The sequence below is a fragment of the Microcaecilia unicolor genome, chromosome 3, assembly GCF_901765095.1.
Source record: "Microcaecilia unicolor chromosome 3, aMicUni1.1, whole genome shotgun sequence".
Classification (NCBI taxonomy): Eukaryota; Metazoa; Chordata; class Amphibia; order Gymnophiona; family Siphonopidae; genus Microcaecilia; species Microcaecilia unicolor.
Genome location: NC_044033.1, coordinates 524,044,917 through 524,105,864, shown reverse-complemented (window position 1 = coordinate 524,105,864; position 60,948 = coordinate 524,044,917). Strand labels below are relative to the sequence as shown.

The window sequence follows — 60,948 nt, the reverse complement described above, 5'->3', positions numbered from 1 at the left end:
CTGCCGCAAGAACACAAGCTCCAAAATGGAGCTTCTGTTCTACCTGCCACATCTAAAAGATAATGCTTATAAAATGTGGACTATGTGGTGGTCCTACAAATTTCATCTACAGAACCAGTATGGGCTTCCACAAAGGAAGCAGATAGCGCCCTAGTAGAATGAGAATGAGATTTAAGATGGAAGGGAATTCTTTTCCCTGCTAACAAACAGGCTGAAGAGATAGTATCCTTTAACCAACGAGCCTTAGTAGCTTTAGAAGCGCACAAACCTTTTTTGGGTCCCAAGAGAAGAATGAAAAGATGAACTGTGTGCCCAAAATGATTAGTGACCTCTAAACAGCATAAAAGAACTCTTCAACCATCAAGGAGAAGTAAGGAGGAAAATTCTTATCCATGATCCTCTTCAGAAAAGCAGAAATCACCTTAGGTAACAAAATAAAATAAACGAACAGACTGTATTGCTAGACACCCCAGCTTCAGTAAAACACAGAAGGGGGCTCTACAAGATAAGGCTTGAAGCTCTCAGACCCTTCTGGCTGAAGACATGGCTACTTAATAAAACTGTTTTCAAAGTAAGGTAAGGATCTTACTTTTGAACCCTATGCAAAGCTACGCTTAAAGGTTTTTGCATAGGGGTTCAAAAAGGATTTTTTTAAAGGGCCTTAAGAACGAGATTAATGTTCCATTCAGGACAGACCTTTCTACACAGAGGCCTAAGGTGATCGACACCCTTCAAACAACACACATCTGAATGCGTTGCCAAAGAAAAATGTGGGATACAACCACAAAAACAAGCCAGAACCACTACCTGAACTTTGAGGGAACTGAGGGAAAGACCTTAAGAATAGAATGTGTGGCAGTGACACTTTAGATGAGATAAGGTTTCTTTCTGAACATCAAGATTCAAAGGTTCTCCATATTCAAGAATGTGGTAGAATTAGATTCTTTTTTCAGGCATGCAGAAGAGTAGAAGTGACTTCTTCCAAGTAACCTTTCTTCCTTAGGCATGACCTTTCAAAAGCCATGCCATAAGACCAAACGGGTAAGGATCATCCATTGGAATTGGACCCTGAATCAGAAGGCCTCTGTAATTGGACAGAGACAGTGGGGTATCTATCTTCAACCGCATCAGATCTGTGTACCAAAGACATCTTGGCTAATCCAGAGCTACAAGGATCATTTCCCCTGTATGACAAGCAATGCAAAGAAGTTTTCTGCTTAACATTGGCCATGGAGGAAAAATATATATGTGGTCTGTTGTTTGCAGCATCCAGACCCTCCATATTGGGGTACTTCCAACGGCTGAAGAATCTGCGGACTTAAGCATTCCCACATTAGATCTATCCTCAAGATGCCCCAATATGACATAATCAGATGGAATGCTTTTGTCAACAACTGACACTCCCCATGACCAGAGAAAGTTTACTGAGAAAATCCACTTGAGTATTCAGAGTTTCTTCAATAGGAGCTGACAAAATTAGAGGAATGTGAACCTCGGCCCACCAGAAAAGAATCTCTTGCTTCTGTGGCTAAATGAACACTCTTGGCTCCCCATTGCCTGATGACACAAACCACTGTCATGTTGTTTGAGATAATATTTACTGGCCTCTCTTAAAGATGATGAGCAAAAAAACAAGGCTATTTGAACGGCTCTGAGCTCTAGAAGGTTGACAGACCAAGAGGCTTCGATTGGAGACCACTGGCCTAGGACTGACCAAAGCAGACAAACAGCTCCACAGCCCAATAAGCTGGCATCTGTTGTGACTAAAAACCAATTCTGAATTGTCAGAGGAAGACTACATTGAATTCACAAGATGAGGCTCAGTTTGGCTTGGATGCTCCAAATGGAGATGGAGATGAACAGTTGAGAAGGGACCACTGAAGTGGAATCTGGCCCATGCAAGAATGTCCAAGGTAGAGGCCATTGTGCCCAGAATTTGAACACAGTCTCAGACCCTGGGGCATGAAAGGGAAAGTACATCCTGACTTGGGTATGAATCTTTTGCTGATGAGCAACAGGAAGAAATGTCTTCCCTAAGCCTGGGTCAAATATCACTCCCAGATACTCCAAGATTTGTGCTGGAAACAACTGACTTATGGTGAAATTGATTACCAATCTTAAGGACTGAAGAGCAGCTCCCTTGGATGAAACTTGCCTTGGTGCCTATGGTGTAAAGCGGTATATCAAATGATTAAATCAAAAATAGGCACAAATCAGCCAATCGTTGAGGTATGAAAGAAAGGCTGCCATTACTACCAAGACCTTGGAAAAATATCCTTGGGGACGTGGAAAGGCTGAATGGCATGGTCATAACTCGGAACATTCTCCAAGGATTGCAAATCATAGAAATCTTCTGTGGGGAAGTCAAACGGGAATATAAAAGTACGCTTCCTTGAGATTTTGGGAGGTTAATTGTGAAATGTTGAACTTTTAACACTCTGTTGACTCTTTTGAAATCCAAACCCAGGTGGAAGGAATCCCCCTTCTTTGCAACTACAAAGTAAATGGAATAACTTCCCGCATCCCAATTGCATCTGGGAACAGTCTCTACTGTGCCTAAATGAAGAAGCATTTGCAAGTTGGCTTTAAGAGCTTGACATTTGGCTGGAGCTTTGCATGGATATTCCAAGAAAAAAAAATCTGCAATAGAATGGGAGAACTCCAGTTTGTAACTCTGCTTTACTCTTTCCAAGACACATTGGTCTGAGGTAATTTTGGTCCACTCCTCATGGAACCTGGAAAGGCGTCCTGCTATGATGAAACCTGAGGAGTGGACAGAGACCCCATCTTTGAGAGGCAAGAGAGGCACTGGTAGACCTGGAGTTTGAAGCAGAGTTCTTTCTGTCAGCACAAAAGACCTGTCTTTGTTGGAAGTGGGAATAATGAAAGTTAGATTTGACTGGTCTGTGGCACTTGGCCTCATGAAACCTAAGATGATACTGAGAGGATTTTTAAAAACATCTTTAGACTTGTCCTCTGGCAATCTCCGAGGGAGTCCTGTAGGTCTTTAACCAACTTCTCTGGATCTTCTCCAAACACAAGTTTACCTCTAAAAGGTAGCTTGCTAAATGTGACTTAGAAGCCACATCAGCTGCTCAATGCCTAAGCCAGAGCCATCTTCTAGCTGACCGTGTCAAGAACTAGCTGGTGTGCTTGTGCAGTGGAGCTAACTAGTGTGGCTGAGAGCCAGAGCATACAGCAGAACATGGCTGGTTTGTACCACTGTGCACTATTGGTGGTACGCTACAGTAGGACTTGAACCAGCAACTTCTGGATCTCGGTGCTTGCTCTCAGCTGGCTGCTTTAAACATTATTTCTTTATAGCATTTGTATCCCACATTTTCGCACCTATTTGCAGGCTCAATGTGGCTTATATTGTTCCGTAAAAGGTGATCACCAATTCCGGAAAAATAGAAATACATAGTTAAGGTGGAGGAGACAGAGAGGCATATTTTCAAAGCACTTAGCCTTCCAAAGTTCAATAGAAACCTATTGAACTTTGGAAGGCTAAGTGCTTTGAAAATATGCCTCAGAGTGGGTTAGGTATTCAGGTAAAGAAAGTTCATTTTCATAATAAGAAATAAAAGCTATTGGATTAAACTTCATTCGTGATAAATTAGCTTGAACAATCAGGAATATTAAAACTTCAAAATCGTGATTAATTAGTATGGACAATCAGGAAATAAAGAGTTATGTTTTGTGTAGATCCGGTGTAAATTTTATTAACTGGCATTTAGGATGGATTATTTTGGTATACTTTTTTGAATAGGTTGGTTTTCAATAATTTACGGAAATTAATTACGTCATGGGTTGTTTTTATGGATTTTTGGTAATTCATTCCATATTTGCGTGCTTATATAGGAGAAACTGGATGCATAAGTTAATTTATATTTTAGTCCTTTGCAGCTGGGATAGTGGAGATTCAGGAACGTACGTGATAATCTAGTAGAGTTCCTGGTTGGTAGGTCTATGAGGTCTGACATATACCCTGGAGCTTCACCGTGTATGATCTTAAGAACCAGAGTGCAGACCTTGAACGCAATGCGTTCTCTTAGTGGAAGCCAATGTAGTTTTTCTCTTAAGGGTCTGGCGTTTTCATATTTCGTTTTGCCAAATATGAGTCTAGCGGCTGTGTTTTGTGCAGTTAGGTTATTCATCTACATTGAAGTACTTCTGTAATATCGCTAGCTGTCCAATACAATTAAAAGGTGCAAAAGTGCAATGGAAGCATTTAGAGACACTACAGCATATAGCTAGTGGCACCGCTTAGATAGGTGGCTGGAGCTGGTATGCAATAGTTTTGGCCAGTGTCAGTTTGCAATACCAGAGAGCACAGCTGCTGTGGAAAACCAACACAGCTAACCTTTAGCATTGTAGCGTAGTGCTAGCTGCCCCAGCCATGTAATGAACTGCTTGTGAAGCATGAAGCAGGAGCCAGTGGGCACTGTTCTTACCTCTTAACTTAAATGAACTCTGGAAGTCATGGGCCAGCTGGAGTCTCCTTTTGCCACTGTCTGCAGATTAGTTTGACCCCCGAGACAGGTCTTTTGTGCCGAAACATGGCCGTGTCGGGTTGGTTTTATGCCTTTTACAATAAAGACTTTGATGTCCTTTTTGAGTCCGCCTCACTCTTATCTGCACCCTTCTCCTCCACTGCTAACTCCAGACTCCGTTCCTTTTATCTTACAGCACCATATGCCTGGAATAGACTTCCTGAGCCGGTACGTCAAGCTCCATCTCTGACCGTCTTCAAATCTAAGCTAAAAGCCCACCTTTTTGATGCTGCTTTTAACTCTTAACCCTTATTCACTTGTTCAGAACCCTTATTTTATCATCCTCACTTTAATATTCCCTTATCTCTTGTTTGTCCTGTTTGTCTGTCCTAATTAGATTGTAAGCTCTGTCGAGCAGGGACTGTCTCTTCATGTTCAAGTGTACAGCGCTGCGTACGTCCAGTAGCGCTATAGAAATGATAAGTAGTAGTAGTAGTAATGTTTTGCTGTTCACGTGAGACACCTTTCCTCCTTTTTTCCCCACACTTAGAACAGCATTTAACCAACTCTGCAGCCATAAGTAAAATCTGAATAACTCACCACAGTGAAGAAACAGGTGATTTCTGGTTCCGAGGCACAAAGCACTGCAGTAAAATTCCTTGGCAGAGAATATTCCCCAAATAAAGTTTCCAACAAGAGAAACCGCAGGCTCAGACGTTTAAAAAAGCAAGAGAAGCCAAAGAGGGTAGAATTGGTGGGGGGAAGGGATCTCTCACCACCAGGTTTACACCCAAAGAGAAAGCTTTTGCTTCAGAATCTCAACTGAAACCTCAGAAAGGAAACAGGAGCTCACCACACGAACTTGAGACACTGAATGGAACCCAGTATATAGTAGCCTTATGTGGAAAAGTTCTAATGAGCTCTCTATCTCCACCTGCTGGCAGATGGGCACAACCCACAAGTATAGACTTATCCTTTGGAGACGCTAAGGAATGTATCTTTTGCTGATAAGTAATGGGTATCTTGAATACCAGACTGGCTTGGTATGTGCCAAGGACCAGGTTGAGAACCCCGGTCTAATGGAAGGTATCCAGATATTACGACATATGCAAACTTTCAAGATCACATCGGTCCCTTCTAGAAATGTGGCACTGCTTAGAAGGGACTTGTGCAGTCCCAAAAGCTCTGGATATTCCATTTGGGCGACTGACTGATTCTTAGCAAAATCACTGCTTCTGAATTTGGATCTGTTTTAGGTAAATAAATTCACGCTGTGAATAGCTCTTTCCAACAGCATGGCAGGGAAATAATGAGTTAATGAAAAACCTGTTGTAGGTTTGGGATCTTTATAGATCAGTATCCCCTGCCCCACTCAGCTTACATTCGATACACGGATGTCAAATTCACATGGTAAGCGGTGAAAGGAGAACAGCTCTGCGCTCTCCGACCTCTCGCTGTCAGCCCCATTCAGGGAATAGAAGCAGAGGACAGTCTCACTTGAGTCTCAACCTCTCACCGAAGTCCCCCAAACCAGACATACCTGGCTCCTCTTTGGAAATTCCCACACTTTTATTTTTAAAAAAATGATTATTATTATACCATCATTGTTTCCGTATCAGGCTTGTGTCACCCACTTTCAGTTTAAAGAAGCCAGAGAGACAGCGACACTCTCACTGAACTGCACCCCCCCCTCTTCCACACAGGAGCAGCACCGACTCCACACAATACTGTGTAGTAACGAGCTAGGCCCCATCCCGGTGTATTCGAAAGTCGCATGCAGCACGGGGGGGGGGGGGGAGGGGGGTCTCACAACTGGCAGCGAGGGCAACAGCGTCCACCTGTCGCTGCCCACACTTAAAACAATTTAACAGCTACAAAAGAAAAAAGTAACAAGTGTCAGGGGTCCTTCCATCGCAAACGACTTTTCTTTCACCGGGAGGATGTTCACAGTCTTTCGTACATTTCCCTGTTATTTCAGCACCTTCACCTCAGGGACTTTTAAGTTCTTCCAACGCCTCAGCACTACTTTGTACTTGTCTGTCTCGGTCTTCTCCTCCGAAACTTTTTTCAACAGGACTCTCATAACTGTGGCCGTCTCCATTTCCTTATCCTGCCCGACTATAAGATCCAGAGTGTCCCCAACTTTCACCTGCAAAAAAAACACACACAAAAGAACTTAGCAAAAACACTTAACATTTGTGATGGGAGTAATCTCAGCAGCTGAGGGCTGTTTAACTCATCTAAACTACCCCTTTGTTCCTGCCTACGACACTCAAACCAAAGCCCTCTTATTTTTTTTATTTATTACATTTGTATCCCACATTCTCCCACCAGTGGCGTAGGAAGGGGGGGCGGTCCTCCCCGGGTGCACGCCGCTGGGAGGTGTCGGCTCCGTGCTGGTGCACTGCCCTCTCTGCCCCGGAACAGGTTACTTCCTGTTTCGAGACAGAGAGAGCAGTGAACCAGAACGGAGCCGACACACCCCAGCAACGTGCAGTCAGGGCAGATCGGCCCTCCCGCCCGTCCCTCGCCGCAGGTATGCGCTCCGGGGGGGGGGGGGGCGCAGCGGCGACCCGCCTCGGGTGTCAGCTCCCCTCGCTACGGCTCTGTCTCCCACCTATTTGCAGGCTCAATGTGGCTTACATAGTACCGTAAAGGCGTTCGCCAATTCCTGTATGAACAAATACAGTAATGTTGTGGTAGAATAAGGTTCGTGTGTACAGACACACTAGGGAATCATAGAGAGGAAGAGAATCGTAGAAAGGAAGAGTTATTATATGTCCATTACGAGCTTTGGTTTCGTTGTATTGCAGGGTACAGGCATTTAAGTTGGGTCAGTAGGGTATGCCTTTTTGAACAGGTTAGTTTGGGGTTTTTTTTTTTGTTTTTCTAAGTTTCATTTCTTTTATTGATTTTCAAGACAAATACAATCAAGAGCTCACAACATAACAAGAAGTAACATTTTACAAAGTAAGGCAATACCGGAGCTCACATGTAAGAAGTAACCAGGATGCTGGGCTCGATGGACCTTTGGTCTTTCCCAGTATGGCAATACTTATAACTATCCATATCTAGGGTTAAAATTAAGTTAAGAAAAGAGAGAGGCAGAAAAGAGAAAAAGGAGGGAAGGGGGGGCTGGAGGGTACAGATCAAAGTATAAAACATGCATAGGCCGTAAAATACATCTAATTGAGTGCTCATCGCTGTAGAATGCCGAAATATGATACAAGTGGTAGCCATTTCTCCCGATATGCAGCAAAGCGAGAAGATGTCTTTGCAAGGTGTGATTCATATTTGTAGATTTGGAGCGCTAAGTTCCACCATTCCTGGTAGGTGACTTGGTGCAAGGATTTCCAATGCGAGAAAATGACCTTCAATGCTAAAGATACCATGGTGCAAACAAGAGACCCTTCACTAGGAGTCAGCAAACTTCTATAGCACTGATCCCTAAGAATCACAAATTTATAAGTGATTGAGCCACGAAAGTGAAAGATATCTACAGGCTGTGACCATATTTCTAGCCAGTATTTACGAAGGCACAAACAGTCAAAAATAAGGTGCTTTATATTACCCACTGGAGAGTGGCAAGACCAGCATACACTAGGATTAGAGGGAGAAATAACATGTAACTTATGTGGTGTCGAAAGAGATCTATGCATAAAGAAATACACAGACTGCGTAATAGTGGAAGAGTTAGAGCATCGGAAGAGGGACTTCCAAAGCTGTTCCCACAGCTGGTGCAAGAATGAATCGATGCAGGCGCCGAGGATGGAAGGGGTTCAGAGACAGGAGCGCAGATGCCAGGACACCGCAGAGAAGATGGGGGAATAGAGCAGTGTGGCACTTGGCTCTGGGTGGGCTAAGCCAAGAATGGGTGGGCCTGTGCCCACCCATTGCTACACCACTGGTTTAATGTTCGTGCAAAACTTCACTGGCTCCCTATCAAGGAACGCATAAACTTCAAAGCCCACACAATGATCCACAAGATCCTCCATGGCGAATCTCCAAGCTACATGAACAACTTGATCGATCTTCCAGCCAGGAACGGGTCCAAATCTTCTTGTACTTACCTTAATCTCCATCTCCCCACTTACAAAAACCTCAAATACAAAACCTACTATGCATCCAACTTCTCCGTTATAGGCAGCCAACTCTGGAACGCAATACCTCGACACATTAGAACAATCAATGAACACCTACCCTTCCGAAAGCTGCTGAAAACGTACCTCTTCAGACAAGCTTACCCAAATAACCCAACTAATTCTCAAACTTAACCACACTACCCATACTCCAATCTTCTCCCCCACTTCTCTCCCAATTGTACTACTCCTTACAACTGGATCATCTCTGCTACACTTCGTACCATACTCTGTTTACCTGTACCTTACTTTATGATGTCTCTATGATACTTTGTACCATATCCTGTAAGCCGCATTGAGCCTGCTACCGAGCAGGAAAGAGCGGGGTATAAATGACATAAATAAATTTGCCTTTTAAAAGGACAGCCAGGTCTTTCTTAGTATAAGTAGGAAGACACCACAAATTATGTACAGTTCAGAATATAGGGAGTATTGATATTGGGATTTTGCCAGGTACTTGTGACCTGGATTGGCCACTGTTGAAAACAGGATGCTGGGCTTGATGGACCTTCGGTCTGTCCCAGTATGGCAACACTTATGTACTTAGGATTCTGAATAGAATGTTGCTACTCTTTGGAGCTCTACATGGAATCTTGTTACTCTTTAGGATTCTACATGGAATGTTGATACTCTTTAGGATTCTAGAATCTTGCTATTCTTTGGAGTTCTACATGGAATCTTGTTACTCTTTAGGATTCTAGAATCTTTCTATTCTTTGGGGTCCTACATGGAATGTTGCTACTCTTTGGGTTTCTGCCAGGTACTTGTGACCTGGATTGGCCACTGTTGAAAACAAGATGCTGGGCTTGAAGGACCTTCGGTCTGTCCCAGTTTGGCAATACTTATGTAGTCAAGGGAAAGGGGGATGGAATTTGATATACCACCTTTCTGTGGTTACAATCAAAGCGATTTACATATTATATACAGGTACTTATTTTGTAGCTGGGTCAATGGAGGGTTAAAGTGACTTGCCCACAGTCAAACTTGTCTCCAGCTAAGCCATATAGGGCAGGCTACGCATATACCCCTTATGGTTCAATATGTGCTCAGTCCCATGGGGATTTGGGGTGTGTGCTGTCGGGGTGTCCCCAGATCCGTTTTTATTGATGGATGTATTGTTAGATTTTTTTTTTTTTATACTATTTTAGGACAACCTCTTGGTTATCAGCCCTGGGGTTTGGTGTTGGGCTAGGAGCGGAACCTGACAGTCATAGGAAAGGGACAAGAAGAGCTGGTGCAAAACGCTAGAGTGGGGGCACTGAAATACATTTTCCAGCAGTGGACACAGGAGACCCCGCTCTCCTTTTGGGAGTAAAGAAATAGGTTCCAAACCCTCTGGTTAATGGAGCTCCAAGGAGTAAGAGTCCTGCACAAACATCAAAGGGAATTCCAGTGTTTGGGAGGGATATAGTCAGTCTTCGTCACCGAGGGTTAGAAGCTAAATATTGAATGTTCTAGGAGAATTGCCGAAGAAATAGTGGGATATGTTGAGTGGATTCTTGGAGGGAAAGGTAGATGTTCTGGGAGGGAAAGGTTCTTTTATTTTCACTATCCTGGTAGTGCTTGGAGACACCCACCCACAGAAGGTGATCTCTCCACAGGAGAATACAAGACAAACGAACAACCAGTGGATCCAATAAAAATCCTCTCACACTGAGTGTCTTCCTGAACAGGGTCTTTATTCAAATCTACAGAAACGACCCGACACATGACGTGTTTCGGCCGTGAAGGCCTGCGTCAGGGGTCTAGTAGTATTTAGATAGCCAAGACCTGTCGCTTCTTCCTCTTTAACATCAGCAAAATTCGCCCTTTCCTCTCTGAACACACCACCCGAACTCTCGTCCACGCTCTCATTACCTCTCGCCTGGACTACTGCAACTTACTCCTCACCGGCCTCCCACTTAGCCATCTATCCCCCCTTCAGTCTGTTCAGAACTCTGCTGCACGTCTCATATTCCGCCAGAACCGATATACTCATATCACCCCTCTCCTCAGGTCACTTCACTGGCTTCCGATCGGATACCGCATTCAATTCAAGCTTCTCCTTCTTACCTACAAATGCACTCAGTCTGCTGCCCCTCACTACCTCTCTACCCTCATTTCCCCTTACGTTCCCGCCCGTAACCTCCGTTCACAGGATAAATCCCTCCTCTCAGTACCCTTCTCCACCACCGCCAACTCCAGGCTCCGCTCATTCTGCCTCGCCTCACCCTATGCTTGGAACAACCTTCCTGAACCCTTACGCCAAGCCCCCTCCCTGCCCGTCTTCAAGTCTTTGCTTAAAGCCCACCTCTTCAATGCTGCGTTCGGCACCTAACCCTTACCGTTCAGTGAATCCAGACTGCCCCAATTTGACTGCCCCTATCGGACCGACTGTTCACTTGTCTATTAGATTGTAAGCTCTTTGAGCAGGGACTGTCTCTCTTTGTTAAATTGTACAGCGCTGCGTAACCCTAGTAGCGCTCTAGAAATGTTAAGTAGTAGTAGTAGTAGTAGTATTTGGTGCAAGATCGCCTTGTTAATCAGATGCATATCAGCACATAAACTGCTAACAGAGATACCTTGTGCGATGCGCTACTGACCTTATCTGTTATACACTGGAAAAAAGCATATGACAGAGAAGGTCAGTGTCAGGATTTCAGTAGCGCATCTATAAAGAAGAATGTTTTATAGCTAAAGGTAAATTATTCCTAAAAAAGACTGCTTGATATGAAAATGATCCCTCTATTAATTTCTTTAAATGAACCTCTTTAAATGGAGGGAAACCTAACGCTAATTGGTCCGTTGTTTGATTAGTTCTCAATCTAGATAGAATATGAATCAATTTAGAGATGTGAATAGAAGTTAGACCATGTAAGATCTTAAGAATAAAGCAAGAAGATTTGAAGATATGAGCTTTAAACAAAAAGGTGACAAGAAATAGAACTCTTGCTTCCTTAATTGAGAGAGATTCCCGGGGGGGGGGGGGGGGGGAGGTGGGGGAGTTGGGACTTTTCATATTTATTTTGTCAGTGGTACCTGTTTAGCCATTTGGCGGTCGCTTCTTTCTTTGGTGTTAGGGTTGTCATCACTAACAAATGCCTTAAATTGGAATTGTGGGTAGGGTGAGGGGATAAAACTGTAAAAAAAAAAGTGTAATGACGGTTTGTAAGATGCTTTTCTGGTGCTCTATATGTTCTACGATTGGATTTTTTGTATACTTCTATTGCTGGATTTGTCATCAATAAAAAACTGTTAAACTTAAGAACATAAAAGAGTAGCCATACTGGGTCAGAACAATGCTCCGTCCAGCCCAGTATCCTGTTTTCCAAACAGTGGCCAAGCCAGGTCATAAGTACATGGCAGAAACCCAAATCGTGGCAACACTCCATACTACAAATCCCAGGGCAAGCAGTGGCTTCCCATGTCTGTCTCAATAGCAGATTATGGACTTTTCCTCCAGGAATTTGTCCAAACCTTTTTTTTAAACCCAGATATGCTAACCGCTGTTACCACATCCTCCGGCAAAGAGTTCCAGAGCTTAACTATTCGTTAAGTGAAAAAATATTTCCTCCTACTGGTTTTAAAAGTATTTCCATATAACTTCCTCGAGCGTCCCCCAGTCTTTGTACTTTTGGAATGAGTAAGAAAATCGATTTATTTCTACTCGTTCTACACCACTCGGGATTTTGTAGACCTCACTCATATCGCCCCTCATTCATCTCTTTTCTAAGCTGAAGAGCCCTAACCTCTTTAGCCTTTCCTCATACGAGAGGAGTTCCATCCCCTTTAGCATTTTGGTCACTCTTCTTTGAACCTTTTCTAATTCCGCTATATCTTTTTTGAGATACGGCGACCAGAACTGAATGCAATACTCAAGGTGTGGACGCACCATGGAGTGATACAAAGTCATAGTATTTTCTGTCTTATTCTCCATCCCTTTCCTAATAATTCCTAGCATCCTGTTTGCTTTTTTGGTCACGGACGCTCACTGAGCAGAAGATTTCAACATATTATTTACAACGACACCCAGATCTTTTTCTTGAGCGCTGACCCCCAAGGTGGACCCTAGCATCAGGTAACTATAATTCGGATTATTCTTTTCAATGTGCATCACCTTGCATTTGTCCACATAAATCTGCCATTTGGATGCCCAGCCTTCCAATTTCCTAAGGTCTTCCAGGAATATTTCACAGTCCGCACGTGTTTTAACAACCTTGAATAATTTTATATCATCTGCAAATCTGATCATCTCACTTATTCTGATTTCCATATCACTTATAAATAAGTTAAATAGTACCGGTCCCAGTGGCATTCCACTGTTCACCCTCCTCCATTGAGAGAAATGACTATTGAATCCTACCCACTGTTTTCTGTCCAGTAACCAATTCCTAATCCACTTCAGAACTTTGCCTCCTATCCCATGACTCTTTAATTTTCTCAGGAGTCTCTCATGAGGAATTTTATCAAAAGCTTTCTGAAATTCTAGACACACTACATCAACCAGCTCACCTTTATCCCCATTTATTCACGCCTTCAAAGAAATGAAGCAAATTGGTGAGGCAAGACTTCCCTTGGCTGAACCCATGCTGACTCTGTCCCATTAAACCATGTTTGTCTACATGTTCTGTAATTTTATTCTTTATAATAGTTTCCACTATTTTGCCCAGCACCAACGGATCACCCCTAGAACCCTTTTTAAAAATCGGCATCACATTGGCCACCCTCCAATCTTCAGGTACTATGGACAATTTTAACGACAGGTTATATATTACTAACAGTAGATCAGCAATTTCATGCTTGAGTTCTTTGAGTACTCTTGGATGTATGCCATCTGGTCCAGGTGATTTTCTACTTTTTAATTTGTCAATTTGGCTCAGTACATCTTCCATGTTCACCGAGATTTCTTTCAGTTCCTCTGCATCATCACCCTTAAAAACTATTTCCGGTACAAGCAGATCTCTTACGACTTCTTCCATAAAGACAGAAGCAAAGAATTCAGTCTGTTTCTCCACTATGGCCTTGTCCACCCCGAGTGCCCCTTTTGCTCCATCGTAATCTAACAATCCCACGGATTACCTCGCAGGATTTCTGCTTCTGATGTACCTGGTCAAACTTATTTAAAAACCAGATCTGAGAACCCAAACTTTAGTCCTTGCTGTATTTTGCTGCAGAAGTGGGAAGCACCACCCTTCAAACTGTGGCACTCGTGTCCTGAATCTAACTTTATAGGGGTCACTGTTGAGCGATGGCTGGGATTTGCTCATATTTTTACCCCCATCCTATCCCATAGCCTACGAATGGAAAATAAAGTCACTTTCAATATAATCTGTGATGCGATTTCTTGGCATCCTCAGGTTTGGCTATGGTTTATGACCAGCTGGCAGGACCGGCAAAGCATGGCTAGTGATGTGGCTGGTACACATCCCACACACTGCACTTCACTACTATTTATTTATATAGCTCTACTAGACAAAGACGTAAGAGAGAGTCCCTGCTTCACTGAGCTTACCATCTATATGTACTTGCTCTGTACTTCATACACTGCCTTTCTCAGTGCAAACACATCAAAACAGTATACAGTCCACATGGTAAGAAACAAGGAACTAAAGCAAAAGAAAAACAAACACAGGGGAAAAAAAAGGGAAGGTGAAAGATTTTGGTTAGAACTACATACTGACGTCCTTTCTCTGGAAATCAACACCGAGTTAAAAGGTTTTTCTTCTGTAATGGTTTAATATCGAACCGATAAAACAGACTTGTTTGCATAGTCAGTGGAGACGTGGGTTTGCCTCACCGCTCTTAACAAGCACTCACCGTTCGACTTTTTTTCCACAGCTTTTCCCCGTTCAGTCTCAGCTGGTTGCTGTAGAACGCTTCCTCCACTTTGCTTAAAATTAAAAAACAAATCATAATTGCTTCATCAGTCAAGCTCACAAAAAGTGTGCAATGCTCTCTTTTGCTCAGTATTTCCAAGCGCATGAGAAAACACCAGCAGCAGAAAAACACAAACTGCAGAGAAGTTATCAGAAGCCACAGGTAAAAATACTAAAGCAATTACTGACGATACAAGGAAACATTAAGTTCAAGATCAAAACTTTCCACATCTCCAAAGTGCTGCTTTGAAGGAGGAGCGGTTTACCTTCCCTTCTTTTGGTGCAGTAATTTACATGCATAACTTTCCTATCTAAAGAAAAATGACGTCCTCAACCTATCCTGCCAGGCTGCCAACTGAATCTCACCATCAAAGTGGCCCAGCAGAGCCCACCTCACCAGGCTGAAGATGCAGATCAGCTTGCTGGGGTATGCATATAACAAAGCACAAGTGTTAGAGCAAAGCTTCTCAAACCAGTCCTTGGGACACACCCAGCCAGTCAGGTTTTTCAGGATATCCACAATCAGGGGCAGACAGTTGTCAGGCCCCCCCCCCCCCCCCCCCCGGGCAGTAAAGGTCACTGGGACCCCCCCCCCCCCCCCCCCCAGCCCCTTCCACCGCAGTTGCCACCCCTCTCCCACACACTACAGACCCCTGAGCCAAAGTGAGACCTCCCTGGTCCTAACTTAAAAAACCCTGGTGGTCTAGTGGCTTCTTCGGTGGCAGGAAAGAACCCCACTCTTTCCTGCCCACTATCACTACTGTGCCCAGCACTGCTGAGACTTCCCGCAGTAGTCTTGCCAGCCACTTTTAAAACGTGCTGGCACTGCCAGGCAGACTAGCAGCAGCGGGCAGGAAAGAGTGGGATTCTTTCCTGCCCTCGCAGAGGCCAGTAGACCACCGGGATCCTTCAACATAGGGAGAGAAACGAAGCAGGTCAGTGATGCAAATCAATCTTTATTAAAGGATTAAAACCCAATGAAATGCCCGACACAGGCCATGTTTCTACCAAAAGGGCTGCATCAGAGGCTATAAAATAATAATCCACATTGGATTTTGCGGATCATCTGCCTTGCTGTTTTTTGGGCCCTTCAAAAGTAGGACGAGGGGGAGCCCACTGAGGCTGGGGGAGGGGCTGTAATTTGCGGTGGCGGCAGGCAACCGGGCAGTACTTCTGGGCCCTGGGGCACTGCCCGGTTGCCTGTCCAGAATAAATAAGATTGAGATAAATTTGAATGAACTGCCTCCACTATATGCCAATCTAACTCATGCATATTCATTGTGGATATCCTAAAAACCGGACTGGCTGGGTGTGTCCCAAGGACTGGGTTGAGAACCCCTGTGTTAGAGAAAAGAGACTGGGATATGTGAGAGAAGAAGGCAGAGTGGGCAGGGAGCCCCCCCCAAATCCATGGTCTTCTTGCTCTCTCTCTTTCCTCCCCCTATTCGGCAATGGTTCTCAACGCAGTCCTTGGGGCTAGTGAATGTATATACACCCCCCCACCACCACCACCAAACAGACAGAAAGTGCTTTTCCCTTTTAACAGTGAGTTTAGCTTGTCTTTGAACCATTGCTTTTAACCTCTTTGTGAAACTACTACTTATCCCTGGGATCGGTAGCACGGAACCCTCTTACTCTCTGGCCCTCCGCACGGAACTCTCCTACTCTCTGGCCCTCCGCACGGACCCCTCCTACTCTCTGGCCCTCCGCACGGGGCCCTCCTACATTCTGGCCCTCCGCACGGGGCCCTCCTACACTCTGGCCCTCCGCAAGGAGCCCTCCTGCTCTCTGGCCCTACGCACGGACCCCTCCAACTCTCTGGCCCTCCGCACGGGGCCCTCCTACACTCTGGCCCTCCGCACGGGGCCCTCCTGCTCTCTGGCCCTCCGCACGGAACCCTCCTGCTCTCTAGCCCTCCGCATGGAGCCCTCCTGCTCTCTGGCTCTCTGCACGGAACCCTCCTGCTCTCTGGCCCTCCGCAGGGAGCCCTCCTGCTCTCTGGCCCTCCACACGGAACCCTTCTGCTCTCTGGCCCTCCGCACGGAACCCTCCTGCTCTCTGGCCCTCCGCAGGGAGCCCTCCTGCTCTCTGGCCCTCCGCACAGAACCCTCCTGCTCTCTGGCCCTCCGCACGGAGCCCTCCTGCTCTCTGGCCCTCCGCACGGAGCCCTCCTGCTCTCTGGCCCTCCACAAGGAGCCCTCCTGCTCTCTGGCCCTCCGCACGGAACCCTCCTGCTCTCTGGCCCTCCGCACAGAACCCTCCAGCTCTCTGGCCCTCCGCACAGAACCCTCCAGCTCTCTGGCCCTCCTACTCTCTGGCCCTCCGCACGGGGCCCTCCTACACTCTGGCCCTCCGCAAGGAGCCCTCCTGCTCTCTGGCCCTCCGCACGGGGCCCTCCTACACTCTGGCCCTCCGCACGGAGCCCTCCTGCTCTCTGGCCCTCCGCAGGGAGCCCTCCTGCTCTCTGGCCCTCCGGACGGAACTCTCCTACTCTCTGGCCCTCCGCACGGAACCCTCCTACTCTCTGGCCCTCCGCACGGAAACCCTCCTACTCTCTGGCACTCCGCACGGAAACCCTCCTACTCTCTGGCACTCCGCACGGAAACCCTCCTACTCTCTGGCACTCCACACGGAACCTTTATTCTCTCCCACATAGACTATTGTAACGTTCTATAAATCCAGGCCTATCAACGAAACTGATGTCCTCTAGATAGACCATCAGTCTGACACAATCATCACAGCCAACACAGACCAATCAAACCCCTGATTTGAGGAATTCTGCGACTTCCTTGCTCACCTGTCTGCCCCTGGTGTATAGGTAATTTAAAATGTGTGACTGGACACGTTGCACAACATTGCAATATGTATCATGGACATAGCAGAGAAAAGCTTCCTTTTTAATGATCATTTAACTGATGTAGTGGGTGTTCAAATATGGTTCTTGAAAACTTCTAGGCTATACAAGAAGCTATGCAAATTAACCTGAATCTTAGAATAAATGTATGCAAAGAAATTTCATCAATAATCAGTATGGAAATCCTAAAAACTAGGTCTGCTCAGGATCCCAAGCAGACTGCACAGAGGATTTCCTTTTATCAAGGGTCACAGGAAAGCCCGAAAGCACGTGTTAAAAAGCACAGGTTTATCATCATAAAGCACTTACTGCCTTGAAATGTCCAATCCAGCCTTCATGACGACATCGTACCGGAAAGACTGAATTGCTTTGCTAAGGTCTTTGTAATCCTTCGGCAAGCTCGGGTCCTCCTCGGCCTCATCTTCTATGTCACTGCTGTCCTCTACCTCTTCGTCTTCCTCCTCCTCCTCCTCCTGCAACATCCGTCTGGTGTTCTTCTTGGAGGTCTTGTTGCTTTTAAGTCTTGAAGGACAAATGGCAAACTCCCATGGGTGCTGTATCAGAACCCCACCAGCGTTTGCAGATAAAGCACTGCTGAAACGTGCTGTGTAGCTAGTCACCTTGGAGGGGCGGCAACGAGGCGAGGAGAATACGCACCGGCTCCATGATGCACACAGTTTACGTGATGGGCGTGGTTCCCACAGTGCCAACCAGGTATTCAATTTTCTAAACGCACCAAAGGGCAGTCTGAAGCCAGTCATAGCATAGCCTGCAGAAATAAATAGATGCTTAGTGACTGCACGTTAATGACCTATTACAAGACAGCAAAAAAGAGGGGGTCCAAAAGCACACAAAATGTTTATTTATTATTACACTAGTAAAAAAGGCCCGTTTCTGACACAAATGAAACGGGCGCTAGCAAGGTTTTCCTCGGAGTGTGTATGTTTGAGAGAGTGTATGCGAGAGTGTGTGTGTGTGTGAGAGAGAGAGAGAGAGTGAGTCTGGGTGCAAGTGTGTCTGTGAGAATGAGAGTGTGTGCAAGTGCGTTTGTGAGACAGTGTGTGTGAGAGTGTGTTTCACACAGATACAGTGTGTGCGAGAGAGAGAGTGTGTGTGAGACACAGACTATCTTTGAGACTGAGTGTATGAGACCAAGAGAGTGTGTGACTGTGTGACACGTAGAGAGTGAATGTGATACAGTGTGAGACAGAGTGTGTGAGAGTGAGAGAAAGACATTGCCTGTGAGAGAGAGCGTGTGTGTGACAGAGATACCTCCCCACCCCTCTCTTGGGTCAGGCCCCCCCTCCCTCTCTCTGGTTTCAGGCCCCCCCCCTCTCTCTCTGGTGTCTGAGTGTTACTGTGCAGGACGCTGAGCTCTGGCTGTGCTTCAAGGAACTGACCAATCCTAATCCTAATAGAATGCACCTCCAACATTCTGAAGCCGAGAAACCTTGTGTGGTTGGTCACTTCTGCTTGTGACGAACCCGGAAGTACGTGATGTCAATTCAGGAGATGGATACAGAGAGCAGGAATGCCTCAGCCATGCAGTCAGCTTCAGAATGTTGGAGGTGCCTTTTATTATATAGGATTTGTACCCCGCGCTTTCCCACTCAAAGCAGGTTCAATGCGGCTTACATAATAATATGGATTACAGAGTATTGATAGAGAAGGTAAAATTATGTATAATCATACCTGATAATTTTCTTTCCATTAATCATAGCTGATCAATCCATAGACTGGTGGGTTGTGTCCATCTACCAGCAGGTGGAGATAGAGAGCAAACTTTTGCCTCCCTATATGTGGTCATGTGCTGCCGGAAACTCCTCAGTATGTCGATATCAAAGCTCCATCCGCAGGACTCAGCACTTAGAGAATTACACCCACGAAGGGACACTCTGCCCAGCTCACCACCGCCGAAACGGGGGAGGGGAATTAACCCAGCTCATCCCCACACAAGTGGGGGAGGGGAATCCGTCCAGCTCATCCCCGCGGAGCGGGGGAGGGACACCACACCCGCCGATGCGGGGGTATCTGGCTTATCCTGCAACCGCAACCGCGGGAGGAGCTGACTGACCCTAACACCGCCGAAGCGGGAGGGGTACAAAACTGCCCTACAGCCGCACGAAGCGGGAGGGAGTGCCGGCAGAATTTTAAGTCTCAATCCAGCCCCGTAAAACGGAGGGGAGAGGAATGCAGCAGCTCACTGTAACACAAACTCGTCTTAACTCTTGAAGAATCCAAGTGAAAAAACTTGAACACGAAGTCTTTCTGAAGTAACTGAAGACTGAACTTGAACCTGAAATGCAACCAGAATAAAAACAGTACAGATATCTGGGAGGGGCTATGGATTGATCAGCTATGATTAATGGAAAGAAAATTATCAGGTATGATTATACATAATTTTACCTTCCATATCATCAAGCTGATCAATCCATAGACTGGTGGGATGTACCGAAGCAGTACTCACCCAGGGCGGGACATAGAAATCCCTGACCGCAACACTGAAGCTCCAAACCGGGCCTCCGCCCGAGCAGCCACAGTCAAGCGGTAATGCTTGGAGAATGTATGGGCCGAAGCCCAAGTTGCCGCCTTGCATATCTCTTCCAAGGAGACTGAACCGGCCTCTGCCATCGAGGCCGCATGAGCTCTTGTGGAGTGAGCCTTCAGCTGGATAGGCGGCACCTTCCCCGCGGCCACATAAGCCGCTGCAATGGCTTCCTTGACCCATCTTGCCACTGTAGGCTTAGCAGCCTGCAGACCCCTACGAGGACCTGCATACAGGACAAACAGATGATCCGATTTCCGGAAATCATTGGTCACTTCCAAGTATCTGATGATGACTCGTCTCACATCCAGATATTTAAGAGCAGAGTACTCCTCTGGGTAGTCCTCCCTACGAAAGGAAGGGAGACAGAGCTGCTGATTCACATGGAAGCGAGAAACAATCTTGGGCAGAAAGGAAGGCACTGTGCGAATAGTCACTCCTGCCTCAGTGAACTGCAGAAAAGGCTCTCGACATGAGAGCGCCTGGAGCTCGGAAACTCTTCTGGCTGAAGTGATAGCCACCAAAAAGACTGCTTTCAACGTCAGGTCTTTCAGAGATGCCCTTGACAAGGGTTCAAACGGCGGCTTCTGCAATGCTCTTAGCACCAGGTTGAGATTCCACGCAGGCACCACTGAGTGCAGAGGAGGGCTGCAGGTGATTAACTCCCTTGAGAAAGCGCACCACATCTGGCTGCGAAGCCAGGGAAGCACCCTTCAGGCGGCCCCTGAAGCAAGCCAGAGCCGCTACCTGGACTTTAAGGGAACTGAGCGACAGGCCTTTGTCCAGACCTTCTTGCAGGAACGCCAACACTGAAGAAATTGGAGCAGTGAAAGGAGAAAGTGAGCCTGCTTCACACCACGCTGCAAAGATACGCCAAACCCTGGCGTAAGCAGTAGAAGTAGAGCGCTTCCTCGCTCTCAGCATAGTGGCGATGACCTTGTCTGAGAAGTCCTTCTTCCTCAGACGCTGCCGCTCAATAGCCAGGCCGTAAGACCAAAGGGGGAGGGATCCTCCATCACCACGGGACCCTGATGTAACAGGCCCTGCTCCACTGGCAGCCGCAGAGGATCGTCGACTGAGAGCCTGATCAAGTCCGCATACCAGGGACGTCTGGGCCAATCCGGACCCACCAGGATTACCCTGCCGGGATCCTTTGCCACCCGGTCTAGCACCCTGCCCAACATGGGCCAGGGCGGGAACACATAGAGAAGCTCTTGTGTCGGCCACTGTTGGAGAAGAGCATCTACTCCCAGGGATCGAAGGTCCCGTCCTCTGCTGAAAAAGCGCGGCACTTGGCAATTGGCCGATGACGCCATCAGATCTAGGCTCGGCTGGCCCCAGCGCTTCGTGATGTCCAAGAACGCCTGAGCAGATAGCTGCCACTCTCCGGGCTCCAAGGTATGGCGACTGAGAAAGTCCGCCTTGACATTCATGACTCCGGCAATGTGGGCCGCTGACAGCTGTTCCAGGTTCGCTTCTGCCCACTGGCATAGACTCATAGCCTCCTTGGCTAGAGGGGCGCTCTTGGTACCTCCCTGGCGGTTGACATAGGCCACAGCCGTGGCATTGTCCGACAGGACCCGTACAGGCTTCAACACCAGTACCGGGATGAACTCCAAAAGCGCCAACCGAATGGCTCTGAGTTCCAGGAGGTTGATAGACCACTTTGCCTCTGCAGGAGACCAGAGCCCCTGCGCTGTCCTTCCCAAACAGTGGGCTCCCCAGCCCGACAAAGAGGCGTCCGTCGTGACGACAATCCACTCTGGGGTCACCAGAGGCATTCCCGCAGACAACTTGTCTGTCTGCATCCACCAGCTCAGCGCCTTGCGCACTGCTGGATCCAAGGGAAGGCGCACAGCATAATCCTCCGACATCGGAGTCCAGCGCTGCAGCAGAGAGTGTTGAAGTGGTCTCATATGAGCCCTGGCCCAGGGCACTACTTCCATCGTGGCCGTCATAGAGCCCAACAGCTGCACATAGTCCCAAGCCCGAAGAGGAGAGGCTACTAGGAACTGGTCCACCTGAGCCTGAAGTTTGACAATCCGATTGTCTGGCAGGAACACTCTGCCCACTTGGGTGTCGAATCGAACTCCCAGATACTCCAGGGACTGAGTCGGGCGCAGCTGGCTCTTCTCCCAGTTGATGATCCATCCCAGGGAGCTCAAAAGAGCAACTACCCGGTCCACAGCTTTGCCGCACTCTGCATAAGAGGGGGCTCGGATCAACCAGTCGTCCAGATAAGGATGGACTTGTACTCCTTCCTTTCGCAGGAAGGCCGCTATGACCACCATTACTTTGGAGAAGGTCCGCGGAGCAGTAGCCAACCCGAAAGGGAGGGCTCTGAACTGGAAGTGTCGGCCCAGGACTGCAAAACGCAGAAAGCGTTGATGAGGAGGCCAGATGGGAATATGCAAGTATGCTTCCTTGATGTCCAAGGATGCCAGGTACTCCCCTGCCTTCACTGCCGCTATAACAGAGCGGAGAGTCTCCATGCGAAAGTGCCGCACTTTCAAGGCCCGATTGACCCCTTTGAGGTCGAGGATAGGCCGGACAGAACCTCCTTTCTTGGTACCACAAAGTAAATGGAGTAACGCCCCTTGCCAAGCTGACTTTCTGGCACCGGAACGACCGCACCCAGGCGGATCAGATTGTCCAAAGTCTGCTGCACTGCCACAGCTTTGACCGGAGACTTGCAGGGAGAGAGTACAAACCCGTCTCTTAAGGGTCGGCAGAACTCTAGCTTGTAGCCGTCTCTGATGACTTCCAGCACCCAAGCGTCTGAAGTTATTGTGGTCCACTCGCCCAGAAACGAGGACAGCCGTCCTCCAATCTGCACTGGGGCGTGGACCAAGACCCCGTCATTGGGTACGAGACCCTGGGGGAGGACCGGAGGGAGCACCTCCGGGACGGCGGTCTCTGCGAAGGAATGCTGCTTGGGGGAGAAATTCCTCTTGAAGGAAGAGGGGGCAGAGGAACCCGACTTGCCCGGGCGGTACCGACGGGCTTCCTGCAACCGTCCTCTGGAGGTACCGGGACGAGTACTAGCCCGAGCCCTGACCTCTGGTAACTTCTTGCCCTTAGACGTGCCGAGATCGGTCACGATTTTGTCCAGCTCGACCCCAAAGAGCAGCTTGCCTTTAAAAGGCAACCTAGCCAGGCGGGATTTAGAGGCGTGGTCAGCAGACCAATGTTTCAGCCAAAGCCACCGCCGCGCAGAGATTGTCTGAGCCATGCCTTTCGCTGAGGCCCTCAAGACATCATACAGCAAGTCTGCCAAATAGGCTAAGCCCGATTCCAGGGCCGGCCAATCAGCCCTCAAGGAATGATCCAAGGGGGAAGCCCGCTGCACCATAGTCAGGCACGCCCTGGCCACATAGAAGCCGCAAACTGAGGCCTGCAAACTTAAAGCAGCCGCCTCAAAGGACGACCTTAAGGCCGCCTCCAATCTTCTGTCTTGGGCGTCCTTTAGGGCCGTGCCACCTTCCACTGGCAACGCCATTTTCTTAGTCACCGCAGTGATTAAAGAATCCACGGTAGGCCACAGATAGGCCTCACGTTCACTCACAGCCAAAGGATAGAGGCGGGACATAGCCCTAGCCACTTTAAGGCTCGTTTCCGGGACATCCCATTGAGCCGCAATTAAGGTGTGCATGGCATCATGCACGTGGAAGGATCTAGGCGGGCGCTTCGTCCCCAGCATAATGGCAGAGCCAACAGGGGCTGAGGGAGAGACGTCCTCCGGAGAGGAAATCTTCAAAGTGTCCATGGCCTGTAACAACAGGTTGGGCAAATCCTCTGGGCTAAAAAGCCGCGCTGCAGAGGGGTCATCCGCTCCATCCGAGCGGGGATCTATCTCCTCCAAGGAATCCGCAAAGGACCGTTGGGAGACCTCAGACACGCTGCCCTCATCTACATCGGAGGAGACAAAGTCCTCCAAGGCCTGGAAATCAACCCGAGGGCGTTTACCTCTGGGAACCTCAACCTCTTTATCAGAAGAGGGAGCAGGGGCAGCGTTTTGCATGAGGAAAGCCTGATGCAGCAGCAAAACAAACTCGGGGGAGAAACCCCCCAGACTGTGCACTTCCGCAGCCTGGGCAACAGCCCTAGACGCACTCTCAACCGGCGCTCGCAATAGCGGGGGAGAGACATGCTGCGCATCCAAAATAGCGTCCGGCGCGAAACTCCGCGAAGGAGCCGCGCGGGAAGAACGGCGCTTAACTTTAGCCGCTTGTGCCGTCGCCCAAATTAAGGGCGTTCATGGCATTAATGTCTCCAACCTCAAGGGCGGCCCACGAAGAAGCCGTCCGAGCCGCGTGGCCGGCCAAGATGGCGGAGGCGAGGAGCGGGGGATGGGCGTTTATGGCGGGAAAAAAACCGCCACGCCGGAGGAACGACCGGGACATTCATCGGTCACTAAACTGTCACCCATCAAGGGCGAATCAGGTTGTAAAACCCCCGCATCCCCTCTAGAAGCGCTCCAGCGATCCGGGGAGCGACCCTTTGCGCCCTCGCCCTCCGACGCCATATGCCACGAGGAGAAGAATCGGGGAACCCCCTGCCCGCTATAAAAAGGTAAAATTACCTGCTTGCCGCTCCGAGCTGTAACGAACTGGTGTCCCAGTGAGTAGCTGCAATGAACGTTTAAAGAAACGTCGAATTAAACGCCTTTAAAGACGTTTAAATTTTTTTTTTTTTTTTTTTTAACGGAGCCAGCGGGAGGGGGGGAGAAAAGGAGGGACCTGGCACCACCAGGTTTGCACTTGCTCAAAAGAGCCCTCAACCCCAGGCCTCAACAAAACCTAAGGATTAGGCTTGGAGGCCTAGCCAGAGCTGCTGCTGTGTGTGACCACCACCTGCTGAGATAGAGAACATACTGAGGAGTTTCCGGCAGCACATGACCACATATAGGGAGGCAAAAGTTTGCTCTCTATCTCCACCTGCTGGTAGATGGACACAACCCACCAGTCTATGGATTGATCAGCTTGATGATATGGAAAGTATGTTAATTATGGCAGAATAATAAAAGAGATAGGTAGGTAGAGATGGGCAAGGGTGAAGGGAGTAGGAGAGGTATAAGCAAGGGGTAAGTGAGCATTGGGGGAGGGGTAAGGAGGGGGAATGGGACACGGGATAAGCATAGAGAGAATTTGGTGGGAGATGTAGTCTGGGTCATTGCCATAAACTCCTGGATATGTATGGGGTATATGGGTTCATAAGATTAAACAAAGACAAAGCACAAAAGGGTCTCCAGAACTGCAACGCTGGTACAGTCTTTATTGAAATTGACCCGACACAGGCTGTGTTTCGGCGCTCACCAGCGCCTGCCTCAGGGGTCGAGATGAATATCTTCTTATGGAAGTCCCAAAATGATTGTACCAATTGCTTCATTTTAAAATTTAAAAAAAAAAAAAAAAAAACGTCCTGGACTTTAAGATCCATATTCATCTCGACCCCTGAGGCAGGCAATGGTGAGCGCCAAAACACAGTCCGTGTCGGGTCAATTTCAATAAAGACTGTAACAACGTTCCAGTTCTGGAGACCCTTTTGTACTTTGTCTTTGTTTAAACATTACAAAGCACATATATCAGCCTGGGACCTACCATTCTCGCAATGGGGCCCCACAAACAAAAGAGGCCACAAGCTTGACTTCCTGGGAGCATCTCCTCCAAACATAGTGAAAGACCCTGTCTGGAACGCGGTACCTTGGTCGGATTATTACTTACTGGAGGCAGTACTACATATGTGTTCATCCACATCAACTCGTCAAAACCCTCAACGGATTTATTCCAGAGGCAACATTAAGGAAGACCCCTTCTGGCTCGAAATGTCTCAGAATGAGAACAACCTGCCTCTAGAACCCTCCAAGATGAAATTCCACTGGGACTCACTGGCTCTCTCAGCACTAGACAAGCTAGCACCCCTAAAAAGGAGGAACACTATCAAAAGGAAATCTGTCCAGTAGTTTTCCCCTGAGTTGTCAACACTAAAATCTATATGTAGACGGTTTAAACAGCATGGAGAAGTCACCTAGATTACTGCAATGCACTCTACGCTGGCAGTAAAGAGCAAATCATCAAGAAACTTCAAACCGCCCAGAACACCGCAGCTAGACTCATATTCGGAAAAACAAAACATGAAAGTGCTAAACCCCTAAGGGAAAAGTTACACTTGCTTCCTTCTCAAAGAACGTATCGCGTTCAAGGTATGTTCTCTAGTTCATAAAATCATTCACGGAGATGCCCCAGCCTATATTTCAGACCTGGTAGACTTGCCACCCAGGAACGCTAAAAGATCATCCCGCATTCCTCAATCTTCACTTCCCCAGTTGTAAAGGTCTAAAATACAAATTAACGCATGCGTCAAACTTTTCTTACCTGAGTACAAAGTTATGGAACGCACTGCCGCACAACTTAAAAGCTATTTATGAACTAACTAACTTTCGCAAATCTTTGAAGACCCACCTCTTCAACAAGGCATACCACAAAGATCAGCAATAGTAAATATAACACATTTCCACCTTACCTATAATCAGAACTGTTTTTTCTTATATCTGCTTGTTCAATTTTCTACAATGTCATTCATGGCCTTTATGTAACACTAATTGTTATCTTCCAATCTACTATCTACTACTACTACTACTAACTAGCATTTCTAAAGCGCTACTAGGGTTACGCAGCGCTGTACAATTTAGACATAGAAGGACGGTCCCTGCTCAAAGAGCTTACAATCTAAAAGACAAGAGAACAATCTAAAGGCAAGTGAACAATCTAGAGGACGAGTGAACAGTTAATCTGATAGAGTGGATAGATAGGGGCATTCTGTCTATCTAGAGCGGTTAGGCGCCGAAGGCAGCATAGAAGAGGTGAGTTTTAAGCAGAGATTTGAAGATGGGTAGGGAGGGGGCATGGCGTATGGGTAAAGGAAGATTGTTCCAGGCATAGGGTGAAGCAAGGCAGAATGAGCGGAGCCTGGAGTTGGCAGTGGTGGAGAAGGGTACTGAGAGAAGGGCTTTGTCCTGTGAGCGGAGGTTACGGGCGGGAACATAGGGGGAGATGAGGGTGGAGAGGTAGTGAGGAGCCGCAGACTGAGTGCACTTGTAGGTAAGGAGGAGGAGCTTGAATTGTATGCGATATCTGATTGGAAGCCAATGAAGTGACTTGAGGAGAGGGGTGATATGAGTATATCGGTTTTGGCGGAATATAAGACGTGCAGCAGCGTACTGAACTGATTGAAGGGGGAATAGATGGCTGAGTGGGAGGCCGGTGAGGAGTAAGTTGCAGTAATCAAGGCGAGAGGTAATGAGAGCGTGGACGAGAGTTCTGGTGGTGTGCTCAGAGAGGAAAGGGCGAATTTTGCTGATGTTGAAGAGGAAGAAGCGACAGGTCTTGGCAGTCTGTTGGATATGCGCAGAGAAGGAGAGGGAGGAGTCAAAGATGACTCCGAGGTTGCGGGCAGATGGGACGGGGAGGATGAGGGTGTTATCAACAGAGATAGAGAGTGGAGGAAGAGGAGAAGTGGGTTTGGGAGGAAAGACGAGGAGCTCGGTCTTGGACATGTTCAGCTTCAGGTGGCGGTTGGACATCCATGCCGCGATGTCGGATAAACAGGCCGATACCTTGGCCTGGGTCACCGCGGAGATGTCAGGTGTGGAGAGGTATAGCTGAGTGTCATCGGCATAAAGATGATACTGGAAACCATGAGACGAGATCAGCGAGCCCAGGGAAGAGGTGTAGATTGAGAAGAGAAGGGGTCCAAGGACAGATCCCTGGGGAACTCCAACACATAGTGGGATGGGAGTGGAGGAAGATCCATGGGAGTGTACCCTGAAGGTGCGGTGGGAGAGATAAGATGAGAACCAGGAGAGGACAGGGCCTTGGAATCCAAAAGAGGATAACGTGGCAAGAAGTAAATCATGGTTGACAGTGTCAAACGCGGCGGAAAGATCGAGGAGGATGAGGATGGAGTAATGACCTCTGGATTTGGCCAGGAGCAGGTCATTGCAAACTTTAGAGAGTGCTGTTTCTGTCGAGTGCAGAGGGCGAAAACCGGATTGAAGTGGATCGAGGATGTCATGAGAGGAGAGAAAATCAAGGCAGCGGCTGTGAACGGCGCGCTCAAGTAATTTGGAAAGGAAGGGTAAAAGAGAGATGGGGCGGTAGTTAGAGGGGCAGGTAGGGTCAAGTGAAGGTTTTTTTAGGAGAGGTGTGACAACAGCGTGTTTGAAGGTGTCAGGGACAGTCGCCGTGGAGAGAGAGAAGTTGAGGATGCGACAGATGGCGGGGGTGACAGTATGGGAGATAGTGTTGAGTAGGTTGGTGGGGATGGGATCAGAGGAACAGGTGGTGCATTTCGAGGAGGAAAGAAGGCGGGAAGTTTCAGCCTCGGTGATCTCCGGAAAGGAGGAGAAGGAGACCTGGGTAGGTTGGTTGAGGGAGAGGGTTAAAGGGTGAAGGGGAGGTGGAGGTTTGGTCGTGAACTCAAGGTTGATCTTTTGCACTTTGTCGCGGAAGTAGTCGGCCAGTGATTGAGGAGAGAGAGAAGGGGGAGTAGGAGCGGGGGGCACTTTTAGGAGGGAGTTAAGGGTGGTGAAGAGACGACGAACGATACATTGTAAGCCACATTGAGCCTGCAAAAAGGTGGGAAAATGTGGGATACAAATGCAATAAATTAATTAATTAAGAAACCTGCTGACAAACAAGCCTGGAAGTCTCAGTTGCAGAGGCTAGAATACTTCACTACTCTAATCTTATAGGTAACACCGACCTGAAAACGAAGATGTTATATAATATAATCAAGGGTCTAACATCCTCTCCATTGGACTTACATCCTTAACACCCAACCCCACCTCACAGGATCTTGCTGACTTCTTTAACAACAAAATCACCCAGGCACGATCAAAGCTTGACGATCAGGCCAAAGAACTCAATACTAAAATTACAATCCTCCAACCTACACCCCCAAAAGAGAGAGATAATTTCTTGCACAAATCACATCGCCGCAGTGGACCGATATTGGCACATTTTTTCACCTCTCTCTAGTGAAGAAGTCACTTGCACACCCCATTGCACATTGGACACATGCCCCCTCACCGATTTTCCTCAATCCTTCCACCTCTAACCTGCAGCATAACTGCAATGGCTAACAATCTATTGGACAAGGGCATCTTACCTACAGAGATGGGCCAAATAGCTCTGACCCCTATCCCAAAGGCAACTGGCTTAGGACCAACAATGCCTGCCAGTTATTGCCCGAAGCGAGCGTACTGATCTTCACCAAACTAATGGAATCTTATGTCAGCAAACAATTCTAAAAATACCTAGGCAACCACTCCTGTCTCCTCCCTATTCAATTCGTCTTCAGAGCAGCCCACAGCACAGAAAAGCTTCTGTTAGTCCCAACAACATTCATCCAATCTCAATTATCCCTAGGCAAATAAACCATACTGTTACAATTCGTCATTTCTGCAGCCTTTGACACAGTTGACCATAACCTATTATTAAGAAAGGTAAGAGAAATCGGGCTGTCGGAATCAGTGCTCAACTGGTTCCATAATTTCTTGGTCAATAGGAGAAACTGCATCCACAAAAATAACGAGACATCACAATTCTGGGTGCCACCCTGCAGGGTACTGCAAAGCTCACCACTCTCACCACTCCTATTTAATGTCTTTATGTCATCCCACGAGAACCTCAAGATATGGGATGACGAACTCCTGCTATCATATAAGACAACATTTTTCTGTGGACACCAGCCGGTGGTAACCTATTAGAAACTACCTCTAAAATATCCAGCTCCATGGAACGCATTCAAAACCGGGCCATCGAAAACAGACTGAAGCTGAACACAAACAAAACCAAACTACTATGGTTTCACACTCACATGAACCTCGTTCCAAACACACTACACTATCAAAGTGATCCTGGATTCCTCACTATCCTTCGAACCACAAATCAATCACCTATAGCAAAAGACATTTTACAAAAACAGCTAAGACTGATCAGAGCCTATTTCGACCAATCCTCATTCGCCTTACTCGTTCAAACACTTACTCTCTCCCACACAGACTATTGTAAGTGTTTGAACGAGTAAGGCGAATGAGAATAGGTCGAAATAGGCTCTGATCAGTCTTTTGCTATAGGTGATTGATTTGTGGTTCGAAGGATAGTGAGGAATCCAGGATCACTTTGATAGTATAGTGTGTTTGGAACGAGGTTCAGGCCTATCAACGAAACTGATGTCCAAGCTGCAACTTATGCAAAACACATCGGCCCCGTCCAATCTTCAGGTTGCAAAAATTTGACAGGGTCACACCCTACTTGAAACTACCACACTGGCTTTCTATTCAGAAAAAATTCTTCTTCAAAACTATCTGCCTATTTTTCCAAGTCCTACATGGATCAACCTCAGAAATGCCAATTAACATTTTCAAAGACTTCATGTTTGGTCACTCTGTAAGGCTCTTGATATTCTATTCGCCAAGAGAAAAAAGCATCCGCTTCTTTAAAATCTTCAATGTTCTATTTTCTTTCATGGTCATTCCCCACTGGAACTCAATGACTTCTACAATCCGAGCGAAACTCTCTAACTCCACCTTTAGAAAAAAAATGAAGAACGTCCTATTTGACAATAGCTTAAGCAAATTTGTGAACCATTTTACATGTTCTGAACCATTCATGACGCAAGTCTTATGTTAACCATTTGCAATGTCTTTTAAATGTCTTATGTAAAAGTAGGCAACTGCCAAGGAAGTGATTGTGAACCGTACTGAAAACTTTTAAGGGGATACGGCAGTATACAACAATAAATAGACATTGATATCATACAATATCACAGGAGCAGCAGGGGGACAGGCCCCCAGTAAGCAGCAGAATGGGTAAAGGACAGACCCGGGTAGGTGACAGGCCCCAAGCAAGCAGTAGTAAGGGTAGACAGAACCCAAGCAAGCAGTAGTAAGGGTAGAGGACAGACCCAGGCAGGTGACAGACCTATGCAAGCAGCAGTAAGGGTAAAGGACAGACCCAGGTGGGTAACACGCTAATGCATGCAACAGTAAGGATGCAGGACAGACCCAAGCAAGTGAGCGGCCCCAAGAAAGCAGCAGTAAGTGTAGTAAACATAGTAGATGACGGCAGAAAAAGACCTGCACGGTCCATCCAGTCTGCCCAAGAAGATAAATTCATATGTGCTACTTTTTTTATTTGTACTGTCCTCTTCAGGGCACAGACCATATAAATCTGGCCAGCCCTATCCCCGTCTCCCAACCACTAACCCCGCCTCCCACCACCAGCTCTGGCACAGACTGTATAAGTCTGCCCAGCACTATCCCCGCCTCCCAACTACCAGTCCCGCCTCCCACCACCAGCTCTGGCACATACCGTATAAGTCTGCCCAGCACTATCCCTGCCTCCCACCACCGGCTCTGGCACAGACCGTATAAGTCTGCCCAGCACTATCCCCGACGCCCAACCACCAGCCCCGGCACAGACCGTATAAGTCTTCTCAGCACTAGCCCCGCCTCCCAACCACCAGCCCCGGCACAGACCGTATAAGTCTGCCCAGCACTAGCCCCGCCACCCATTCTAGATTAAGCTCCTGAGGATCCCTTCCTTCTTCACAGGATTCCTTTATGTTTATCCCACGCATGTTTGAATTCCGTTACTGTTTTCATCTCCACCACCTCCCGCGGGAGGGCATTCCAAGCATCCACCACCCTCTCCGTGAAAAAATACTTCCTGACATTTTTCTTGAGTCTGCCCCCCTTCAATCTCATTTCATGCCCTCTCGTTCTACCGCCTTCCCATCTCCGGAAAAGGTTCGTTTGCAGATTAATACCTTTCAAATATTTGAACGTCTGTATCATATCACCCCTGTTCCTCCTTTCCTCCAGGGTATACATGTTCAGGTCAGCAAGTCTCTCCTCATACGTCTTGTAACGCAAATCCCATACCATCCTCGTAGCTTTTCTTTGCACCGCTTCAATTCTTTTTACATCCTTAGCAAGATACAGCCTCCAAAACTGAACACAATACTCCAGGTGGGGCCTCACCAACGACTTGTACAGGGGCATCAACACCTCTTTTCTTCTGCTGGTCACACCTCTCTCTATACAGCCTAACAACCTTCTAGCTACGGCCACTGCCTTGTCACACTTTCATCGCCTTCAGATCCTCAGATACTATCACCCCAAGATCCCTCTCCCCATCCGTACCTAGCAGACTCTCACCGCCTAACACAGTAGACTAGTAAGGGTAAAGGACACAATCAGACAAGTGACAGGCCCCAAGCAAGCAGCAATAAGACTAGAAAACAGACCCAGGCAGGTGACAGGCCTCAAGCAAGCAGCAGTAATGGTAGAGGACAGACCCAGGCAGGTGACAGGCCCCAAGCAATCAGCAGTAAGGGTACAGAACAGATCCAGTTAGGTGCCAGGCCTATGAAAACAGCAGTAAGGGTAGAGAACAGACACAGGTGGGTGGGTGACAGGTCCCAAGCAAGCAGCAGTAAGGGTAGAAGACAGGCCCTGGCAAGTGACAGTAAGGGTAGAAGACAGACTCAGGCAGGTGACAGGCCAATGCAAGCAGCAGTAAGGGAAGAGAAGAGCTCCAGTCAGGTGACAGGCCTATGCAAGTAAGAGCAGTGGACAGACCCAGGCATGTAGCAGCAAAAAAAAAATGTTCTACTCAATGTGGAAACTTAAAAGAATCAAACCTTTCTTCCCAAGGGAAGTACTCCGCAGCCTAGTACAATCAATGGTGCTAAGCCATCTAGACTACTGCAATGCCATATATGCAGGATGTAAAGAACAAATCATTAAGAAGCTTCAGACCGCTCAAAATACAGCAGCCAGACTCATATTTGGGAAAGCAAAATACGAAAGTGCCAAACCCCTAAGAGAGAAACTACACTGGCTCCCACTAAAAGAACGAATTGCGTTCAAAGTTTGCACCCTGGTCCACAAAATCGTTCACGGGGAAGCCCCGACCTATATGTCAGACCTTATAGACTTGCCTACCAGGAACGCAAAAAAGATCAGCACGCACATTCCTCAATCTCCATTACCCTAACTGCAAAGGACTAAAATATAAATCCACATACGCGACCAGTTTCTCATACCTCTGCACGCAGCTATGGAACGCACTCCCGAAGGCCATAAAAATAACGCAAGACCTAACTATCTTCCGAAGGCTAACGAAAACAGATCTCTTCAAGAAGGCGTACCATAAACATCCATCTTAAATACTAAATAATAAGACTTTACACGACCTAGACATAACTGAAATCTTATCACTTGACTGATTAACCTCTTTGCCATTAATGAATAAGCACTACCACTTCTATCTTTAGGTCGAATATGGTCTCTCCATAGTCGATGACCTAAAGTGTGCTACAACCCAATTTATCACTCAGGAACCTTCATGAATTACCATAATTTATTCTTCCTTACCCTGTATACGCACATGATATAGATCTATATCATGATCTGTTCCACGTATGTCATGTTCCATGTATGTTACCATGTATGTATGCACCTCAACGCAATACCACTTGTAATTCTGCTACCCGGAAATGGCAACCGCCATTACGGCAAATGTAAGCCACATTGAGCCTGCAAATTGGTGGGAAAATGTGGGATACAAATACTACTACTTAACATTTCTAAAACGCTACTAGGGTTACGCAGCGCTGTACAGTTAACAGATAAGGACATTCCCCGCTCAAAGGAGCTTACAATCTAAAGGACAAATGTACAGTCAGACAAATAGGGCAGTCAAACTGGGGCAGTCTAGATTTCCTGAATAGAGGTATAACGGTTAGGTGCCGAAGGCGACATTGAAGAGGTGGGCTTTGAGCAAGGATTTGAAGATGGGCAGGGAGAGGGCTTGGCAAATGGGCTCAGGAAGTTTATTCCAAGCATAGGGTGAGACGAGGCAGAAAGGGCGGAGCCTGGAGTTGGCAGTGGTGGAGAAGGGTACTGAGAGGAGGGATTTGTCCTGTGAGAGGAGGTTTCGGGTGGGAATGTATGGGGAGATGAGGGTACAGATGTAATGAGGGGCTGCGGACTGAGTGCATTTGTAGGCTAGAAGGAAAAGCTTGAACTGTATGTGGTACCTGATTGGAAGCCAGTGAAGTGACTTGAGGAGAGGGGTGATATGAGCATATCGGTCCAGGCGGAATATAAGACGTGCAGCACAGTTCTGGATGGATTGAAGGGGGGATAGATGGTTAAGTGGGAGGCCAGTAAGAAGTAGGTTGCAGTAGTCAAGGCGAGAGGTAATGACAGAGTGGATTTCGGGTGGTGTGCTCGGAGAGAAACGGGCGAATTTTGCTGATGTTATAGAGAAAGAAGCGACAGTTCTTGGCTGTCTGTTGGATGTGTGCAGAGAAAGAGAGGGAGGAGTTGAAGATGACTCCGAGGTTGCGGGCAGATGAGACGGAGAGGATGAGGGTGTTATCAACTGAGATAGAGAGTGGAGGGAGAGGAGAAGACAATAAGCTCGGTCTTGGCCATGTTCAGTTTCAAGTGACGGTTGGACATCCAGGCAGCAATGTCGGATAAGCAGGCCGATACCTTGGCCTGGGTCTCCATGGTGATGTCTGGTTTGGAGAGATACAGCTGGGTGTCATCAGCATAAAGATGATATTGGAAGCCATGGGATGAGGTCAGGGAGCCCAGGGAAGAGGTGTAGATTGAAAAAAGAAGGGGTCCAAGGACAGATCCCTGGGGAAGTCCAACAGACAGCGGGATGGGGGTGGAGGAAGATCCATGAGAGTGTACTCTGAAGGTGCGGTGGGAGAGATAGGAGGAGAACCAGGAGAGGACAGAGCCCTGGAACCCAAATGAGGACAGTGTGGCAAGAAGTAAATCATGATTGACAGTGTCAAAAGCGGCAGATAGGTCGAGGAGGATGAGGATGGAGTAGTGACCTTTGGATTTGGCAAGGAACAGGTCATTGCAGACTTTAGATAGTGCCGTTTCTGTCGAGTGTAGGGGGCGAAAGCCGAATTGAAGTGGATCGAGGATGGCATGAGAGGAGAGAAAATCAAGGCAACGGCTGTGAACGGCGTGTTCAAGTATCTTGGAGAGGAAGGGTAGGAGGGAAATGGGGCGGTAATTGGAGGGACAGGTAGGGTCAAGTGATGGTTTTTTGAGGAGTGGTGTGACTACAGCATGCTTGAAGGTGTCAGGGACAGTTGCAGTGGAGAGAGAGAGAGAGAGAGGTTGAGGATATGACAGGTGGAAGGCAGGGCCGGTCCTAGGGTCTGTGGCGCTCCCCTGCAGACTATGAGTTGGCGCCCCTCCCCCCCCCCCATCTCCTTTCTCTCTTCTCCCACCCTGCCCCTGTCCAGCGATTCTCCTTGGCCCCCATCCCCCTCCCATTTATAGCCACCTGCCCGCCCTCTTCTCTCCCCAACATCCCCCTTTTTCTTCTTCCCACCCTGCGTGGTTTAAATCTTTTTAAATTTACCTCCGTCCCAGCGGCCGCGGCATTTCAAAGCCCTGCCCCGTCTCTAGCCTTCCCTCCCTTCGTGAGTTCATTCCCTCAGAGTCCCATCCTCGAGGAAATGACATCAGAAGGCGGGACTCTGCGGAACGAACTGACAAAGGGAGGGAAGGCTAGAGGCGGGGCAGGGCTTTCAAACGACACGGCTGCTGAGACGGAGGTAAAGATTTAAAGCCCCAAGGGTGGTGCGGTATGGTGGCGCCCTTGAAGGCAGGCGCCCCCCTGCGGTGCTTACCCCACTTACCGGGTTTGACCGGCCCTGATGGAGGTGGGGTGATAGTAGGAAAGATGGTGTTAAGTAAGTTGGTGGGGATGGGGTCAGAGGTGCAGGTGGTGCATTTCCAGGAGGAAAGAAGGTGCTACAAATAAATAAAAATAAGAGGCAAGTGACAGGCCAATGCAGGGCAAAGGTGGGACACACACTCCATGCAAGAGCACTAGTATGTTCTCTGTTGTTCAGGCAATGTCCGAAATGCCCCTGACCTGGAAGCCCTGATACCCGCGTTCCTTCCGTCAGGTCGCCTTCTTCTCCCCTCCGCTCTCTCTCTCTCTCCCGGGTCTCCTCCAAGTGAGCATGCGCAACAAACAACGCCAGCGCGCGCTCCAAGAAGACCGATCGGAGCTTTGCATGCGCACTACATAACGTCTCGGAGCCGGCCCTCCAGACCAAAAAAGGACGGAGCTTGATTGACAACTGGAGGGCGGCATGACGTCAAGACGTTGTAGCCACGGAGGTTGTCTCGGTTTCCCCTTCACCGCGCAGCCATCGTACTACGTACTACACTCAAAACAAAGCATGCTGCTGTATCCACGTTGGGGCGTTCTTTTCACTTTACATTTTCAAACATGCCGGCTTGTGCGGAGGAAGTATAATAAAGAAATCACTTTTCATAGGTAGAGTAGTAATTTGTTGTAAATCGTAATCAGTGTGTAATCAGTAATCAGTGGGGTAGTCTAGACTGCCCCAACTTGACATTTCGTCCTTTAGATTGTAAGCTCTTCTGAGCAGGGACCGTCCTTAATTATTAATTTGTACAGCGCTGCGTAACCCTAGTAGCGCTCTAGAAAGTTAAGTAGTAGTAGTAGTAGTCATTTGGAGGTGCTGGTTTTAAGGGACACTCTAGCCTAGCACGTGTTGTATTCGGGAACGGTGTAAAAGCCAGGGATCCAGCTGTGTCCGTCTTTTACCTTTTGCCTTTTGCCTTTTGCCTTATATTGTGCAGACATTTTTTTTTCTCCTGGTAAAGGGCCACTAAAACAGACCACATGTTATGAGAATCAAGTTCTCATCAATCAGAGTTTCTATCTATCGATTTATTTATTTTTGTACTTGTTTATGACATGTATATCCCACCACATTAAACATGAATTATGTTAAAAGCTTTTTTGTGTATGGCATGCAGTGGTATATTATAAAAAAAATGCTCTTGTTTATTACTACCATTTAAAATAGAGATATTTAATAATGAGGAGAGATACCTTCATACAGATGTAAATCTAAATCAATCATTTTCCATTTCTGTGATATTTATTTCTTCCAACAGCATTTTTTTTTAGTTACATTTGTACCCTGTGCTTTCCCACTCATGGTAGGCTCAATGTGGCTTACATGGGGCAATGGAGGGTTAAGTGACTTGTCCAAGGTCACAAGGAGCTGCCTGTGCCTGCAGTGGGAATTGAACCCAGTTCCCCAGGACCAAAGTCCACCACCCTAACCACTAGGTCACTCCTCCACTGTTGCTACTATTTGAGATTCTACATGGAATGTTGCGATTCTACATGAAATGTTGCTATTCCACTAGCAACATTCCATGTAGAAGTCGGCCCTTGCAGATCACCAATGTGGCCGCACAGGCTTCTACATGGAATGTTGCTAGTGGAATAGCAACATTCCATGTAGAATCTCCAATAGTATCTATTTTATTTTTGTTACATTTGTACCCCGCGCTTTCCCACTCATGGCAGGCTCAATGCGGCTTACATATACAGGTACTTATTTGTACCTGGGGCAATATTTCTCAGTTATTACCCAAATGCGAACACAGTTATAATGTTAATTAATATGTTTTGGATGTTACTGAATTCTGTTATTGTGTCTCACTGTATTCCAGTTTTGGCACAGTATAAGTCATCACATAGACAAACTATAAGAAAACCAATGGACTGCTGCACTAGGGGCTTATAGCCCATTTAGTTATGTTTAAACAAATGAGAGATCTGCATGAAAGAAAATATTCATTTTTATTATTTTGACTTATGAAAAGCACTTGTCCCTGAAACATTCTCAAAACAGAATAATCCATTTGTACAAAAGAGATGAGATGAAGATGTAATACACGTGCCCCATATATTCTTCTACATAGTAACATACTAGATGATAGCAGAGAAAGACCTGCATGGTCCATCCAGTCTGCCCAACAAGGTCTCTCTATATAAAAGGCAACACCAACGTTCTATGAAGCCTCCAGCCGGAAGTGTGAAGGGGGAGAGATATCTGGTTTCCCCATGAGTGTCTGCCCCGCCCTCTCTGTAACACAAACGGTCAGTGAAGGAAAACACAGCAAAGCAGTGAAGGACTCAGAGGGGGGAGGGGAGAGAGGGCAGAGGGCAGGGACACACACACTCCCACATGCACAGAGAAGAAAACCTTGCTAGCCCCCCCCCCCCCCCCCCCCCGTTTCATTTGCATCAGAAACGGGGCTTTTTTTACTAGTAAACTCATATGTGTTACTTTTTGTGTATAACTTACCTTGTGCCATTTTCAGGGCACAGACCGTAGAAGTCTGCTCAGCACTAGCCCCGCCTCCTGACCACCAGCCCCGCGTCCCACCACCGGTTCTATTTACATTTATTTGTATGTATGTAATTATTGAATCTTTATGTACAATTACATCATTTTTGTTTTTGTTTATTGAAAACTCAGTAAAATTTCAGGAAAAAAAAAGAAGAAAGGAGAGTTTAAATTTACTTCTATTTAATTTCAATATATTCCATCTTTATAACACCAGGCTTTCCAAGGCAGATTACAACAACGGTTAAGATGAACCCATCAGCAAACAGGATATCCTCAATGAAATTTGGTCATGTATTACTGTATTTATAGAACAGTGTAGAAACAATGAGCACAAAATACAGCCTTTATTAGTGCTGTTTCCACCACTACAATAATTTTGATGCTGTTTTAGTGATATTAAGTTTTTGTTTCATGATATTTATATCTGCACATGGAAAGCTTTCAAATAAAATAAAAAGCTGACAAATGAGTAAAACAACAACAAATAAAATCTTTTGTCCTCCACCTTTTAAGGCACTGGAACAGCTTTTGACGTTTTACAGATAGACCACACATAGGCAGTCCTTTATTTCTGCTAGGCGCAACTATTTTGAGACCCAGATTTCATGCTTTTCTAACTGCCCACAAACTCTATTTCATGTTCTTAATTCCATTGCCCCTGTGTCAACTGTCTCTCCTGACTGTTCACCACTTAGATGTCCACGTGTAGGCCCTTACTGGTATATCAAATGCAATAAACTAATAAGGTGTTTTAGTGGATATTGTGTTGATGTTTTAACTAGCATCCTATGCTATAATGTGTATTGTTGTTTGATTGTGTTCACTGCTTTAGTTGTCTATCACCTATGTTCAGCTTATTCATACTGTGCACTGCCTTGGTGGTAAAAGGTGGTAAATAAATTCTTTTTTTTTTTATTCACATAATACAGAGTGTAATCACATTTGCTCTTTATAATATGTACAATACAAGCATAACCCTGAACCTTAAGACGGAACATGAACAAGACAGAACCGATCTCTCATTACACGACTGACTAACCCACGGCTTTTAATGAACAAACACAATCACGTCTACCCTAATGCCAATACCTATGCAATAACATAATGTTGATGTATTCTACCATGTATGTACGCACTTGATGTCAACATCATTTGCAATTCTATGGACCGGAAATGGCAATCGCCAATAAGGCAAATGTAAGCCACATTGAGTCTGCAAATTGGTGGGAAAATGTGGGATACAAATGCTACAAATAAATAAATAAATAATAATCTTTTACTATTGTTTTCAATAGCATTTGCTGTTGTTTTGGGTGAATCAATGTGGTGGCAATCTCCACCTACTGCCAGCAAGCTCCGCCTACTGGCTTCAACCCATATAATGGGCTAGATGGCCTTGTACCGTCCCCTGTTCTCAATCTGACCTTCTTGCTCAAGACCCTGGGATTTGTAGTGTGCGTTGGATTGTTCTCTTATTAGTGCATGTGCCTTCACAAAGGCTAATGTGGAGCAGTGCCGCTAGCTGGATGAGACATCTGTTGGGAGGGGGCGGGGCACAGCCTTAAATGCAAATGCTGATGCAGCCCAGTAAGGTTTGCTGCAGGTTAGACTTCAGCAGCTAGAGGGGCAGGTGTTGGACACCAGGAAGGAGGGATGGAAGAGATAATGGAAGGGGGGGGGGGAAGGAGGAGCTCTTGGACACCTGTGGGGGGGGGGTGAGAAAGGAGAAATGCTCAACACAGGTGGAAAAGAAGAGCGATATTGGTTGCATTGGGGAAGGGGAGAGAGTCTGGTCACCTGGACACCCGGTAAGAGGAGGGAAGAGCTTGTGGGCACTTGAAGGTGAGGAACAGATGCTCAACTCGGGGGGGGGGGGGGTAAGAGGAGAGATGCTGCACACCTGGGGGTTATAGGAGCCAACCTTTTAAAATGATTTGGAGTGCTAAACCCTACACAGCTGACTTCTTCTTGGAAACAATGAGGAGATTTTTTTTTTTTTAATATTGGGGATGCTCAAGCACCCATCGTACCCACAGAGCTGGCACCTGTGCCTGGAGGGATGGGGAAGGGGAGCTCCTGGACACTTGGGTGGGGAAGAAGAGAGATGCTGGGCCTCTGAGGAGGAAGGGAAGATTATCTGGTCACCTGGGGAGGGGAAAGGGGAGAGGGGCTGGACACCAGTGGGGGAGGAGATATTAGCTGGACACTTGGGGTGGGAGATTAGCTGGGGAAGAGGGAAGGGGAGAGAGATTGGTCACCTAGGATGGAGGAGTAGCTCCTGGATACCTGGAGGTTGGGACAGAAGAGGCATACCTAAACACTTGGGGGGAAGGGAGGGAGAGAAAGCTCCTGGACTTCTGGGGGTGGGGGGGAAAGAGATGGTGCACACCTAGGGTGGATGGAAGGGGAGAGATGCTAGACATCTGGGGGAGATGGGAGTTATTGAACATCTAAGGGCAAGAAAAGGGAAAGATGCTGGACACTTGGGGGGAGGGGTAAGGGGACAAGCTGTAGTATGGGTGGTGCCGGGTGTAGGCAGATGGCTAATGGTTCACCTAGGGTGGTATACAGAAACAGAAAAATATCTACTATAATAAAACTCACCCTCAACATTCTGAGGACACTGACATCAGTGAAGCCAAGCTCTGACTTCCTTCAAATAGGTTCAAAGGTTCGTGGTGGTGAAGCCACCAAAATCACTCCGGGCCCCGCTCTCGAGGGCGGAGCAATGGCAGAACAACGAAGGGGTTGGCAGGGAGGGAGGCAGGGAGGCGGGGGGGGGTGGGAAATCGCTCCGGGCCCCACCCTCGAGGGCGGAGCAATGGCAGAACAACGAAGGGGTTGGCAGGGAGGAAGGCAGGGAGGCAGGGGGTGGGAAATCGCTCCGGGCCCCGCCCTCAAGGGCGGAGCAATGGCAGAACAACGAAGGGGTTGGCAGGGAGGGAGGCAGGGAGGTGGGGGGTGGGAAATCGCTCCGGGCCCCGCCCTCGCGTCTAACGTCATGATGTTGGGGGCGGAGCAATGCCAGAACAACGAAGGGGTTGGCCAGGGAGGGAGGGAGGGGGGTGTTGGTGACGAAAACCTTGCTAGCGCCCGTTTCATTTGCTCTGAAACGGGCTTCTTTTACTAGTAAACAAATAAAGACCATATGGCCTATCCAGTGACATCTGCTCATCCATGCCATCTATTCTCCCTATCACTCTCTTAGAGATCCAGTGTACTTGTCCCAAGCTCTTTTGAGTTCAGATACTATTTTTGTCTCCACTACTTCTTCCGGGAGGCCATGCCACGAATTCACCACCCTTTCCATGAAGAGGTATTTCCTTAGGTTGTGAGGCAAACACAGATAACAACTTCTTGGGTGTTATCAGGGAAACTGGACTCTTAGTATAAATTACCTCAGAACTGGCTTCTGCCAAGTCCCCACCAAAGACAGTGTCAGGCGAAAATGTTCCCTCTTATACCAAGATCCAAGTTCCAGCACCCAGATAATACACAGAACTAACTCCACACCAATGATATTTTCAAACTAAAGGGTGCTCTTTTATTTACAATAGCAGCAGAATAGCATGGAAATGTAAAAGTGTCATGAAACCACAGTGACTTTGTACTGTTCTAGGCAAAGCACAGTGTAGCTTAAACAGCCAGCGAAAACCATCCCCAAGCAGAAGCTTAACCAGTAGACTCTCAATTCTTAAGCAAATCTTCTTTATTGTAGTTCTCGGAATAAACAAAGAAAATCCAACTTGCAGTTCAGTTGCTTGTAAAAGAATTGTGGCCTTCTGCACATAGAGTCTGTATCTTGCCACCTCAGAGGCAAGGAGACGGCCAGAACCTCAGCCCGGCTGAGAGTAAAGGCTGCAACACTCAAGGAACATAAGAGGGAGAACCTGGAGAAAATAAATGCGGAATGACGGGGTAAGATGTCTTGGGAAATGGCTTTCGGAGATGTCTTGGGAAGATGACTGAGAGATGCCTTGGGGCGATGGTGAAAAATCTTGATGGAACTACAGTAGATTAAGGAGGGATCAGCCCCTAGAACAGCTGCTGATCACAAAGGCATGCTAGGAAGACTGGGCTCTCTCACACAGCCTGCAAGGGCAGAGAGGGAGGGCTGGCCCTAGCTCAGCCAATAGGGAAAGCTCACAAGGAGTCAATCACAGGAACTGCAACCTATAGGAAAAGCAGTCCTAATACACAGTGCTATCTATTACACAAACAATGCAATTAAGTAGAAATAATAAATTTAATATACATCACAATATACCCTGCCGCCATGAATATGGGGGTAAACACTCCCTGCCTGGTATCGGTAGATAGCACCATTTAACTCCTCAAACTATAACATTATAAGCATATAAAAATCCACTTATATCTGGATCTTAAACTTGGTAACTTCTTGTTTGTCTCCAAATCACGGTTGCTCTGGCAACTTCTCTCATGCAGTCTCTCAGGAGCTGAAACGAGAGACAGACAACAAAAATAACAAGCAACACAAAGGAGAGAAAAAAGTATTTGAGTCTCTGGAGCAACAGTCCACAGTGTCCTCATCTCCTCTTGGTGTGGATCACTGGCTCAGTGAAGGCTCTGCTGAAGAAGTTCCATGTCTGTCCTGGAACCTCTTCTTTTCTCCATCTATACTTCTTCCCTTGATACTCTAATCCCATCCCATGGTTTTCAGTATCATCTTTATGCTGATGACTCCCAGATCTACCTCTCCTCACCAGAAATTTCAGCAGGAATCCAGGCCAGCCTGCCTGTCTGACATTGGTGCCTGGATGTCTCACCGCCATCTGAAACTAAACATTACCAAGACTGAGCTTCTTATCTTTCCCCCTAAACCCACCTCTCCTCTTCCCCCATTCTCTATCTCTGTGGATAACACTCTCATCCTTCCTGTCTCATCAGCTCGTAACCTTGGGGTCATCTTCAACTCCTCTCTCTCCTTGTCTGCAGTTATTCAACAGACTGCTAAAACCTGTCGTTTCTTTCTCTATAATATCACCAAAATTAGTCCTTTTCTTTCTGAGCACACTACCGGAACCCTTATCCAAACTCACCTCTCGCTTAGACTATTGCAACTTGCTTCTCAAAGGGTTTCCCACTAAGCCATCTCTCTCCCCTTCAATCTGTTCAAAATTCTGCTGCACAACTTATATTCTGCCAGTGTCGTTATGCTCATATTAATCCTCTCCTCAAGTCACTTCACTGGCTTCCTATCCGTTTCCGCATACAGTTCAAACTCCTCTTATTAACCTATAAGTGCATTCACTCTGCAGCTCCTCAGTATCTCTCCACTCTCATCTCTCCCTACATTCCTCCCCGGGAACTCCGTTCACTGGGTAAATCTCTCTTATCTGCACCCTTCTCCTCAACTACTAACTCCAGACTCAGTTCCTTTTATCTTGCTGCACCATATGCCTGGAATAGACTTCCTGAGCCGGTACGTCAAGCTCCATCTCTGGCCGTCTTCAAATCTAAGCTAAAAGCCCACCTTTTTGATGCTGCTTTTAACTCCTAACCCTTTTCACTTGTTCAGAACCCCTTATTTTATCATCCTGACTTTAATATTCCCTTATCTCTTGTTTGTCCTGTTTGTCTGCCCTAATTAGATTGTAAGCTCTGTCAAGCAGGGACTGTCTCTTCATGTTCAAGTATACAGCGCTGCGTATGTCTAGTAGTGCTTTAGAAATGATAAGTAGTAGTAGTAGTAGAGAGGGGTGCTATCCAGTCTTTTGCATTGAGTGTCACATGTATGATTTTCTCCCATTTGGTGAGATGTCATATGTTTGCGCCCGATGCAAAGAGCTCCTAGCTCTCAGAGAACAAGTCTATTCTCTTGAGGCTAGAGTAGCAGACTTGGAGGAGCTGAGGGAGACAGAGAGGTACATAGAGGAGGCCTACAGGGACGTTGTAGAGAAGTACCACCTCCAATCTGACAGACCATGTGCTGCCTTGGAGGAGGAAGGTCTTCTAAAAGGACAGCATCACCCTGGTACTGCTGGAAGTAATCCTGTAGACAGGACCAGCACACCAGGGAATGTAATATCCTCCCGCACTGAGGATGTGTCTCTAGGAGCTACTGGCCAGGTGTGAAGGGTTAGGACGGCTATTTTAGTTGGTGATTTGATTATTAGGCATGTAGATAGCTTGGTGGCTGGTGGACATGAGGATCGCCTGGTGACTTGCTTGCCTGGTGCAAAGGTGGTGGACCTCACGCATCACCTAGATAGGATTTTAGATAGTGCTGGGGAGGATCCAGCTGTCTTGGTACATGTGGGTACCAATGACATAGGAAAATGTGGGAGAGAGTTCTGGAAGCCAAATTTAGGCTCTTAGGTAGAAACCTCAAATCCAGAACCTCTAGCGTAGCAGTTTCTGAAGTGCTACCCATTCCACGCGCAGGGCCCAAGAGATAGGCAGAGCTCCGGATCACCACGAATGTACCATGCACTTTTATCCCTGTCATGGGATCCACACTCCCCCACCTGTCTCAGGTGTGAGGGAAGAGATTATATAGCTAGAGACTAGGATCTTCCGCCATGGATGTGAATTTGGTAGCCACACATGGCTGCAATTTTCTGGAAGCTTTCCATCCAGGAAGTAGAAATTGAGTATTATAGGTTGAGCTGAAGAACATCCATACCAAGCACTAGTGGATTCCAGCAGTGTTCAGACCCTTGGTTGGAGAGAGATACTCAACCGTCTGCAATTGAATTACGAGTGGACTATGACTCTGGCAAGCATACATGGTGACCAAAGGCAGTATCTGCCAGCCCAAGTATCCTTTATTATTAAAGAATCTTTTTATTGATATTCAAAAATAGTAAGCAACAGAATACAAAATAGAAAGATATAAGAAAATCCCACATCACAGGCAAGAACCATCTCAAAAGCAAACTTCCCACCCCTCTTAGAAAACAATAACCATACATAAAAAAACCATGCCCTAATACAAGCCAACATAGGTCTGAGGCCTAGACTCTCTAATCAGAGTGACCTCTCCTCCCAGTCCCATCTCTCAAGAATCCCAATATTTAGCCCCCACCCCACCCATATAGCTATGAAGGAGTCCGGGAGAAACCCTGAAATTTGTTAAGAACTTGGCCACGAGCAGTTGGTGAAATTGAAGCTAAATAGGGGTCCCAAACCAGGAGGCAACTTCTCTGCCTTGTAGGGTGTTGACAAGTCATCCAAGATTCCCAAATCATGAGAGCATGTAATTTGTTTTGCCAGTACCAAAATGTAGGCGGTACATCTTGCAACTGCCCAAAACACCTGTAGGGCAAACTCTGAATGCATGGAGCTACAGAAACTTCTTGTACCACAGGAATGATTTGCTTTCCCCGGGTGAGGCTAGGCGCTTGGGGGAGCTGGGTGTTCAAATGGAGTTCAACATGGCACCAGGCGATTTTTGCTTCCACAGTCGTTGCAAGAAGCTGATTCATTTGCTTTGTCTGCACAAGCATTTGCGTAAGGTCTACAGCTTGAGACATGAACAGGGCTGCGGTCCTGTGCCTAGATTCAGAGTTTACTATTTGACCCCTGATGTAGACACTTGCGTGCGTCGAAACATGGCCCGTGTCCGGTCCTTGATTTATTTATTACAATAAAGACTGTTGGATTCCTATCTCCTGTGGTGATTCGTCTTTGGTCAGCCTCTACTTTTTCCTACCAGGCAACACACGCATTGTCTCATGGATTGTCTGTGGCATAGGATCACCCAACAAGCGGGCAAAATTTCTAGGAGCCCTAAATAGACATAAGGCAGATGTGGTTTGTCTCCAAGAGACCAAGTTGTCCTACGTGGAACATCAGAAATGAGGTCGCCAGTGGGTGGGAGAGGTATTTTGTTCTCCATCGGAGGGCCGCAAAGGGGGCATAACTATTTTAGTGAGAAAGACAGTCAATGCACGGTAAAGCAGATTATCCAAGATGACCACAGTCATTATATGGGAGTGCAGCTTAATCTGCATGGTAGAGAATTGATTTTGGTGGTCCTTTACGGGCCAGCTCCCTATAATCGCTCCTTTTATAAACAACTACTACAAATCTGTCAGAAATATGCAAACAAGCCATTAGTAATTGCAGGAGATTTCAATGGGTAATGGTCACGCTCTTAGGGGCCTCTGAAAGTACTAGGGGAAAAACAGGGAGCTGACTTTGTTTAGTCAGGAATTGGGATTGTTGGATCCATGGAGGCTCCTTCACCCAGATGAGAGGGACCATCACACTCTTTCACTCATAGACTGTATATTGGTGAATAGTGGATTGTTTGCTCAAGTAACAAAAGCTGTCATTGGCCCCAAGGAAATATCTGATCACACGCTGATTTGGATAGACCTGGAGGGAACACCTTACTTTTCACAAAAACAGGGCTGGAGATTCCCTTCACACCTGCTTTCTTCTCCTGAGTTTCTAGTCTATTTAAGAGATCAGTGAACAGATTATGAAAATAACAACCGCCAGCATGTCTCTGATCCAGAGTTCCTATGGCCCACGAGAAAGGCAGTGATGAGAGGCGCCATAATTGCATATGTGAGTGCTAGGAAAAAGCGATTAGCGCAAGGGATAATTGACTAAACACAACTCAGTGGACATACATTGCCCATCCAACGCCTTCTACATTCGAAGCTATGCAGGCCACACGAATTGCGCTGAACTCGTTTATTCATGAATGTACGCAAAATTGGTTGCAACATCGTGCGTATACATTCCACCGATTTGGGAACAAAGCTGGTAGATTACTTGCCAGGATATCATGGGCTTGGGAAGTGTGATTATTACTATGTATACTGTCCAGCTTATAATTGAAAAAGAAAAACGCCTATATTGCGACCCAAATCGGGAGATAGACGTTTATCTCACAAAAACGAATAAAGCGGTATAATCGAAAGCTGAATTTGGACGTTTTCAACTGCACTCCGTCGCGGATGCAGACAAAGTTGATGGGGGAGTGTCAAAGGTGTGGTGAAGGCGGAACTGGGGTGTGGTTATCGTCCGATCAGAGATATGCGCCTTTCGCTGATAATGGAAAATAAATATGCGTTTTTAGCGAGAATTTATTGCACTTTTCCTGGACCCTGTTTTTTCACGAATAGGGCCCCAAAAAGTGCCCTAAATGACCAGATGACCACTGGAGGGAGTCGGGGATGACCTCCCCTGACTCCCCCAGTGGTCACAAACCCCCTCCCACCACAAAAATATGCCGTTTCACAACTTTTTATGTTCACCCTCAAATGTCATACTCACCTCCCTGGCAGCAGTATGCAGGTCACTGGAGCAGTTATTAGGGGGTGCAGTGGACGTCAGGCAGGTAGACCCAGGCCCATCCCCTCCCCCACCTGTTACACTTGTGCTGGTAAATGGGAGCCCTCCACACCGCCCCCCAAACCCACTGTACCCACATGTAGGTGCCCCCCTTCACCCCTCTGGGCTATAGTAATGGTGTAGACTTGTGGGTGGTGGGTTTTGAGGGGGATTTGGGGGGCTCAACACCCAAGGGAAGGGTGCTATGCACCTGGGAGCTCTTTTACCTTTTTTTTTGTTTTTGTAAAAGTGCCCCCTAGGGTGCCCGGTTGGTGTCCTGGCATGTGAGGGGGACCAGTGCACTATGAATCCTGGCCCCTCCCATGAACAAATGCCTTGGATTTTTTGAGCTGGGCGCTTTCATTTTCCATTATCGCTGAAAAACAAAAACGCCCAGCTCACAAATTGTCGAATAAAACATGGACGTCTATTTTTTCCCAAAATACGGTTCGGTCCGCCCCTTCACGGACCCGTTCTCGGAGATAAACGCCCATGGAGATAGACGTTTTCGTTCGATTATGCCCCTTCACGTATCCTAATTATAAACAGAAGGCCGGAGATATATCCCCACAATTTGGACCCCTATGGGGAGGTAGTTTCTAAAGATAGAGAAGATAGTGGAGGTGTTTGTGGCCCATTTTAAAGGTCTATATGCTAAGGATTCCACCTCAATAGTGAATTGATTTGCTGTTTTCTGACCACTGACAAGTCAGGTTATGACCCATGAACTGCATGTCTAAAGGCTCAAACTTAAGAAGCCTGACAGCTGCATCTTTCTGGCTAAAAGCTCTGCTTCAGCATTCTGTGTATACTTTCTGCTGAAACTGTGAATTCTGGGTCAGGCTGACTCTTAATAGCACTATTCCACCCTCCCTGACAGAGTTGGTGCCACTGAGACTACTTCACAAGGTTTGAGGACGAAGAAGTGTTGAGGATTTAGATAACACTATGATAAGACCTGGGTCCTAGGGAAATTCCTGTGACAAAATAGCACCACAATTTCCTGTGAAAGAAACCTTGGACTTCTGTATTCCATAACATTCAGATAGTGTTTTTCCATTTTATGTAAACAATAAAGTAAGACTGAAATTAGCTGATGTGACACAGAAATTAGCTGAAATTGCAAGTTGTAGACTGGATGGGAGGGGGATTGATGCTCACGCCATTGTATATAAGGCACTGCTGTGCCGTATTATACAGAGGCAGAGATCGTCAACAGTGAGTGCGTCTTCACCACAGTGATAATCTCTTTCTCTCGTAACAAATGCTGCCATTTGTTACGGCCTAATTACTTTGCCTAATTACTTCGTCTAATTATTTTGCATGATTACTTTGTCAGATTACCTTGCCTGATTACTTTGTCTAATTGCTTTATTGCCTGATTGCTTTGTTATCATCTATATTGGAATAAAGACTATCCCTCTAAAAAGAGCATAGCTTCTGTCCTTTCTGTCTTTTCTATCATGGTATCTTGGCATGGATGTAAGGAGGTAGAAACCCTATTTGCCCCACATTTCCAAATTGTATATTTCTTATGGTAAGTAATTCCCACATAATTACAGCCCTCACTGATACTAGGTTGTCAGAGGGGGCCATGTAAGAACAGACTCCACTATAAACAATAGAAAACACTGATCACACTTACACTTATCTTAAAGAAATCAGACATGCCTCAGTTCACTTGGGGGGGGGGGGGGCTAGAGAAGCCCTCAATGAACATATTTCAGCCAAAGAAATCCAGATAGCAATAAAAGCTATTTTCCCTTTCTGCATCCTACACCATGGCCTTCAGAGGTAGGCTGTTTGTTACGCCTGTCGTGCAGCATGGCCATTGGGCTTATCCCTCAGAAAAGATATCCCTTATAGGATGGCCACCCCAGGTGGGATTTGAACCCACAATCCCAGGCTTAGAAGGCCTGTGCCTTATCCATTAGGCCACTGGAGTCACAGGAAACATTTTCTTATGTCTGTTTAAGGAGCTCGGCAAGGGTGATGCTGGGACTCTTTTGAGTTCTTCTCTCATTCTTTCAGCCGTGGTGCTCTGTAGTGAAGCAAACCACAGAGTCAATATAAAGTGGAATCAGTGGATAAAAATGGAACCAGATGGTTCTTAGTTAGCCCCAGCAACTCAAATAACCATTATTCACAGATGCTGAGGCTAATAAAGAATTATCTGGTTCAATTTTTAATCACTGACTCCACTTTTTAATGACTCTGTGGTTTGCTTCATTTGTGGAGGTTTTTTTTCCTTCTCCTTCTCAGCTCTGTAGTGAAGACCCAAAATATTGTCTGTTTCTTTCTAAGCATCTTTTCCTAGAGCGCTGGAGGCTGTGTACCATATAAAGCAAAGTAGTGGACCCCTTTCTCTCTCCATAACTCCCGAACAATACGGGAGTTAGTTCCAGAAGTAATGCTGTTGGGTCCTCTGGGAAACAGTGATCATAACAGAAACAAATTTGACTTATTAACTGGAGTGAAGTCACTAAGGAAATCTGCTGTAGCAGCATTTAACTTTCCAAAGGGCAACTATGATAAAATGAAGAAAAATGGTTACAAAGAAAAGACAAAAAGATTAGTCGGTAAGGTTATGACTTTAAATCGGGCATGGACATAGTTTAAAAAAAGCCATCTTGGAAGCCCAGATCAGATATATTCCAGGTATTAATAAAGGTGGAAAGAAGAGCAAATGACAGCCAGCATTTTTAAAGGAAGAAGTGAAAGAGGCTATGAAAGCCAAAAGAACATCCTTCCGAAAATTGAAAAAGGATCCGAATGAAAAAACAAGAAGGAATGTAAGCACTGGCAAGTTAGATGCAAAGCATTGATAAGAAAGGCTGAAAGAGAATGCAAAGAGAAACTTGCCAGAGAGGCAGGAAGTCAGAAACAGAAGGAAGCCTTTTGCGGGAAGAAGAGGACCTCGGCTGGTGGGGGTTGGGGTCCCCCCCCCCAGCAAAGGCAGGCAACGGCGGGTTGGTGGTGGGAGTGGGGTCGAGAGGGTTGTCGGCAGGGTGTCCAGGGCCAAATCTATGGGAGCCCAGGCCCCCCCTGGCCCCACGTAGCTATGCCACTGGGCATCAGATGAATCATCCTCCAGGACGATTGCCATTCCTGAGCTCACTCTTGAATCAAATGTCCACCTGGTTGCAAAGGTGGATAAGGTCATCCAAGGACAAACGAGATCCCGTACAGCCAGATCATCCTTTTTTTGAGGCGCCAACACCAGGGGCGTAGCTACGTGGGGCCACGGGGGCATCGCCTCCCCGCCCTTTTGACCCCCTTCCCACCGCCACCAACCATCCCCCACCGCTGTCAGGTACCTGTGCTGGTGGGGGTCCCTAACCCCCGCCAGCCGAAGTTGCTGCAGCTGATCTGGAAGGATTCTGCTCTGAGTGAGTCATCTTAGAACAGAATCCTTCCAGATCAGCTGCAACAACGCGCCGGCCTGGAAACCGGCGCTGAAGAGGACTTCGCTGGTGGGGATTGGGGCTTCGCTGACGGCGGCGGGAAGGGGGGGGTCAAAAGGGGAGGGTTGGCGGAGCCGGGGGGAGGGTCATGGTGGCGGCTGCATCATCGTCAAAAGTGGCCGGGGGGGGGGGGGGGGGGGGGTGTCGGGGGGGGGGGGGCTAAAATGTGCCCCCTCACCTCGGGCTCTGGACCCCCCTCACACCAAAATTTGGCTACGCCCCTGGCCAACACCTGCCAGAAAACAGCTTCTAGGCTGTCATTGTTCCAATTCAGTTCATCATCAAGCGTGCAGAACTGAATAGCATAGCTTCCAAGGGTTTGGAACCCTTGCCTAAGTTTAAGGAGCTTAGAAGCTGTGGAGGAGGGTTTTCCGGACTCTTCAAACATCCTGTGAAATTGCTCAAGAAAGCCACCAAAGGTATTCAGTATGGGGTTGTTTTGTTCCCAGAGTGGGGATGCCCAAGCAAAGGCCTGATCTGACAGCAGAGATATGATGTGGTGCCTGACCTGAAGTTAAAAAATAATCATGCATTGATTAATAAAAACCCCTGCAGGTATTAGGACTCCCATCGTAGCGAGGACTCCGGATACGGTAGATGGTGCTACCAGAGCTGAACTGGTGACCGATGGAGGAAATGCACGGGGCCTGTGCTGTCACTGTCATTTGGAGGTGGTCCATGCGAGTTGTCAGATTTTTACGTTTGGGGAGCGTGCCAGGTGCCCTTGACCTGGATTGGCCACTGTCGGTGACAGGATGCTGGGCTAGATGGACCTTTGGTCTTTCCCAGTATGGCACTACTTATGTACTTATGTACTTATGATTTAACCTATTGTGATGTCATAGTGGCTCATTCCACCAATAAGAGCCAACCTCATTAGTGATGTCACAATGGCTTGATTGTATAGAATGTTTTTACGTTTGGGAAGCTGCCAGGTGCCCTTGACCTGGATTGGCCACTGTCGGTGACAGGATGCTGGGCTAGATGGACCTTTGGTCTTTCCCAGTATGGCACTACTTATGTACTTATGTACTTATGATTTAACCTATTGTGATGTCATAGTGGCTCATTCCACCAATAAGAGCCAACCTCATTAGTGATGTCACAATGGCTTGATTGTATAGAATGTTTTTACGTTTGGGAAGCTGCCAGGTGCCCTTGACCTGGATTGGCCACTGTCGGTGACAGGATGCTGGGCTCGATGGACCTTTGGTCTTTCCCAGTATGGCACTACTTATGTACTTATGTACTTATCTGTACTGAGCCAGAGAGTTGCTGTAGCTGGAGGGCCAATTTCTGGAGCAGCTGCAAGGCCAGTGACTCGCCCGAGCTCACGACCTTCGCAATCTGCCATGATTCTAGATTAGTAAGCCTTTGGGCTGCAGTTGGTGAACACAGAGGCCCGGATGCTTAATGTCCCCGACAGATGACAGGCAACACACCCCTGGGAGAACTGGGCTAACAAAGACCGAGGGTAACCTAGGAGACAGGTTAATCAGGAGCAGGACCTGTGGGTGACTCTGAAAAGAGCCCTTGGGGGCAGGCCTGAGAGATCAGGACCTGGAGTTGAGAACAAACAGAATCTGGGCTGGAGACAGGAACATGCTAGACTAGGTTGGAGAGTCTGGAATATACTGAGGTTGGGCTGGAGACAGGAACTCACTAGGACTGGGCTGGAGACAGGAACATGCTGAGGCTGTGCTGGAGACAGGAACATGCTGGGACTGGGCTGCAAACAGGAACAGGCTGGGCTGGAGAAAGGAACACGCTGAGGCTGGGCTGGAGAAAGGAACACGCTGAGGCTGGGCTGGAGTCAGGAACATGCTGGGACTGGGCTGGAGATAGGAACATGCTAGACTGGGCTGGAGACAAGAACACACTGAGGTTGGGCTGGAGACAGGAACATTCTGAGGCTGGGCTGGAGATAGGAACATGCTAGACTGGGTTGGAGACAAGAACACACTGAGGTTGGGCTGGAGACAGGAACAATCTGAGGCTGGGCTGGAGATAGGAACATGCTAGACTGGGTTGGAGACAAGAACACGCTGAGGCTGGGCTGGAGACAGGAACTCACTAGGACTGGGCTGCAAACAGGAACAGGCTGGGCTGGAGAAAGGAACATGCTGAGGCTGTGCTGGAGATAGGAACATGCTAGACTGGGTTGGAGACAAGAACACGCTGAGGCTGGGCTGGAGACAGGAACAGGCTGTGGTTGGGCTGGAGACAGGAACATGCTAGAAGGAAACAAACAAAGCAGATCAGTGGAAATACAAACAAACATTATTGATGGAATATAATCTAAAAAATGCCCTTTTTGACACAGGCCATGTTTCGCCCAACAGGGCTGCATCAGGGGCTATTAGATATTCTCTATAGTGAATGCAAAATCACGTGCCAACCAGTGGTCTTTAGTGTTTAACATTGAGAACCAACAAACCTAAAAGCAGCTCGAATGATTATGAACCTAGTCCGAATCACACCCCTATTCTTTGTGCATCACTCCGGAATAGGCTGAGGTTGGGCTTGAGACAGGAACTCACTGGGGCTGGGCTTGAGACAGGAACATGTTGGGGCTGGGCTGGAGATAGGAACATGCTAGTCTAGACTGGGTTGAGAGTCTGGAATACACTGAGCTTGGACTGGAGACTCGAACACACTGAGACTGGGCTGGAGACAGGAACTCACTGGGACTGGGCTGGAGACAGGAACAAGCTGAGGGTGGGTTGGAGACAGGAACATTCTGGGACTGGGCTGGAGACAGGAACATGCTGGAACTGGACTTTTGACAGGAATACACTTGGACTGGAGACAGGAACACACTGGAACTGAACTGGAGACAGGAATACACTGGGACAGGGCTGGAGACAGGAACATGCTGGCTGGAGGCAGGAACACGCTAGGACTGGGCTGGAGACAGGAACATGCTGAGACTGGGCTCAGGCCATTTGATGTTGCAGTCTCCTTCCTGCCTGGGTTTGTTAGAGTTTGGGTACATGATACACCCCACTAATCTGGACTGGTCTAGTAGGATGTTAAGGAAGGTGAAATGTAATCTTACCTGCTAATTTCCTTTCCTTGAGTTCTGTTAGACCAATCCAGGACCTGACCTGGAAGACTGTTCCTAGCTCTTACCCTGGATTGCAGGGTGATATATATAGACCTTTTCCTCCTATCTGGTAGTGGAAGTGGAGGGATGATTCTCAGTCTTGTTGGGCTAACGGTGTGGCATGCATTTGGGGAGCCTTGCACTGCAGTATATTACTATTCTAAAGATAATATTTCTTGTAGATTGTAAGCTCTTTTGAGCAGGGACTGTCTCTCTCTACGTTGAATGTTCAGCGCTGCGTGTGTCTGGTAGCGCTATACAAATGTTAATAATAATAACTAGTAAAAAAGGCCCGTTTCTGATACAAATGAAACGGGCGCTAGCAAGGTTTTCCTCGGAGTGTGTATGTTTGAGAGAGTGTATGTGAGAGTGACTGTGTGTTAGAGAGAGAGAGTGAGTCTGGGTGCGAGTGTGTCTGTGAGAGAGAGAGTGTGTGTGAGAATGAGAGTGTGTGCAAGTGCGTATGTGAGACACAGTGTGAGAGAGAGAGAGTGTGTTTCACACAGGTACAGTGTGTGTGCGAGAGAGAGTGTGTGTGTGAGACACAGACTCTCTGTGAGACTGAGTGAATGAGACCAAGAGAGTGTGTGAGTGACTGTGTGACACATAGAGAGTGAATGTGATACAATGTGAGACATAGAGTGTGTGTGAGAGAGAAATACATTGCCTGTGTGAGAGAGAGAGTGTGTGTGTGACAGATACCTTCCCCCCTCTCTGGTGTCAGGCTCCCCTCCCTCCCTCTCATGTCAGCCCCCCCCCCCCCTCTCTCTCTGGTGTCTGAGCATTACTGTGCAGGACGCTGAGCTCTGACTGTACTTCAAGGAACTGACCAATCCTATTTAATAGAATGCACCTCCAACATTCTGAAGCCGAGAAACCTCGTGTGGTTGGTCACTTCTGCTTGTGACGAACCCGGAAGTACGTGATGTCAATTCAGGAGATGGATACAGAGAGCAGGAATGCCTCAGCCATGCAGTCAGCTTCAGAATGTTGGAGGTGCGTTTTATTATATAGGATAATAATAATAATAATAAGTGCTTCCCAGTCTCTATAGAGTTTTCCCCCCTCTCCCTCTTTTCTGAGCTACAGGATTCTGTCAGGCTGCTCCCTATTGCTGTTCCATGGAGCTTCCCTATATCAAAGGCACTTATCTGTGCATGCTGTGCTGCCTTACTGTTAAAATGTTTTTAGGTTGATTAAAGTGTTGTTCCCCTCTTAAAGACTCATTGTTTACCAATACATTTAATTTTTCTTGATATGTCTTGTCATCACTAGGTGGCAGCACCTGACCACTCAAAAGGTGGAACTGATGCAAAGTCCTCTGAAACCTCAAAGCAGGCACCAGCAATACTACTGTTATTAAACAATTTATATAGTCCTAAAGGCTGTATGCAGCACTGCACATGATCCCTGCTCCATAGAGCTTACAGGTGGACCACATTTTAAAATCTAGGAAATTTAAGGCGTGCTTAAAGACTCACCTCTTTCATGAAGCATACGGTGGATGACTCCTTCAGCCCTTGGATTGACAATGTTGGAAACGTAATGTGCTCGCTTTTCTGTCTGTCCCATTATCGTTGTATTTCTATTTCTGGCTCTTTGATATTTTAATGCACTTTATGTTCTAAACCACATGTGTTCAATTCTGGTCGCTGCATCTCAAAAAAGATATAGTGGAATTAGAAAAGGTGCAGAGAAGGGAGACAACAATGATAAAGGGGATGGGACGACTTCCCTATGAGGAAAGGCTGAAATGGCTTGGGCTCTTCAGCTTGGAGAAAAGGCGGCTGAGGGGAGATATGATAGAGGTCTATAAAATAATGAGTGGAGTGGAATGGGTAGACATGAAGCGTCTGTTTACGCTTTACAAAAATTCTAGGACTAGGGGGCATGCGATGAAGCTACAAAGCAGTAAATTTAAAATGAATCAGAGAAACTTTTTCTTCACTCAACATGTAATTAAACTCTGGAATTCATTGCCAGAGAATGTGGTAGAGGTGGTTAGCTTAGCAGAGTTTAAAAAAAGGTTTGGACGACTTCCTAAAGGAAAAGTCCGTAGACCATTATTAAAATGGACTTGGGGGAAATCCATTGCTTTTTTTCTGGGATAAGCAGCATAAAATGTTTTATACTTTTTGGGGATCTTGTCAGGTATTTGTGACCTGGATTGGCCACTGTTGGAAACGGGATGCTGGGCTTGATGGACCTTTGGTCTGTCCCAGTGTGGCAATACTTATGTTCTTATGAAACTTGAAACTAGGGCGGGTGTGGGTATAGGGAGCTGGTGAAGACAGGACCATTTGCTTCTGTTAGTAGAGCTGAGGAGTCCACAGCTAAGGCTCTGGTAGAGAGAGTGGAGTCAGGATGTTTGGACTGTGTGTTCTCCATCTCCTTCTAGTCACAGGGGAATCTCTGATAGTAGCTTCATCTGCAGAGAAAACAATTAAGCAAACAGCTTCCACCAGGGAGGCACTGGCTAGTGGAGAGTTAGACCTCATGCGATTCACTTAATGGGCAGGAGGCTCTTAGGACTGCTATTTTCAGATGTCTAGCAGAATCGGGGCAGAACATCAGGGAGGTAACACTGGCTTGCAGACTTACGTTTCCAAGAGTTCTCTTGGGTTCCAGGTCAGGTCCAGTATTCCCTCTAAGCAGAGCGCACGAGTGATTGCTTGTACGTTTTAGGAACGTGGCTCATAGATGTTTGCATACACCAGGCTACTCCTTAGAGGAAACAGTACAACTGGGAGGCCGTTAGCAGCAAAATCCACTCTCTCTCCCAACACCTTCCCAAGAAATCATACCAGTCCAGAGGGTGTTCTGAACCAAGGTTCTACATATGATGCTTGAGGGGTTATTGACAAAATTCAAGCAGTGGCACAGTAGGGTTGCCAGCTTTTTGACCAGGTAAAACCAGAGCCAGGGGCGTAGCTACGGGTGGGCCTGGGTGAGCCTGGCCCTGCCCTCTGTAAAGCGTACTACTATTACCACGTCGCGGGCCGGGCAGGCTCAGCTGATCTCTCCACAGGTGCGTCGCGACGCTGTTTTCTATCCATCCTACGCGGACGTGGCTGTACGCAGCGGGGGTGGGGGCGTGCTCAGCCTCACGCATCGGCTCCGTTGCCGGTTCGCTCGGGCATAGCTACACGTGCACGCACGGCACGCAGGGGGTTGACTATTAGTGCGAGCCTCAGCCTGGCCCTGCCCTGAAATGTGGGAATTTGGGAAAGGGAAAGAAGAAGGTTCTACTTCTAGTTGGAATCGAGATAATTCCTGTTCCAGAATCGAGTTAGCAGAGCCCAGCAGCAGGTAATAAATTGTAAATGCTTTTTTTTTTTACATCATATAATTAACATCATCTTGTGATTTTTTTTAATTAAGCTAGCTGGGGCCTGGGCACTATTAAAATGTACTGTTGTGGAATTTCTGGGTGGGGTAAGGCGGTAAGCACTTCACTGCCTAGGGCAAAAAATGTATATATTTAATTCTTAAAATATACCTTTTTTTTTGCCCTGCAGTGAAGAGCCCACCCCCACCCAGAAGCCCACCACCATGACCTGCCAGCATTTTGATTACTCTTTTGTAATCAAAATGATGGCTGTGGTCTGGTGGGCTTCTGGATGGGGGGAGGGGGAGGGGGAGTCGTTTCACTGCCAGTGCCGCCCTAGGGCAATGAGGAGCCCATCCCCACCTAAAAATTCCCCGCATTGAGCCTGCCATGAGTGGGAAAGCGCGGGGTACAAATGTAACAAAAAAAACAAAACAAAACAATAAATTTTAATAGTGCCAAGCTAGCTTAATTTTAAAAAACTTGTCTTTCTCTCATTTTGGTGGGTTTTTGGGTGGGGTAAGGCAGTAAGCACTATATATATATATAGTGCCCACCCATATTAGCTCTGGGCCCACCCAAAATGCCAGGTCTGGCTATGCCACTGAACCAGACACCTGCCCTGCTCCATGCCCCACCCCAAGTTCCTTGCCACACCTACTGTTGCACCCTTCCTCCACCCTGCCCCCGTACGAGCAACTTTCCACATCAGAGTTGCCGTTTCAGAAGCAAAAACTGCCATACGTCAGGGGGAAGGGAAAATGTGACAGGGAGTAGAGCGAGGGCGTGCAAGGGGGTGGGGTGAGTGTGAAAGGGGGCAGGGCAGGGTGTGTGGTGGGGGCGGGGCATGTTTCCTCCTTTTTGGGGGACAAAGTATGGTAACCCTAGACAAAACCAAGTGGCCTATTTTGCTGCAGATTCAGTTTCGGTCGGGCTCTAGCCCTGTATGACTCATTCACTGGTGTCTCTCCCTTCCCCTGCCCTGCCTGGTTCGCTTTGCCAGTGTCAATGAAAAGAGACAATGGGTTGGGAGCAATTTTTGCACCCCTCAATATGTGGGCCTTAATCAGCCATACACCAGGGGCGTATCTGAACTTCAACAGTAGGGGGGGCCAGAGCCGAGGTGAGGGGGCACATTTTAGCCCCCCCGGTGCCGCTGACCCCTCCCCCTGCTGAAGACCACGACTACACCACCACCACCTCCAACTACTTTAAACCCCCCCTCTCTCCAAAGACGACGACACCACCGCCCGCCTGACGACGACGACACCACCACCTGGCTCCAACTACTTTGAACCCCCCCCCCTCCCGCCGTCATTCTGCCATCGCGCCTCACCTCCCTTTGCTGGTGGGGGACCCCAACTTCCGCCAGCCGAAGTCTCCTTCCTTCCTTCCTTCGTTTGGGTTTGGTTTCTGACGTCCTGCACGCACGTACAACGTGCAGGACGTCAGACTCACAGAAACAGAAGCCTGCGCGGCTGCGTTGCTGATCTGCAAGGGCAGGCTTCTACATTACTACTACTACTTATCACTTGTGTAGTGCTACAAGGCATACGCAGCGCTGTACACCATACACGAAAAGATAGTCCCTGCTCAAAGAGCTCACAATCTAAATATGGAATGCTTCTAGTGGAATAGCAACATTCCATGTAGAATCTCAAATAGTAGCAACAGAATCTCCAATAGTAGCAACATTCCATGTAGAATCTCAAGTAATAGCAACATTCCAGAATCTCAAATAGTAACAACATTCCATGTCCCACTGCACTAACCACTAGGTTACTCCTCCACTAGCAACATTCCATGTAGAAGCCTGCCCTTGCAGATCAGCAACACAGTCGCGCAGGCTTCTGTTTCTGTGAGGGCAGGCTTCTACATTACTACTACTACTTATCACTTCTATAGCGCTACAAGGCATATGCAGCGCTGTACACCATACACAAAAAAGACAGTCCCTGCTCAAAGAGCTTACAATCTAGATAAGACAGACAGACAGATAGAATAATTAAGGGTAAGGGAATAAATAGGTGAGGATAAAAGGACAGGGCAAGTGAGTAGTGGTTAGGAGTCAAAAGCAGTGGCAAAGAGGTGGGCTTTAAGTTTGGACTTGAAAAACTCTGGAAAAGGTTTGTTTGTAGATTAACACCTTTCATATATCGGATGGTCTGCATCACATGGTAGGACTGAACAATGCTGAACCACAAGCTTGTGAACCCTGGACTAGTCTGCTCTTTGATGTCAGTGTATCTGATCCTGGCTTCCTGTGGCCTGGATATCTTTATGGAAGGCTCATCCTGCTTTCACACCCAGTACCATTTTTTACTAGGAATAACTACTGTTTTCTTGAGTCCCAAAGATTAAAAAAGAGAAAGGAAAGCAGAGCAAGTAACATAGTAACATAGTAGATGACGGCAGAAAAAGACCTGCACGGTCCATCCAGTCTGCCCAACAAGATAACTCATATGTGCTACTTTTTGTGTATACCCTACTTTGATTTGTATCTGTGCTCTTCAGGGTACAGACCGTAGAAGTCTGCCCAGCACTATCCCCACCTCCCAACCACCAGCCCCGCCTCCCACCACCAGCTCTGGCACAGACCGTATAAGTCTGCCCAGCACTATCCCCGCCTCCCAACCACCAGCCCCGCCTCCCACCACCGGCTCTGGCACAGACCGTATAAGTCTGCCCAGCACTATCCCCGCCTCTCAACCACAAGCCCCGCCTCCCACCACCAGCTCTGGCACAGACCGTATAAGTCTGCCCAGCACTATCCCCGCCTCCCACCATCGGCTCTGCCACCCAATCTCGGCTAAGCTCCTGAGGATCCATTGCTTGCAGACAGGGCTGGCCCAACCACTAGACAAGATTAGGCAGTAGCCTAGGGCAGCAGCTCCTGAGAGGGGGAGCAGCAAAGAGCAGTTGCAGTCAAAGCAAACAAGAGATCCTTCCAGCCACTCAAACCAAAGAAAAAAACAGGAGGTACTTTTCCCAGCCGGGAGGATGGACAGTTTCAAATAATTTTAGGCTGATTATGGTTTTTTTTAGTGGGGGGGGGGGGGGGGGGGGTGAAGAGACAAAGGGCCTAAAGGTAAATTGGGGGCAGAGGATTACGTTCACTTGTGTGTCTCCCCTGCTACTCCACCTGAAATGTAATAAACCAAAATAAAACAAAAAAAATGTGCTTAATTCATTTGTTGACAAGCCTGGCATGAAGCAGAAGGTTCTGTCTTCAAAGCTTGTATAAAAAAAAATGCAGTACTGCAATTAAAAAGGTAACACCTTTATTTTTTTTTTATTTCCATTTGGTTTGAGTAAGAAGAAAAGCAGCAGTGCAATTCCCTGCATGCAGTGAAGTAAAAAACCAAAGTGGATCGAGACAACAGGTCCTTGAAAAACAGAGACCAGTGCGTGTGTAAGGAGAGAGGAGAACGAGACAAAATGTATGAGGAGGGGGAGAGAAGGGAATGTGTGTGTGGAGAGAGGACAGACAAAATTACAAGAGAGATTCAGTCACAGGATGGAGGGAGGGCCAGAGAGAAGGGGAGGGAGGGAAGAGTC

The 60,948-nt window shown here is 47.3% G+C and overlaps 1 protein-coding gene and 1 non-coding gene across 2 annotated transcripts; both read right to left on the bottom strand.

Moving 5' to 3' along the window:
* Positions 1–6,296: 6,296 nt before the first annotated feature.
* MTRES1 (mitochondrial transcription rescue factor 1) lies at positions 6,297–35,941 on the bottom strand. The gene is made up of 4 exons (XM_030199177.1): positions 35,873–35,941; positions 17,651–18,110; positions 14,429–14,501; positions 6,297–6,642 (listed from the first exon to the last, which is right to left on the bottom strand). Exons 2-4 carry the CDS (start codon positions 18,100–18,102, stop codon positions 6,463–6,465), a joined length of 705 nt encoding a protein of 234 aa, XP_030055037.1. The 5' UTR covers positions 18,103–18,110; positions 35,873–35,941; the 3' UTR covers positions 6,297–6,462.
* A 13,423-nt stretch (positions 35,942–49,364) lies between these two features.
* Positions 49,365–49,437, bottom strand: TRNAR-UCU. The gene has a single exon. It is a non-coding gene; the product is annotated as a tRNA-Arg (tRNA).
* Between the last annotated feature and the right edge of the window lie 11,511 nt (positions 49,438–60,948).

Coding starts and splice junctions, on each gene's coding strand:
- MTRES1 (XM_030199177.1), bottom strand. CDS start 18,102: ATGACTGGCTTCAGACTGCCCTTTGGTGCGTTTAGAAAATTGAATACC. Junction 14,502..17,650: donor GGATTGGACATTTCAAGGCA/GTAAGTGCTTTA, acceptor TTTAATTTTAAG/CAAAGTGGAGGAAGCGTTCT. Junction 6,643..14,428: donor TGTGGAAAAAAAGTCGAACG/GTGAGTGCTTGT, acceptor TTTTTTTTGCAG/GTGAAAGTTGGGGACACTCT.